Source organism: Cervus elaphus, chromosome 33 (genome assembly GCF_910594005.1).
Source record: "Cervus elaphus chromosome 33, mCerEla1.1, whole genome shotgun sequence".
NCBI classification, from domain to species: domain Eukaryota; kingdom Metazoa; phylum Chordata; class Mammalia; order Artiodactyla; family Cervidae; genus Cervus; species Cervus elaphus.
The window spans coordinates 50,541,471-50,613,559 of record NC_057847.1 but is presented as its reverse complement, the minus strand read 5'-3'; the positions used below and the strand labels follow the sequence as shown (position 1 = coordinate 50,613,559).

The window sequence follows — 72,089 nt, the reverse complement described above, 5'->3', positions numbered from 1 at the left end:
AATAATCAAGGTACCACTTAACATTTTTGTCATAAGATCTTTATTTTTAACCTTTTACCCTTAACTATGCTATAGAAACCTCTACTTCTCTAGTCCCTTTTATTGCTCAGAGATTATACACATTAAAGAGAAACAAGAAATTTCAATAAGCTAAAAAAGTAAAATTCATTCTCCATCCTCACAATTATTCTTATAATAACTACAAACACAAACACAGGGATCATTATATTTCAGCAATTGTCATAGTTACAAAGTAATGCCAGACAGCTGCATATTATTTTTTTTAATGTTTTCATTTGTTAAAATATTTTAAACATTGTTTGGATCCTTATACCAGCTGGCCAGAAATGAATTTCAGCTCATTTAATGTTACAACGTCTCTAAACCCAAAGAGCCTCAGACTTTTTGAAGTCCCCACACTAACAGGGTCCACATGTGTAAATAAGGAAAGCTTGCTTGGGGGTTTGTAGGCCTGGATCTCACTCCCACTATGATTGAAAAATTCCCAACTTGATTAACTTTCAGTGCCTATAAAGTGTTTTCAGCTCCTCCAAGAAAGAGGCTATATAAATACAAAGTATTATTATTAGGTGGCACTGGAATTTATTAACAGTTTAGTTACTCCATCAGTTTCTTGGCCTGTAGTTTTTGTTCTGCCTTGAACAAATCCACCTGTAGGGCTAAAACAAAATTCAGTCCAGTGATTCAAAAAGCCACCGTGTCTCAGGCAATAAAGAAAGCAAAGGTAGTCCCACTGGCCAGAAACAGAAAAGTAACCTTGCATGCTGTTGCAGTCTCATGTCCCAATTTCTCATGAGTAAAGTCAAGCTAAGCCACTGCCAGGTAACCCAAACCCAATTATTTCATGTCTTATGGGTGTCACCTTTGGTGAACCATCACAATTACTCTCCATGACATACCCTGCAAAACTGAATGTACCCCAAATACTCTTTTCACTCAATAAGTTAACTAAATTTTCATGACCCATCCTTTTTTTTAACATACATTTCTAAATATAATGATTTTCATAAGTTTAGTATCAACTATCAAAATTAATATTTTATTTGCCAATTAAGTAGAAAATATTTTATTGATTTTCTATAATAATTTAAAATTCACACATGCACAGTCCTATGTGTAAGGCACTGTACTGGAGAGGACAGAATATGAAATATAAAACACATCCAAGGGATTTAGGAGAGATGAGATGTGTGGACCCTGAAAGATGCTTAACAATACAAAAACAGGTAGTTCTTTCTTCTTAAATGAATTAAGTCAGACATTATATTAATTACAAGTGAGTGTTCTAGTAGGCAGTCAAAGGAACAAGTCAAATGGAGTAATGCATCATCAAAGTTTAGTTGGAACTAAACTGCTGGTCCTTGACACCAGGTTTCCATTAAAATCACCTGGTGAGTTTAAAATAATACTGATGCCTGGGCCCCACCCCAGACCAATTAAATTAGAAGCTCTGAAAGGAGCCCAGGCATAGACTTTTTAAAGGCTCTCTAGGTAATTCTAATATGCAGCCAAGGTTGAAAACCACTAGGCAAGGCTTGGAAGAATTCAACTGGACAGAAAAGTAGTAGGGATAATATAAAGGTGAGGGGAGGCCCTCCGGGTAACTAGAAAGGTGTGTTTGGAAAAAAGTGAGGCAACCCAGAGTGGATGGGTAAAGGATTCTGGTAAGAGAGCAGGGGAGAACAGCATGAGGGAGGAAGTCTGGATCAATATACAGAGAACTTTAAATTCTAGAACCATAGTTGGACTGGTTATTTCTTCTTTAGCCACAGCCATTTAGGTCTAATCTCTCCTCCAGATGTTAGAACTTTTCATATTGAAAAAAAAAAAAAAATTTTTTTTCTTTTTCATTTGAAATGATCATCCTGTTTCTAGAATCTTCACTTTTCTAGGCTAAATCCCTCCAAGTTAAATCATTCCTCATAAGATACTCAAGAATTCTCAAAATTCAAAGCCCAGGATGTGGCCTTAACAGGCCAGAGCAGCCCTCCAACCTTGGTGCTAGAAACTTGCCACATGAAACTGAGGCCTTAGTCTTTAGCATTTGGGCCACATCACTGCATACATACAGAGCTTTTAGTCAATTCAAGCCTTTACAGTTGGGTGGATGCTGTCTTGTCTTGCTTTGTTTTAATAAACCACATAGCTATTCTATGTACATGCAGTTGATTTTATTTTTTTAACTGCAAGATTTTGCATTCATCTCTGCTCCGTTTCAGCATATTTGTCTTGGCCCACTCTTCCAGCCTCCTTCCTTGAAAGTTAATTATGTTTGATTAACATGATCTGAATGTGTCTGTTTCCAAGTGCCAAAGTGAAGTGTTCATTAGCCCTTTGGTGAGATGCACAAATTACTCTACCAAACAGCAAGAAACCAATTTGGACTCTTGGGAATAATTTAACTCAATTCCAAGACACTTCCATGCCATTTTCCTGGTATTTACCCCCAACTAAACACTTAATATAAAGGAAAGGTAACAAGGAATAAGGGACTAAACAAAGAAGTGAGGAATCAAGCTGAATTTCCTATATGACTTTCTATGCCTTTTGATCACTCAAGTATCATCCATACTTTCTATGTAGAGGTCCAGTGTGAGATGGCAATATAGACCCCGAACCCTCTTTCTGCTCCTTGGTCTCTCTGCCACCATACATTGATTTATTTCATTCCAAGACCCCAAACTTTAACCTATTCTTCACTACAAGCCTCTTCAAAATTAAATTCTACAACAAATGTAATTTCAGTTTGGAAGACAGGTTGAGGAAGGCACTGCCTCCAATTAGCAATCCTCTCCAAAGAGCAACTTCCAAACTCATCTGGACTTAGCTCTGGCCAGGGCCCACTTTCTTCTGTACTTTGGAAATTATATTGACCTACTTTCCTCAGCATAGCTAATAAAAGGTTGTATAAAGCTCCATCCAGAGATAACATGGTCTATGAATGCCTTCTGTTCTGCAAATTGCATGGGACAGCCATGCGTTTTTCTAAGGCTTAGAAGCCATGTGCCTCACAAGTTTGCATTTTAGTTACAACTAAGAGAATTCCTTATGTTTGCAACAAAGAGACACTTTTCCACTTGGCAGGTTTATTTCCTTAAATAAATTAGATAATCCAAAGAACAGTGATTCTTTTTGTCCTTGTTAGCTTTCTACTGTTTTCTTCTGCAATATAGAACAAGAAGGATTAAAGAAAATAGAAAGAGTGGGAGCCTATAGAACATCTCTGAGCTCAGAAATAAACATGAGCATGACCTTACATTGAAGGCTGGACTATGTATGTGTGAACATACATACATGTGAGTATATGTGTTTGAAGACATATATTTGGAGAAGTGTTTAGCCTAAGATTGACTGCTCACCTCTTTGAACAATGTCAGCACATGACGGGGAAGGAGGAAGGGAGCTCTGGACACCCAAACAATGGAGACAAAAGGCTGCTTCACATTTCAGCAGGAAGAGATGCGATGGTGGAACTGAGAGTCACATGCCATCAAGCACTTCACTTTCAGATTCTGCAGTTTCTAAAAGTGTTCGTCATGCTTAATTTTCCCCCTTTGCTGATATTAATAATGATAGCACTTAGCATTTCTAAAACACTTTTCATCTTCAAAGCACTATATGAACATTACCTAATTAACTAACATTAACTAATTATAATTAAACTTGCCCTGGGCTCACAAATCAGAAGAACTTGAAGAAGCGGGTGGGGAGTGGAGGAGAAAAAAGAAGAAATGCTTTCTAGTCAGACAGGTTTCCCAAGTTTTCTCAGATTGAATTTTGATTCAAATTATTACAGATTTTCAAACAATTCTTGAGATAATCTAATAGACCTCTCTTGCTTCCTAGTGGTTAAATATTGATGAGAATATTGAGCCACTAATGAATGGTCTCCAGAAAAGAAAACTGTCATTCTTACATAACGTATATCGATAGAGTTTAAATGCCAATTAAAAGGTGTTTCTCTGAAGTAACATCTCTAAAATATTGAGCCAAAGAAATTTCTTTTCCTAGGGCAACCTCTCACTTCACACACACACACACGCATGCACACACACACACTAACATGCACAATCACACACACACAGAGACACTGCTGAGTGGCATCAGAATTCTGACTTCCAGCCTTAAAGTGCAATGAGCTCAGTGTTCTAACTCGAGCTTGTTTCAGGCATTTTAATGTATCTATTGAATTCCCTTTTTATTAACCTTAGCAAAAACTTTCAGTAATATTATATTCCGAGATCAAATAAAGAATCCTGTTTCCATAATTCCTAGACAGAAAAGCTAGATAATCAAATGAGTCTATTTGGATGCTTGTTTTCTGTACATTACACTTATCTAAATTTATACTTGAAGGAGTGGGTGGGGAAATAGGGTTTAAAGACTCTTAAAAGTTCCCTCTTGTTTTCATTCTAGAAATGTCTAAATGAAGTATGTAGCTATGCTTGACTGGAAGCCATTGCTAAGACTTTGTTCTAGTCAGAACATGCTCAGACTGTTCTAAGTATCCGCTTTAACAACCTGCAAATTCAGTATTGTATCAAAAATAATGTTCCCCTTTATATAAACTCCTTTTAAACATCAGGGTTTAGTAGGGTGGCTGTGAAAAATGTGACAATAATGGCCTAATTTATCTGGCTTTTTCTTTAACTCACACCACTTGCATTGGTGAAAATATTTTTCCATCAATAAAGCAGATCTTCAAAATGTTACAGAGAAATCATTGCAACAAGCCTTAATCCCTGAAGGTTTGCTTACTTTAAAGGCCTCCAAACTTGAAAGGGATGTGATCTTCATTCCTTGGTAAGTCTCCAGGAGCGACTGATACAGCTCAGCTGACAGTTGTTACTCTCAGAAGCTGGTTATCGATCAGCTAAGATGATGTGTGCTGTTTCTCTCTGCTGAATTTGATCTTTTTATTGCACTCCTCCAACCTCTATGTAATGAGAGCCTGCAAGCCAGTATTTGGTGGATCTTTATCTACCGAAGTCACTTCCACCTTCATATTACCCATGTGCCTCCCAATGAAGACACTATTCATCTTTCTCCTCTGAAGACTGAATATCAGCGATAATGGAGGATACGGGCATGATTTGAAAGCTGGAACGACAATCAAAACATCATCCACGAAGAGGCCAGAGGATCTCATCCAGGGCTAAATATTTTTAGTTTTTCAATTATGATCTTGAGGCTTCTGCTTTGTAAAGACACACAGCTATATTTAAGGCTTTTTTGCGCTCTTAAGAAGACTTTTGTTTGGGTTTGGCTTTTTTTTTTAAACAGCAGAAATAATTCAGTGCTTGGAAAGTGTCCAATATCAAAGAAAAAAAAATGCATGTATCATACAGAATTCAACATGTCAGATTACAAGAGGGATGATCCCTTGGGCACCCCTCATCACAGGCCTCTTTCAGAAATATGAGACAAATAAAAAGGACCATAGAATAAATCAAAAGAGGACATAATTTTGAAGAAAGATATTTAAAACCCTCTCTCCATAAGCCTAATGACATGTGCCATTTTTATTTGATAGCCCGAAGCAAACTCACCTAACAACCCATAACGCTCATAGAATCCCATCTTTATTTTTTAGCTTCTGCCAGGGAAGTTCTAAAACTCCTTATGGCATCTTATGAAAGCTCAATACACAGTGAATACAAATCTGCAAAAGCTTGCTCTCCTACATTAATCCTTTAGAGAGATTTACTCACTACTGATGAAAACCTAATTTCTGAGCCCCGCCTATTTGCTGAATCCAAAATCTCTGTTACACTCTTGATAATTGCTCTACATAATTCCAGTTTCAAATGGCATAAAATCTGTCCAAGCAATAAACAGCTTTACACAATGAAACCTTCCTCAAACATTCTTCTAAGTACAGAATAAAGGAACTATTTTGTACACCACATGTGCTGAGCTTGACAATACATAATAAACCATGGAGATTTCATGTGCAAAGGTAACACAAACCCAATATAAATACCCAGAGGCCAAAACTTGCTGGGCATAAGGCCCATAGAGAGCATAACACACAATGTTTTCACATTATTTATATTTATATCCTTATTACTGGGTAATTTCTGCTGGAAATTCATGGAGCTGTATATGCTTTGTTTGTTTGATCTATTCTGCTTGATGAGAGAATGAGGACTCTAATTAGAAGCTGAATTTTGAATAACTTTTCCTGAATAAAGGTACAATAACTTCAAAAGATGAAACCATCATCTTCCAAAGAGGAAATGTTTCAAGATCAAGGTTTTCTGTTTGGGGGTTTTGAAGCAAAGAGTTACACACATAAAAGGGTTAAGAATGCTTGACGGTTTGATTTAGAAATCTGATTTTTCAGAATGAATTATCTAAAATATACAGAGTATCTGAATAACACTCACACACACACACACACACATCACTTGCCAGAATTGTTCCATGAAAAGGACCTTGTGTTGGGAGCCTTCTTCTTCAACCTGCAATTTGCATCAAAGCAGAGAACAGAAGCCCAGCTGAAAGTCATGCAAAAAATAAGGGAAACAGAGGACATGGATTCATGTTTAGTAAATGAACTAAGACAATCTTTGTAATGACTGTTACATTTCATTTGTGTACTCCAAGCAAAATCTGTTAAAAATAAATTATATATGTTTAAACTGGAAGTGTTCCTAGCATAATAGTGTAAGGTACCCAGGGCTAAATTGAAATGATCATTCTAAAACTACAAAAAAATCTCAGGAACATAAATTATAATTTCACGGTATGCCTTGAAATGGTAGTTCTGCAATAAAATTAAAATATATATTCTCAGTGTTTGTCTGGCAAATGCAAATACATGAAACAAACATGGTTAGTAAATGAACCAACAATTTGCTACATTTGGAGAAATCTGTTTTTACACTGAATACTTCAATTGGCAAAACCCTCAAAATTTTATCTTTCTAAAGAAATTACCATTGGTATAATTCACATGATGGTTCCAAAATGATCAGTGATTATAACAATAGAGATTCACTGTTCTTAAAAAAAAATAAATAACAAAAACCCTAAGCAACAGGAAATGCTCTTGCTACATTAATTTTCTTTGTTATATGTACATAGTCTTCAAACAAGGACAAACACAAACCAATTTAAGTACTCTGGCTGAAGGATCAAACAGAGGTAAATTCAGAGATTCAAATTCCAAAACAAATAGAAATCAACCTTAAATTAAAAAGACATATTGCCCAGATGGTTTTTCCTTGCTTCTTACCTATCTTGTTTGCAAGTGTAAGTGGCCAGCTCAAGGGCTTAAAAAAAATGAGATTGCTTATGTTTCAGCACTTCATCAGCCATCAAAAGAGTTTATGGAATGCTAGTATCAATAATTCTATTTTTAAAATGTAAACAAACATTCTTGATTTACTTATTTTTAGAGTAACAACACAAATTTTGCATTCTCCTTGCAATGGAAAACTTGCAGGGAAGTTCATTCTTCTTTTCTTTTTCAATAATGCATCATGGAGAACAAGCTGCTTTTCTCTGAAATTACACTTATTTTTAACCTTACTGTCCATATCACATCACCATCAATTCTTTTTTTTTTTAAAAACATATTAATTTATTTTAAAAATGTACCTTCATTGTTGTTGTTATTTCCTGAGTTCTGCACTAACCAAGTGCAGATGCTATGATGCAGACATGATAGGAATCTGTCCTATTTGGGAGTCGATAATGGGGGAAGCTATACATGTATGGGGCAGTATATGGGAAATCTCTATAACTTCTCTGCTTTTCTGTGAACCTAAAACTGCTCTAAAAATATATATATATATTTTTAAAAAATCTCTTTATTCGCTTTTCTCACTTTATTGCATGGTCAGAGGCTTTGACACTGTCCTCAGGATTCATAAGAAGGCAAATCACCTCATTTTGTAGAGGTAAAAAAGGTGGAAACAATGGTCAAAGCTCCACTTGTGGGACTCTGAACATTGATCTCTTAATTTAGCAGCTTCCTGGTCTCTTTACCCTGCACTGTAGCAAATGGCAGAGAGTGCTTCAGTAGATAAAATTGAATTGAGTTTTAAACATAATGTACTTAAGAACTTTCAGGGAAAAGATCAAACAAGTATGCTAATTCAGACCCTTTTTTCCTCCATGAATATACAGAGTTATATACAGATCAGTTATATACAGAATATACAGATCAAATAGTCTGACCAAGAAGCTGCTCAGTTAGAGATCAACATTCAGGCCTGTGTTTGAGACTCCTGTGGAGGGATGGGTCAGCAGTGGCCTGCCGCAGGGGCAGGGGCTCTGAGTGCAGCTATCTGGTCACACAGCCTGTGGCATAAGCCCTCTTGAATGAGGTCGCCATTAACCTGACCACAGAGCTGGCAAGCAGACGACCCACAAACTGAAGAACAATTATGCCAAAGAAATTCTCACACTGTTAAGAAAGTTCTAGGATCCACAACAGATTTCCAACCTAGAGATCTGGTAAAGGGACTGAGAATACCCAAAGAATTTGACTTTGGAGGCCAGTGAGATTTGATTACAGAACTTACACAGGACTGGGGAAACAGACTCTTGGAGAGCACAAACAAAACTATGCCATAATGTACATCAATATAAACTTTACCTCAAGAAAAGGAGAAAAAAATTGAAAGGAGACAAGAAAGATTTGAAACTGCAGACCCTTCTAGACACTTGCTATTCAAGTAGTATGGTCGAGGGGCCAACCACATTAGTGTTATGTGGGAGGGTGTTAGAAATGTAGAATCTTAGGCCCCACCCAAAAATCTTAGGTTTAAAAGGGAGGGGATTAAATGCATACCTATGGCTGATTCATGTTGAGGTTTGACAGAAAATTTTGTAAAGCAATTATCCTTCAATTAAAAAATTAATTAATTAAAAAAATAGTCTAACAAGATGCCAGGTGATTCATATGCATATCTAAGGTTGCCCAGTACTACCCTTGGGACCTATAAAGGAAATTTATATTTAGGGAAAACACCAAAACACCATCATTCTTCATCTGGTATAGGATACCAGTAGCCATAGCTGAGTGTAAGGTGATTCCTAATGATTCTCTTTCAGAGCCTTCCAGTGTGATTAAATCAGGTTTGCCTTTAGCACTTGTCTTACAACAAGGTCTAGTATGAAATTGGAAGACTGTTTACCCCTTCCAAAAAGGTTCCTGTGCTGCTTAATGATGCTTGAAATTCCTTACAGAGGAGAAGGATCTTTCATTGGCCAAATAAATAAATAAATCTTTCCCAAATTAAAAAAAAATAATAAACCTTCCATTTCCCAAAGAAATAAAAAGCCTAAAGGGAAAATGCCCAGAAAAGGTAAAATAGAGACAAAAAGTTAAACATACTAAAGCGAAATCCAAAAACAAAAATGAAAGACTGATTTTAGTATCTGCAAGCCTTGCTAAAAAAGGAGTCGAGCGAGGAGGAAGGTATTTAGTGTTTGTATCTTGTTCACTATAGAGATAACAAGACAGAAACAAGGGAAGGGAATGTAGGAATGAGAAAACAGAATTTAAGGCAGGAGAATTTTTGTAGAGCAAACATTAGCCACTTTGAAATGAAAAAAAATTGCTCACATAAATTTATGAATATTTTTAAAATCCTAACTTTATACTGAAGTACTTTACTTCCATGGTTTTGATAGCTCAAGTTTCATCCAACAACCCAAAATAAGTTTATAGCACAGTGAACTACAATCTTAGCATCACTGGTGCAATCTGTAGGCAGCATATCCAACAAATGGAAGAGATAGCCCCAGGAGGCTATGTTGAAAAGAAGTTCCCTGGTAGGTGTGCCATTTGGAAAAATCAGGACAATGAAAGAGCCCTTTTTTTCTGGGAACTCAACCTGTTACCAGCTGATAGTCATCTGAAAAGGCACTTTTCTATAAATCACTATAATTTAAAAACCAAATGCTTTGAAACTCCTTTTGCCAGATCAAATCAAACCGACTCTCAGTTGGTAGAAGGCCCAGATGTGAGTTTCGTAACACACATCAATTACTATCTAATCCATCACTTGCAATGGCTGAATGTGCTCAGCACCATTCCCAAAACCAGTGTCATGGAAACAACAGCATCTAGGTAGAAGTGGAATTAAAAAAATCTCTAGTCACTGTCTGCAAAGCATTAGTGGAGCATGTGTAAGCACATGTTCAGTTTGGCTTTTTAATCTCAAACAATATCATCTCTTATGCTATTTAAATCCCAAGTTGTAAGCAGTAAGAAATGTTGTTATATTAAAAAAATATTGATTTCTATAACAGTAATTTCATAATGCTCTGTGGATACTTTCTCTGGTAATAGCCAATATTTTCTAGACAGTGATATGGTCACTAACATGACTGTCAAAGTCAGTGATGGACACAAAGGTTCCCTTCCACTTAAGAAATGCTGATATATTTGTATCTTTCACATTGCCATGGGGTGCTTTCAACAAAAAACAATATTTCAAGTCTTTACAAAGTGAAAAAGCTGACATAAACATGAAATAGTAAATAGGCTATTTGAATAACCAAACTATCCTCACAGCTGATCTCTAGTCCCACACAGCCTGGTGGGGTTGTGTCAGCTACCACTTCCTTTTCTGCTTGAACTGTCTAGTTTAACCAAGGACAATTGCCCTGAGAGCTTGTCATCATCACTAAAATTTATCTAGCACTTAGGATGTGCCAGTTATTGCTCTATATTTTACATGTCTTACTCCATTTCTTACTCATAAAAATCATATGTGGTAAGCAATGTTACTGTCCCCATTTTATAAATGAGGAAATGGAGGCCAGAGTGTTTAAAGAACTTGTGCAAGGTCATTCAACTAACTGTACTGGATGCTTAACAGAGTACAAGTCCCATTCTTCCTTGTTGCATTTCCTACAGCTCCATATATTTTGACTGACTCCCCCTACTAGTCTCCCTGACTAGCTACAATGTTATCAAGAAGAGAATCAGACCACCTCCACTGCAAAAAAATAATCATAGACACAGGAAGTATCACTAGAATGATAGTTCCTAGAGACTAGGAGAAAGGAATGGGGAGTTATTATTTAAAAGGTATAGAGTTTCAGTTTTAGAAGATGAAAAGAGCCTTGGAGGTGGATAGTGGTGATGGTTGTGCAACATTATGAATGCAATGAACTGAACACTTAAAAATGGTCAACATGGTAAATTTTATGTTTTGTGCATTTTACCACAATAAAAAAAAAAAAAAGAGGGAAACAGATCAAGAAGACAGCCATATGAATAGAGAAGATACACAGGTACCATTAGGGAAGCTTTCTCCTACCAATCCTTAGAAAGAAAGTATGACCAAGAAGAGACATTACTTTGCCAACACAGGTCTAGATAGTCAATCAAGGCTATGGTTTTTCCAGTGGTCATGTACAGATGTGAGAGTTAGACTATAAAGAAAGCTGAGCGCCAAAGAATTAATGCTTTTGAATTGTGGTGTTGGAGAAGACTCTTGAGAGTCCCTTGGACTGCAAGGAGATCTAACCAGTCCATCCTAAAGAAGATCAGTCCTGAGTGTTCATTGGAAGGAACTGATGTTGAAGCTGAAACTCCAATACTTTGGCCACCTGATGCGAAGAACTGACTCATTTGAAAAGCCCCTGATGCTGGGAAAGATTGAAGGTGGGAGGAGAAGGGGACGATAGAGGATGAGATGATTGGATGGCATCACCAACTCAATGGACATGAATTTGAGTAAACTCCAAGAGTTAGTGATGGACAGGGAGGCCTGGTGAGCTGCAGTCCATGGGGTCGCAAAGAGTCAGACACCGCTGAGCAACTGAACTGAACTGAACTCCTACCAATCAGTTTAGCTATTTAAAAGAGCATCCACAGAGCTGGCTTTGTACATGCCCAGATGTGTGAGTTTTGGAAATACAAAGCCTACTACCTCCTGGAATACACTGCTTGGGAAGATTGCTCAAGAGGCACAACCACATGGAAATCACTTCAACAAGACCATCCACATCCCATCAAGAGTGAGCTTCTCTTGTCGACCCACTCTGAGCATCAGGATCTTAACTGTACCCCTGAGGAATCAGTCTAAAGATTTCATGGAAACAACAAAGGACTAACTACAATAGATTCCTTCCTATGGAATAATGACCATAGACAATGTTCTATACACTTAACCCAAGCAAAAATCATACAGAAGAAAATATAATGTTCATCTGACTTAGAACAACCTAACATAGTACTCTACCAATCCTGCTCACTCTAGAAATACTTTTCCTTCACATCAACTCCACTCATTAAAGAACTGGTGAAGAGGCATGTACCTACATACCAAGAAGCTCCACCTGGGCTCAATCATCAACTGCATCATCCATGCTGTGGAGAAGGACAAATTACGTCCTCCTGCACTGAGCTCCTGTAGAGGAGGTTGGAGATTCCACTCAAATCCTCTCCTGCAAGTAGGGATGACTCCTACATTCTGAAGAGGAACTGACCTTTGACCCCAGCTATGAGCCCCACCGGGCAGTCCTCAGCCATGGCTGTCACTCAAAGTCATGAGAAGTGCAGAGCCCAGCTCCCGCAGGGGCTCTCTGGTCTTCTCGGTGAGTGAGTCTGACGAGGGTAAATCCATCCGCCATTCAAAGTCAGGCCTCAACTGGGCTTGCCTGGTCTTGGTCACACAGGCCAGAGGCTCCCGGCCTGCCCTGCACGTCTACTGTGGGGCACTTGTGCCTTGTTCCATGTCCTCAGCCGTCACCTGCTGTTGGCCAGCTCCTCACAGGGCCAACAGCTCCCCACAGGGCCGCCACCTCTACCTCATCTCCCCTCCTAAGTCCTCTATCCTCTCCAACTCTTTCCACCATCTCCAGTACTTTGACCAGGACACCTCCAACGTGACGTCTACCTTCCTCCAGGATTCCTACTTCAGCAGCTTCTCCCTCATGACTGACTTCTTCCAGGAATCCCTGCAGCCACCTGGAAGGGCCTCCAGCGACCCTCTTCCGGCATCTGAAGATGTGCCCCACCTGGGTTGGAGGTCACTTCCGGTGTGGAGCTGGAGCGGCTGCAGGCCTCACAGAGGAGGCCTAGCACATGGGCTCTGAGGGCCGCCAGCAGCAGGTACCTGAGCTGAGAGCCTGGCTCTTCTCAGGGGTGAGGAGCCGAGCACCCGCTCGGGGAGGGCTGGCAGGACCGGCGGGTGAGCAGGGAGAAGCCCCCCAGGGTCTGAGCCCCAGCCTGAGGTGCCAGGCGTGGTGGCTCCTCCTGCGGTACCTCAGGTGAGAGGGCCCCGCCGAGGAGCACAAGGCCCACTTGCGCGAGAAAACCGACGGGGATTTCCTCCTGAAGCTACGGTGGAAATCCGTGAGACCAGAGCAGGAGTGGAGGAAGTCGCCCCACATGATACTGTACCCTTATCGCCAGAGTCAAGAGCGAGAGGCACTCCCAAAGGACCAACAAATTCTTATGGAGTCTCGAGAACCTGGGGCAGGACCTGCGGCACAACATCCTCCCCACCAACGGCCTGTGTCACAGCGAGTTCCGCTACGTCCAGGGCAGGACTGACCGTCTCTCTTTCCGATCGGCCCGGGTCACTCCTCACGAGGCTAGTGCCTCTCGCTGTTTTTGTGGCTTCAAGAGCGGGAACTCGGAAGATAATGAAGCGGCAACTCCTACTGCTCCCGAAGGTGCTGGATCCACCCCTCCGATACTTCCCAGAATCCCACCACTCCGGCTCTCTCCGCTTCAGCATCTGGAGGGAATATGCCCCCTCCCCGATGGCCTTCGGCTGTAGAAAGCACTGTGGGTGTGGACAGCACCCCAGCCCCACCCCCACCCCGGACGTGGGGCTGGACACCTCATGCCTTCTGGCTGCGGATCCGGGGAGGTCCTCAAACACCTGGACGAGCTGACCTTGAAGCTGAGTGTGGAAGACGTGCCCACAAGCTGCCCGGTGAGTCTCTGACCCGCAGTTCCCAACAAACCTCTGGCTTTTCCTCCCCATCCCTCAACCCTCCGTGAGCTGCCTCACCATGCGCAGGAGGTCCTAGGTCTGGCGCTGGCCTCAGAGCCCCACAACCTTTCGCTCCCGACTCCCACTGCCCCATGCGTCCCCGCGGGCTCCGGCTCTCCCCACGGACACGGACCGGGCCGGCAGCCTGGAGATCCTGCCAGAGAAGGGGGAGGAAGCTGCAGACTCCTAACCCTATTGAGGCTACTGAGCCAGTGTGTGGGCTTGGGCCTGGATGGCGAGGCCTGGGGGTCCCTAGTACCCTCTGACCTCTCGGCCGTGTTGATCTCGTGACCTCAATCCAACCAGTAAAGTGTAAGCGACGCCCGGGTGAGTGGCGGGGGTCGTGGAGGCGGGGCTTTCTTACCTGCCTGAGTTTGGGGCTTTTGGAGGAGTGAGGGTGGGGGTGCCCCGGTGCGACCTGCCACTTAGTAGCTCCGCGGGATGCATCCTAGCCAGAACCAAGATGGAAGGGCCTACGGAGCTGCTTACTCTTGGGATCCTGTCTACCAGCTTGTTCTGTGAGAAACCTAACTCGTGTTTAACAGCCCCCACCAAAAAGAGAGAGAGAGAGAAGAAAAGAAAAGAATTGGGAAGACGTCCCCAAGCTGAGGGAAATGTCTCTGCTTTAAATTTCAGTTCAGGTCTCTCCTTACACTGTCCATCATACTCTCTGGGCTCCACACTATCCTTGTCATCCCTGTATCATTTCCTCATATCAGTTCCCTTATTTCTAATTCCAGGCAATTTTTAGCCTTTGCTTTTGCCTTGTGTAGGATATGGTTTGAGTATATAGAGTTTATAGCAATAGTATTTCTAAGAACTCTGGCTTCCTCCAGTGCCTTTTACAGTGTTTCAACTCAGGAAAGACTTCATTTTCAACATTCATGGTCCCGTAGTGTTGTTCTTGCCTATATGTCTGTGCTTCAGGTGACTCTTAGTCTTGCCCCCTACATTTGGTCTCCATGAGACAATTGGAGAAATGTTTGTTCTGTGAAAAGTATTTTTCAGATTGAGGTTTAAACAGAGGCTGACTTGCCCTCCCTTAGCTCTGTTTGGGTGAAAATATTCTGTCTTCCTCACCCACCCTTATGCCTTATTTCTTATTAACTGTTCTAAGACAGTTAACATATAATCTATCTCAGTTCAGAAGAAAGACTATTAATTTCCAAATTGTGCTTTAGGTGTCTGGAACAAGACACAATAAAGAACAAGCTTAGAAATAATTTGTGATTCAATTGTATGATTCCCCGAAAAGGGAACTGGCTTCAGTCAGTGCTTTCTGTAGCTTTTGCTCTATTCTCAGCTCCCCTCCCCCCAGGGCAATTTTTAACGTGCTCCAGTAATAAGCTTCTGCATGCTATTATCTGGGAGACTAAAAACCTAAAAAAATTCTGTAAAGTTGTTAGTTTTGACCAAGAAGGAAGGAAACTTCTTCTCAATGTCCCAGAATTGAGTGTCATTGTCCCAAACTATGTTACATGCCCACAACTGAACCAACCACATGTCAGAAGAACATAATGTGTTAGATTTGGGGTGAAGGAAGGTGTTGCACTTAAGCTGCATCCTTATAGACTGAAGGAGCTGAGGAGAGAAGGTCCCCAGAGTAAAATCAAGGTGCTATTACTTGAAAAAGATAAAAGGACAAACTACAAGTTGCCCCATCCGGCACTCTAATTAATTAACTCCCCAAACTCAGCTTGTGAGATATTTGGCAGGAATTTTTTAAAAGGGAAATTAAGTAACATGATGCAATGTCACAATTTCAACTCTTTACTAATCAGCAAACAAAGACATACATAAATATATTAGGACAATGACTTTTCCATTTTAATAATAAGAAAATATGTGGGTCACTCAGATGGAAATTAAAAGCTGAATCTATTCAGAAGCAATTGTTAACTCAGTTCTAAAGCCACAAGCACACAAACACATGATAATACACTCATGTCAAAGAGGTCCTATTCCTCTTCACTTCAATTTGCCTCTTATTCTGACATTAAACCATATGGCATGGGCCAAGTGCTCTTGTATGCAAAGTGAGTTCAGCGTAAATGAGCTAAAAATGTTTTACATACATAATGACTCTTGTTTCAACTTAGCTGTGACTACTAGATTGCTGCAAACAGCAAAATAATAGTGCTGCTAATGAGGAGATTTGTTCATAACTTACTACACTGTCAAATGTTTGACCATAATGGCTATTATTTATTGATATGTTATGTGTATACAAAGCAGTTGCTGAGGCCAAAAGCAGCCCCTGACAGAACCCAAGCCTATTAGATTGTGAATAATCTCCTAAAGATAACTGTTTAAAAAATCTGCCCAAAGTCTCTGTTATTTGAGACATCTTGATTGAAAAGACAGAGGCCTAGACTTAAAGTTAGAATACCAGAGTTGATCTTTTAAGAGACTGGAGTGACAACTCCCAGGTCTGGTGAAGGTGCAGACAAGCAGGCACTTCCAGACATCATCAGTGGGAAAGTGCTTGACCCAGTCTTTTGGAGAGGAATCTGATACACACACACACACACACACACATATTTAACAATATATTAAAATTTCAAAAGCCTGTATCCCTTGACTCAGCAATTTTACTTCTGGGAATCAACCCTGTAAAAATTAAGGTACCAGTACATGAGGCCACACATACGAGGATGTTTACTGCAGTTGTATTTGTGATAGCAAAAAAATTGGAACAGCATACACATCCACAAGAATGGAATGGTTGAGCAGACAGATGTATCCATTTGGTCTACTAAAAGAACAAGTCAGATTTACATCTCAGTTTGGAGACATGGATATTACATATTATTAGGTGAGAAAAGCAAGGGTTTGGATATTTCTTTTGGATATTTCAGGCTCTGAAATGTGAGTGATTTTTGAACCTCACTTCTTCATCTGCAAAATAAAGACAGGTTTTTTTTGTGAAAATCAAATGAGATGATGTGGAAAATTATTTTTGAACTGTTAATAGTAATCAAATGTCATATAATAATATTATCATAATATAGTCTTATGTGAATCTGAAGTTCAGGTCCACAAAGTCCTCCAAAAGTAGTACCAGCTTATAGAATTGTATTTGGCTATATCCGTACCAATATCAGCCACTTCTTCTGGTCTCCAATTGTGTGTAACTAGATTCACAAGAGAGAAAACAAATGGTGAGCTATATTAAAACTCCTGCAGATTACCCCATGCAGTGCCAGGAAAACTGCACAAGTTCTCAGAGGGAGCCACTCAATCCACTCAGTACTTTCAGCCCTAATAAGATCATGTTTATTTAGATGGTTAGTTGAATAGAGGACCACAGAAGATAATAGCCTTGCAGAAATATGGTTGTGTATAAGAAGTGTTTTCAGTTTTTAGAATTAGTGTATTCTCTCCTCAAATATGCTTTATCAGTAGTTTTAAGCATATAACAGATACAATTTTATATCCTGTCTCTGGGGCCATATGACTCAACACCTCCCTATTTGTGTAATCTTGGAGAATTACTTAGCCTTTCTCTAACTTGGTTCCTTCATTTGCAAAATGGGGATGATAATCCTACTACCACTTGAGATTGTTATAATAACTAAATGAGTTAAAACTTCTAAAGGACTTAAAGTGAGATATTACCTAAATAGGTGCAAAATAAATGTTAGTTATTATTACCCTTGTATGTATGTTGTTCTCAGTCATGTCAGACTCTGTGAGCCCATGGACTGTAGCCTGCCAGGCTCCTCTATCCATGGTATTTTCCAGGCAAAAATACTGGATGGGTTGCCATTTCCTACTCCAGGGTATCTTCCCAACCCAAGGATTGAACTCAGACATCTTTTGCATCTCCTGAACTGGCAGGCTAATTCTTTACCATTTCCATTAATCATAAATTTAAATGCTTTTCATATATTCATTATCTAGTCTTTATAACTATCATTTTAGTGAAGTTTAATAGTATATAAATAGTGTGCTTTACAGAATGGGTGTATTGTAATTTAGTTGAACATTATTCTGTTTGCTTCTTGTTTTTCAAAATGTTTTCTGTTTTATAATTGTAAATGACAGGTTAATATCTTTGTAAATTAACTTTTGCCATATTCTGGATTATTTCCATTAGATAGACCTACCCTGAAAGAGATGAAAGGAAGAAATAATATAGAAATCTTTGGGCATTTTGACATATCTTGAAAGAGAGATTATGAATACAGCTTTACTTAGCCCTTTCTGAACTCCTTTCAGAAACTGACATGATGTTCTTCATCCAGCTATTCAATACCTGATGTTTTTTTATCAAGGTTCATTTAAGAAAGGTCATTATAAGAAATGACCCTATTCAAATTCATCTATACAAGTATTTGAGTTTCAGATCTTTAAAACATAGTTCTCTAAGTGTAATCACAGCATGTTAGAATTTTGCTTCTAATAAGGAAAATTTGAACTCAAAAAAAAAGAAAGCCCACTTACTCAATGACATTTTTAGTACATAAAATTCCCCTTCTGAATCATGCACTCACAAACCATGCACCCCTAAACATTTAGCTCCTTCTGACTCATTCAGAAACAATCTGACAACTTCTCCATTGAAATTCAAAATGTCCCAATACTGTAACATCCTCTTTTCCTCTAATTAATTAGTTCCCTTTCCCACTGGCAAAATGCAGGAGTGATAATCTCTGTATTTAGAGATTTGGAATGAAGCACATGTCTGGAATCTTCCACTGCCCTCTAGTCTAAGCATTCCCATCTTCCAAGCATGCCTGTCTCTATCCTAACACTGGCTTCTCATTATCCTCCTTCCCTGCCACTCCACCACACTGTCAAAAGGTGACATCTTATCTTTCAAAATCGTGATGTTCCCAACATTTCCATCTGTAAACACTATAGTTTCTGTGCCCTCTCTGCACAGTTTGCTTAAGGAGACACACTGTCCTCACTAATTTATGTGGATTGATCCAGACTTGCAAGGCACAGTTAGCTCTCCCATGACAATCTGTTTACTTTCCTCTTCTACCAGTACACTCTGACTCTGTCTCTACAGGGGGTCTCTCCACATGGAAAACTCCCATCATGCAGGAGAAAAAATTGAATCCATAGTGTTTGTTCTCTATAGCCCCTTTCCCTTATTGCTAACTGTTAAGAGTACCCCAAAAATAAACATGAAAATCATTCCTCAGGTATTTGTCTTTTTCGGTTGCTACAAATCACACTGGGCTACTAGTCTGGCAAGCTTTGGGGTTCCTTTACCACCAATTGTTGAATTAATTAATTTTCCAGCCAGCTTGCTCTTTGTTCTGTGTAGCACATAAGTGGCACTCAGGGATGGCAAGTTTATGCTAAGAAAGTAAGACAAGTACTAATTTAAATCACTATGAGAAGCACTTAAAACCCCACACCTTCCTAGTAGACCCTTACTGACCATTATGAGCCTCCCAAGTGGGACCAGTGAATGCCTTCAGAGACCTGAAAATTTCACCTAAGTGGCCTTGCATGATCCCAGACTAAATTTGAAATTAAAGTCATCCTTTGAAACTCCACTGGAAATTCTAACAGTGTGGCTGGGGAGATGCTACTGGTTGGTAAAATGGCAAGTCATTTATTCTCTCTGCTCTTGTTTCCTCACATATGAAATAAGGAACACTGATTCACTTTGCAGGAAGTCTGGATGCACTTAATAACACATCAAAAACTGAAGAACACCTTTGCTCAGCCCCTAAACTTGATAAATCTTGGTAAATCTAATCTTGGTAAATGCCAGTAGCATTCATTGTTTAGTTGATCTTACCTAGATCTTTCCTTAAGTTGTGGGTCTTCCTGGCCCATAAATATTTTTTGTCTGCATTTGTAGAAACTTATAGGCACACATGTGGGTTTTGGTTTCCTATTTTAATGTTTTCATTGCTGCAATTGTTGAGGTCTTATGTTTTCTTCATCAGATGCTCACTGAGCTCCCCATTTACTACAGAAAACACTAGGCAAACATGCCAAAAAATTGCATGTCCGACTAGCATATATCCAGCCAAATGAGCTCACATCAAACTCAGTTTTCCTTTCCTTACTCCAAAGTACCTTCTGTGACTAGACAAAAGATGATAGAAACTTCATCCTAGAACATCAAACCCTGCCAGGCACATTTCCATCTGTCCTGTTGAAGACTGCCAAAAGCATTTTTTTAGGGCCCCCCCCTTAAAGTTAGTCAATCAAAAATTCTCTCAGGCAGAAGTTATTTGAGGACTACAAAATATGTTAGTTCCTACCCTGACTGACCTCTTGGACTATGGAGGACATACCTGACCAAAATAGGAGGCAGAAAAACAACTGATTCATAGAAGTGGTACTTTCAGAATCTGTTTACTTCCTGCTTTTAGACACACACACACACACGCACGCACGCACACACACACACACACACACACAACACCCAAAGACATTCAGTCTAAGTGATGAAGAATCATGTCTGTAAGGAGCGATAGGCAGCTTCACAGCTAGAGACTGGAGTCAAGAAGGTTAGAAGAGAAATTACATTAATGCCAAGGAGAGAAGGTGGAGGCCGAGGACTTGGGGTTGAATGGGTCAATGGCTTACTGTCCAGGACAAAAAGTAAACTGCCCATTTGACTCTGGGGCAAGGGAAAGTCTTACTGATAAACAGGGGCAGAGATATAAAACATCATGTTAAATGTGTTTATTCTCTTCTGTAGAGAAGGCCAAATCATTAAAGAGTAAAGTTTTCTTAATACTTCTCCTCGAACTGACACTGTGTCAGTACACTAATTCGTGCCAAATTAATAATCATCTCTCATCAGTCAACTCTCACTGATTCTCAGGACCACCAAATATCCCCACAACCAATTCCCACCCTGGTTTAGGCTTTATTGCTTCAGGCTGTTCTGTGAGTCTTTGTTCATGTTTTTTTTAAATAGCCATAGCAGGATTATGTCTGAACATTGTAGTTTCTAGATGCACAAAGATGTTAGTGACTCTTTATTAAGAAACCATAGAATTTTGATCACCATGTTATATGCTATAAGAAATTTTTTTAGTAAAGTTCTTCCTTCCACTAATAAAATTTTATTTTTCATTGAAAAGTGTGCACTCCCACAAATATAATGGCACTGAAAAAATGCATTAATAAAGTGATTTATAGTCAAATGGAAGTCAAGATAATACTGAAAAAGCAGAATTCAGAGTTCTTAAATGAGCACTCTCAAACCACAACCACGGGAAATGAGGTCAGACCTAACTGGGGAAAGTGACCACCCTAGCTGCCTTCCTTTTTTACTTCCCACTCCTTAACCCTCTGGCATCTGTCTTCCCTCCACCACGTGCTGGCTATATGGAAGTTGGTGGTTCCCAAATTTAGTGTGCATCAGGATTACCTGGAGAGCTTGTTAGAACACAGATTGCTGGGCTTCACTCCCAGTGTGTCTGATTCAGTTGATCTGGAGTGGGGCCCAATAATTTGCATTTCCAACCAGTTCCCAGGTGCTGCTGCTCTGGGAACCTCATTTTGAGAACCACTGATCTGTGTAAACTGCCAGGTGACCTTGACAAATCTATTTTCTGAAAATGAGAATACTTACCTCTTCCTACCTCAGAGAATTACTGAATAGACCTAAAACTTGTAAATGAAATGGATCACTTTATAAACTAAGCAGATATAGTACTATTAGTGATCTCAGTATGGGCCTAATTGCTCTCTGTTGCATTTGATCTGTCAATCAGACCATTTCTTTGCTTGCTTTTACAACTTTTCTACACACAACTTCTTTTTACTACACATTCATTCCTTCTTCAGCCCTTTGTAATCTAGTTTCCAGCTCCACTGAATTTGCTCTTTTCAGTTCACTGAGAACCACTTCTGTGCCACATTCAATGAGAATGTCTGTCTTCAACTCTTATCCACCTCTCAGTAGCAATTAACATGTCTAACCATTCCTCCCATCTTAACACTCTTCTCTTGACTTCCAGCTCTTCTGCTCTTTTACCTCATTGATCTTTGTATCCTCAGTCTTCTTTCATGACTCTTCTTCTGTTCAGCCTCTAAGTTTTAGAGTGCCCATGGGACTCAGACCTGGGCTCTCCTCTTAATATCTACACACATTTCCTAGATGACCTCATCTACTTACTGGCTTTAAATACTATCTATTTGCTGGTGACTCCTTATTTTTCTCCAGGTATAACATCAATTTTAAAGCCCAGACTCTGCCTTGGTATCTTAATATGGTGTCTAATATGCACATTAAACTTTTCTAAATAGAATTGTTTAGTCTCCTTAAATCTCTCCAGTCTCCTTCCTGTTTCTACTCCAGTCCTTCCTCTCTCAACAAATCTATTCATTTAACTCCAACCAAAAATTTAGACATCATCTTTAATACCCACCCACGTTCAATCAATCAGCAGATCTTGTGTGTTGTACCAGTAAAATATATTTCAAATGTGCCCAATTCTCTCCATCACCAGTGCTGCCACCCTAGACCAAGCTATCAAACTCTCTTTCCTGGAATATTATAATAGTCCCCCAGGTGGCCTTCCTGCATCTATGCTTGGCCTTCTCATAGCAGAGTGATCTTTTTTGAAATACAAATAATACCATATAACTCCTTTACTTAAAATATTTCACTGACCTCCCATTTTACTTAAAATTCACACTTCTTATTGTAGCCTGTAATATTGGGCTCTCAACTCTCCCATCTCATTGGCACCACATTCATCTCCCTACAAGCATCTTATTCAGACCACACTGGTCTTTTGCTCATTATGTAAGCCAAGCTCTTTCTTGATCTCAGGATTTTTGCTATTCCCTCCATCAGGAATGCTCTCTGCTGAGTTTTCACATGGTAAATACTACCTTATCCTTCAGATTTTAGTTCCTAATATCATCTTCTCAAAGACTACCCTGTCAAAAATATTCCATATTAAAAAGTTACTTTCTATCTCATTAAGAGTAATTATAATTCAGAATCTTATTAGTTATGTTTTTGTTTACTTTTTTGTCATCTATCTCTAGCTTTATCTCCTAACATCCATGCAGCTAGAAATAAGCTCTAAAAGAAGAAACTTGTGTGTATTTTTCAATGGTTTATTTCTAGCCCCAAAGAATAGTGCTTAAATTCCTCAGTATCAAAATTTTTGCTGAATAGAAGGACCATGCATGAGTCAAGATGGGCTAATAAAAACTTAATTCCAAAATCTCAGTGGGCTAAAACTGTAATAATGTATACCTTGTAAGGGCTACAGGGCTCTGCTCATTGTGATCCTTTAGGGACCATGACTGACAGAGGCTTCCTGTCAACATATGTATCCATGAGGAGCAGCATCCCAGTGGGACAAAGTGTGTTTAATTGCATGTAACTCTCAACAATCAGGAAGATCCCCTCAAGTAGGAAATGGCAATCCACTTCAATATTCTTCCATGGAAAATTCCATGGACAGAGGATCCTGGCAAGCTACTCTCCATGGTGCCAAAAAGAGTCGGACATGACTGAGTGACTGAGCACACACACACACTTAACACTTCCAGAAAGAAGTGGCATGTAGTAATTTTGCTTGCTTTGACCAAAACAAGTTATATAGCCAAGCCTAAACACCTTTATTTTTTTAATTGAAGTATAGTTGATTTACAATGTTAATTAATTCCTACCATATAGCAAAGTGATTCAGTTATATACATATACATTCTTTTTTTTATGTCCACTATGGTTTATCATAGGATATTGAATAGTTCCCAGTAGGACCTTGTTGTTTATCCATTATACATATAATAGCTTATATCTGCTAACCCCAACCTCCTACTTTATCCCTCCCTGAACCCCCTTTCCCCCTTGGCAACCACAAATCTCTTCTCTATGTCTGTGAGTCTTTTCTGTTTTTGTAGATAAGTTCATTTGTGTCATATTTTAGATTCCACATCTAAATTATATTATATGATATTTGTCTTTCTCTTTCTGACTTATTTCCCTTGAGTAAGTATGATAATATCTAGTTGCATCCTTGTTGCTGCAAATGGCATTATTTCCTTCTTTTTTCTGGCTGAGTAATATTCCATTGTATATATGTACCATATCTTCTTTATCCATTCATCTGCAATGGACATTTAGGTTAACATAACCTCTATGAATCTCTGTAGCACATATTCCTGTAATACTCATTTGATGTAACTGTTCAGTTGTCTGTCTCCCCATCTACACTGTAAATAAGGAGGGCAAGGATCTGTGTCTCTTTTCCTCTGAACCTAATATTCTGAGAACCTGGCTCAGTACCTTTCACATAGTAGATTATATGAACAAATATTTGTTGAAAGAAGTCTTGTAGCTATTTATGTGTATGTGTTTTTATCTGCACAATTAGACTAAATATTCCTCTGCATATAAATTGAATAATTTATATTTCATATGTCTTACAGCTGATTCATCATGGAAATGTTCCTATATTGGCAGACACAGTAAATATTTGTTGAACTAAGCTACTTGATAGTATTGAGGCCTCATCAAGGTGAAGTGTGCAAAATATCCCTATTAAAAAGGAACTTTCATGTGTTTATTAGCCATCTATATGTCTTACTTAGAGAAATATCTGTTTAGGTCTTATGCCCACTTTTGTATTTGGTTATTTGTTTTTCTGATATTGAGCTGCATGAGCTGCTTGTATATTTTGGAAATTAATCCTTTGTCAGTTGTTTCACTTGCTATTATTTTCTCCCATTTTGAGCATTGTCTTTTCACCTTGCTTATGGTTTCCTTCATTGTATAAAATCTTTTAAGTTTAAACACATGAAAAGATGTTCAACATCACTCATTATTAGAGAAATGAAAATCAAAAGTGCAATGAGATATCTTACACAGATCAGGATGGCCATCATCAAAAGTCAACACACAATAAATGCTGAAGAAGGTGTGGAGAAAAGGGAACCCTCTTCCACTTTGGTGGGAATGTAAATTGATACAGCCACTATGGAGAACAGTATGGAGATCCCTTACAAAACTAGGAATAAAATTACCATATGACCCAGCAACCTCACTACTAGGCATATACCCTAAGAAAACCATAATTGAAAAAGACACACGTACCCCAGTGTTCATTGCAGCACTGTTTACCGTAACTAGGACATGGAAGCAACCTAGATGTCCATTGACAGGTGAATGGATAAAGAAGTTGTGGTACATATACATAATGGAATATTAGTTAGCTATAAAAAGGAATGCATTTGAGTCAGTTCTAATGAGGTGGATGAACCTAGAGCCTATTATACAGAGTGAAATAAGTCAGAAAGAGAAAGACAAATATTGTATTTTAACACACAAATAATGGAATCTAGAAAGATGGAACTGATGATCCTATTCATAGGATACCAAAGGAGACACAGACATAAAGAACAGACTTTGGGACTCAGTGGGGGAAGGAGAGGGTGAGATGATTTAAGAGAGTAGCATTGAAACATATACATGACCATATGTAAAACAGACAGCCAGTGGGAATTTGCTCTATGATGCAGGGAGTCCAAAGCCAGTGCTCTGTGACAAACTAGAGGAGTGGGATGGGGAGGGAAGTGGGGAGGAGGTTCAAGAGGGAGGGGACGTGTGTATACCTTTCACATACCTGTGGATTATTCATGTTGATATATGGCAGAAACCATCACATTATTGTAGATAAAATAATTATCTTCCAATTAAAAATAAAATACAATTTTTTCTTAAAGAGGTACTTTCAAGTTTCCAGCACCACTATCTTTTGAACACAAACTCAACAGAAGACACACATTGCCATCCCTGGCTTCCAGCAAAAGTTCCTCAGCAGTTTTCTTTGGTAGAAAAAAAACAACAGATGATTGCCTGGATCTTTGGTTCTGTTGGTGGTCAATCTGTCTGGAAGTGAAACTCCGCTTTCCACAGGATTTCATCAGAGCGGTAACCACGGGACTCAAATTTTGGTCATTGATAGTGTCTCAGCTCAGCTGTGTATCCTAATGTGAAAATGAAACTTGTGTTCCACCACTTTATGTTCCCTTTCTTGCAATTGACAATTCCTAAAATGATGCTGTGATTAAAATCTGTTCCTTCTTGAGCAGGGTCATAACATGTGATGACAGATCTGTCTCTTAGACCCTTACTATCTGACAGAGAACGGCAAAATTGTTGAGATTTTTATATCAGAAAACATCCTTTGGTTACCAGGTGGTTTCTGTTTCTGCCGACAAGTTCAGAGGACATATATTTGGACATCCTCCCTGCTGCAATGCTATTGGACTCATAGTCTTCTTCCTTAGAAAAATGTCATTTCAATTGACTGAGCATTCTCAATCTTCTAGGTCTCACAAGCCAGTGTGACACAGCCAAAAGAGTTAGAGATGCCTTCTTTAATTCCATGGCATATCTTGGGCCAAACCTGAATTTCCGTTTTCTCATCAGAAAATTAGGATAGTGATACCTATCTCATGGGATTAAATAACATAGAATTGGAAGTGTTTCTGTTCCTGGCACACAGGAGATATTCAATAAATGTTTGTGTTTTCATAACAGCTAACTGTTAAAGTTAACTGTTATGCAAGGTACCAATTTAAAGTCCCTTCAAATAAAATCATCTAATAATTAATTATAGAATTGTTTTGAGCTAATTAAGAGCCCACAACAGAGCCTGAGACATAATAAACTCTAGATAGGAATAACAACCAATAGCATCTACAGTGGGACATAATGCTATGCTATAATCTGATTTTTGCCCCTTTCCCACATTTTCATCTAATTTATATAGCTTTTCTAAAATGTATCATGCTCTCTTCCATTGTATTTGGGAATCTATGTTGGTACAACTTTTTTCTATAGAGTGCAATTATCAATATCCATCAAAATTTTAAATGTACAAATTCTTTGACTCAGCCATGCTACTTCTAGGCATTTATCCTTTAGATATGCTTATGAAGGTAAAAGTGAAAGTCTCTCAGTCTCAGTCATGTCCAACTTTTTGTAACCCCATGGACTATAATAGTCCATGGAATTCTCCAGGCGAGAATACTGGAGTGGGTAGCCTTTCCCTCCTCCAGGGGATCTTCCCAACCCCGGGATCGAACCCAAGTCTCCCTCATTGCAGGCAGATTCTTTACCAGCTGAGCCATAAGGGAAGCCCATAGATAAGCTAACACATGTGCTATATGATATAGGTAGAAAAACATTCATAGTAACATTGTCTATAATATGAAAAGATGGAAATATAGCCTAATGTTCGTTAGTAGGAGAGTAGACAAATGATATATATGCATCAAAAGAAGTCCTTTGAGTGAAGCAGCTATAAATACTGACATGAAACAACTTCCAAGATACATCATTAAGCAAAAAAAAAAACAAGTGGCAGAGCAGTGTTTATGATATGTTATAATATTATTTGCCTTAAAAATTATAAGCATCGCATGCTTGTATAAACATAGGCCATCCCTGGAAGGACAGAAGAGACTGGTAATAGCAATTGCCTCTGGGGAGAGGAAATAGGTGGCTCTGGAAAAGAATAGAGAGACGATTAACCTCTCACAATACCTTTTGAATTTTGTTCTGTGTACATGTAGTTTCTTTTCCAAACATATGTTTCTTAAAACTGTCCTTATTTTATCATAAATAACTGATTAAATCTGGGAAGAGAACAGTAGACAAAAGGAATGTCTAAAATTTTTTCTTTATTTCTTTTCTTTTTTTTTTTTGGCAAAAAACACAAGGTGTTTGTATTCTGTAATTATTTAAAATTTAATATGAAAAAGGAAAATGACTGGAAAGGGAAAATATAGCTAGTTAAACCACTGTCACTTCCATAATACAATGACTATCAATCATCAGCCATTTGCTTGAGTACATATTAAGTCCCTGATGCTCTGGAGGATGCAGTAAGAGGGAGAAATGCAAAGGAGATAGCTTTTAATTATGCAAAAACTCCCCTCAAGGAGCTCACAATCTGGTTGAATGAATGAGACATATAGGTGAAATAATGAACAGCATCCAGCAGTGAAGCTGGCCTGGGTGAGGAGGCTTAGCAAAGGGGAGGGGTCGGCAGAACCTCTACAACAGAGATAATGATGATGTTGGGGACAAGTTATGTCTCCTGCTTTATCCATTTCTTTGTATTTAAAATGGAATAACCTGCCTTGGCTCTCCTCTCACAGGGATGCTGTTAGGATTAATGAGGTAATGTTTGTGCTTTAATAGTGCCTTTCTTCTGAGAACTCAGAATGCTTTGTGTAAAGTATTTTTATTAGTATTCATAGGGTGGCTTGTATAGTTTTCCACTTTTTGCTTTGGAATTTGCACATCTATACCTAAAAGACTTGAATTCTTCTCTCACTCTTTAACATTACTCTAGTTTTTGCACCAAAATAGTGCAGGCTCAAGCTTTCAAGTCTTGGTGCTTATATATAGCTCAGGGCTAATAGCATCACACAGCTTGCCTGCAGGAGGACCCACCTGTACATTCTAAAATTTCTACAGATTCCATTGTATACATATGCATGATAAACCTGAACTCTTGGAAAGATTTTAAACAAGTATATGACAGGGATGGAAAAATCTATCTATAACTAAGACTGCTCCCTAGGAAGTGTGAATCACAACAGCAGGAAGTCTTGTGAGGTTGTGCTTGCAAGTTGAGGGATCAAGGCTGAACCCCACCTCCCTCCACTGCCCCCAGAGACCAGACTACTCTGTGTAACAGAGGTGATTTCCGATTGGGGACAGAGGGTGTCAAAAGAGAGAGAAGGCAGAAGCAGAGATAGAAAGAAAGAACATGGAGCCAGGAAGGTAGCAGGAGGCCGTGCACAGCAGGAAAGGACCTCTCCATATTCCCCCTCCCCGGTTATGAATAAACTTCACCAAAGCTTATGAAATGCTAGAAGTGAATGGATTTCTTACGTAAACGTGACTGAATCTGCACCCACAGAGATGGGGATAATGAAGCAGAGACAAGTCGATGAGCCTGAGAAATGACAGAAATCATGAGAGAATCTGGACCTGCAATGACTTGGGACTGACTAGGCTCCAAGTAAATGACTAAATCTCTGAGGAAAAAAGGGACTTGGCTGACATGAGGATAAAGATATGTGATGCCCATTGCTGCTTGTTATTTTTGCACACCCCTGGTGGCTCAGGCAGTAAAGACTCTGCCTGCAATGCAGATGAATTTTCTTATTGAAGGTTCATCTTAGTCATCTTTAACTTCTTTTTTTGTTTGTTTGTTCGCAGTGCTTTATTTAAGTACACTACTTTGTTTGTGGACCTTCCCAGGTGGCTCAAAGGTAAAGAATCTACCTGTCAAGCAGGAGACCCGGGTACAATCCCTCGGTTGGGAAGATTCCTTGGAGAAGGGAATGGCAACCCACTTCAGTATTCTTGCCTGGGAAATCCCATGGACAGAGGAGCCTGGTGTGCTACTGTCCATGGGATCACAGAGTCGTACACGACTGATCAACTAAGGCACCAATATTAAAATCAAGGTTTTAGGATAAAATTTAGGTTTAGAAAAGATGGCTCCTCTCTTGGATCAAGTGGAGAGTGGCGGGCAGAGAGTAAGAGGGCTTCCTGCCTGTGCAGCAGCCCAGCCTGGCTACATGTAACCAAACTGTGCCGTGGCCCCACACATCTTTCCTCAGACTTGTTTCTACCCTGTTTGCATGTTTGAGAATAGCACTTGGCTGAAGCCTTCGACTTGAGAGGTAGTAGGAGGGCTGCCTACTCATATCACGCTACCTGTTGGCCCTAGGCCAATATCACAAAACAAAGCTTCTTGCAGCAACTGAGTAGAAACAATTTGCATAACTTAAAGCTATGTTAGAGTGTTGTGCTTCATGTCTGAGCAGCATAAGTCTTGAGCTTTAAATAGCCCAACCCTAACATATATTTAAGAGCAATGTTCTAAAGGTTGTGTTACATAAAGTGGAACACTTAGTGACACCACAGCAAAATGCCAGGTCCCCTTTCTTGCAAATTGACAGAAGCCAGCCTCAGTAAGGCAACTGGGAGGAAAACTTCTCTGTGATATGAAACCCAAAAGTCCTGTTTATAATTGGAGATTCCTACAGTCTTTCACTGACCCCAAATATCTCCTTGCCTTGTCTGCCGCAGTCTTTCCAGTGCTCTGAAAGAGCCATCATAGAGTCACTTTTCTAGATTAGACAGTAAGAATCATAATTCCTGGAAGGATACTTAGGAATACCTAAATGCGCCACAGGTACAACTAAGGGCACAGGTCTTAGCTGATGGACAAAAGTTCTAGACAATATCTTTTCCTTTTGGCCTTCTTTCACTAATGTAGAAACCCAGATGTGTTTTTTCATTGCTCTCTTTGATAACCTGGTAGTCATTTCACACAGTTATAAAGCATGAAAGATGAAACTGTATACCAGAATCATCTATGGAACTTCTATAAAATATAAGTGCCTGGGGTCCACCCCAGACTTACCAAGTCAGAATTTGGAAAGTGGTAGATATTTTAACAAGTATGTTTTGAAAATGGTCCCACAGAAATTCTAATGCAAGCTTCTGTCTCCCAACCACTGGGGACAGGATGGGATATAGGTAAAGGTCAGGGATGGGAAAAAGATATCCTGAAGATCTGGTGACTGAAGAAATATGCCAGCTAGAAAAGATGGGTCACAAAGACTGCACCCCATAGCAGATCCCTGATAGGAAAGGAGTGCAATCACTCAAAGGTAATCACCCTGGAAAGTGACTGAGAATTCCAGACCAGGCTGGGGAAACTCCCCCAAACAAACTACTTGAAACAAATAAGAACTTTACCCAGTGTATACTGCCATATACATTTACTTTTGTTTATGCCTTCAATATAATATTTACTAACCAATAAATGCCAGGTGCAAAGTTAGGTGCTAGAATAGAATATGGAGCAAAACTAGACAAAATTCCTTGCCCCATGGAGCTTCCCTTCCAATAGGGAAGGCAAAGGATTAAAGAAATGATCATGGCTAAATGTAATGAGTAGTATGACAGGGGAGGTACAGGATGCTAGAGGAATACATAGAGAAGGAACTAACCTAGTCTAAGGGTTATCAAGGAAAGCTTCTGGAGCAAATGATTATTAAATGGAGACCTGAAGGATAAGTGAATATTAGCCTGATAAACAGAATAGAGGAGAAGGAAATGGCAACCCACTCCAATATTTTTGCCTGGAGAATCCCAGGGACGGCGGAACCTAGTGGGCTGCCATCTATGGGGTCGCACAGAGTTGGACACGACTGAAGCGACTTAGCAAACAGAATAGAGGATGAAAATCCAGATTTATGTGCAAAGCCTCATGGTTTTTTAGCCCGTCAGACATTAGAATTACCTGGGAACATTGTTTTAAACTCCTACTGCATCCCCACAAGTTTAATAATAATCTCTAGGGGTAGGACCTAGATTGGGAAGATCCCCTGGAGGAAGGCATGGTAACCCACTCCAGTATTCTTGCCTGGAGAATCCCCATGGACAGAGGATCCTGGTGGGCTACAGTCCATGGGGTCGCAAAGAGTCAGACACGACTGAGTGACTAAGCACAGCACAGGTGTAGGACCCAGACATCAATAGTTTTTAAAGCTCCCCAGGTTATCCCAATGTGCAAACAAGGAGAACCAGTGGTATAGAGACATGATTCAGGATACTGAAGGAAATTCAGAGCATTTAATTCAGGTGAGAAAATTGCAAGACAGATCCAGTAAGGACTGTGTTGGAATTCTCCAGAGAAAATCAGAACAATAGGACATGCCAGATAGATAGATAGAGGGTTTTATTGTAAGGAATTGGCTCACATGATAAATGGAGGCTGAGAATTTATTATAGATCTTACTATTTGTTGGTGGTTTAGCTACAGCCCAAGTACAGAAGAAAACTGACGTCCTAGCTCAAAAACAGGCAGAGAGAAAGTGAATTCTCCCTCACCTTTATTCTTTTCAGACCTCAGATTGGATGAGGCACACCCACACTGGGGAGGGCAATTGCTTTATTCAGTCTACAATTCAAATATTCATCTCACTCAGAAATACCTTTGCAGACACACCCAGGATGTTTAACCAAATACACTATGGCCCACTCAAGCTGACACATACAATTGGCCATCACATCATTCTTAAAGAATTCATGTTTTATCTTGAAGTCATGGGAATCTTTTAAGCAAGGGAATATGATCTGACTAGTACATTTAATATGGTCACTCTGCTGTGGTTTGAGAAAAGGAAAGAAACTAACGGTGATGAAATTGTTAGGAGGCTGTTGCAATAACCTAGGCAAAAGTGATGGCAACTTGAACCTGGGTGCCGACAGATAGGCTGGAGAGGGTGGAGAGGTGTGAGTCCATCTAGAGAAAGGTAGAATCAGTTGGATATGGTGATTGATTGGGTATGAGAGAGGATGGAGAACAGAGTCAAGAGTGACTTCTGGGTTTTAATTTGAACAACTGGGCAGATTGGAATTCTGTTTACCAAAACGAGGAACATAAGAACATTCCTCCACATAGTTGCAAATTTCTGTATAAGAGATGTTCATCATCCTTCAAAGACCACCCTCTTCCAAAGAGACTGCACCTCAGCTACCCCAAGCAGATGAGCATTCTAGCTGAATTTCTCTAGACCCTAAGGAAGTTCCTTCACCTACTTCCAAGGCAACCCTACACTGAGAAAATCTGGGGGTGAGGATATCATTAAAATGGGCTGGGAAGTCAGATAAATACAGAATACAAGTACTTACCCTGAAGGGAAAATGTACTAAAACTTTATCTTTAGAAACACAAAATGTGCCTTTTTGTTTCCAATCTATGGTTCTACTTAGGGGCAAATGCAACGAATCTTGACCCATAAACAGGCATTAATGTCAATAGGATGCTTTCACCTGGGAGTGTTCTGGGAAATGCAGTCAGCTAGTTTACCAACACACCATGTCTTCTCACCCAGAGGCCTAGTCAGATGACTACTGAGGCCTCTCATCACTATTATAATGATGACTTAGATTGTCTCCACACCCTCCCTAAACAAGGAGCATGGTCCTCCAAGGATAGAGAGCTGGACCACAGCTCTCATTCTTCCACACTGAAGCTGGTGGAGGAATTTGTATTAAGAAGAGGCACAGGGCACTGCACACTGGGAAGCACTGTGGACCCTGTGCCCTCACCTTGCCACAGAAAACTAAGAAGCACTGGGGTCCCCTTTGCAAACTCCTTTTGTAAGAGGTTCCCATAAATCCAGTTTTGACAGTGCTTGAAAGATTCAGCGCAGGAAAATAATTGTGTTTGGTTTGGTAAAGCACTTGAAGCTATGGCTATTAACTGTTAGAATAAAACTGAACAACTGCATCGGTTTCCTAGGGTTTCCAAAACAAATTATGGCAAACTTGGTGCCTCAAAATAGCAGATGTTTACTTGCTCACAGTCCTGAAGTCCAAAATCAAGGTATCAGCAAGATTGGCTTCTTCTAGAAGCTCTGAGGGAGAATCTGATCCATGCTTCTCTTCTAATTTCAGCAGTCCTTAGGGTTGCTTCTTGTATTCTGTATTTATCTGACTTCCCAGCCCATTTTAATGATATGATGGTTTAATGATGGTTGCCAGCAGTCCTTAGGGTTCCTTGGCATGTAGATGGCTGATTCCAATCTTTGCCTTCCTCTTCACATTTCATTCTTCTCTATATCTCTGTGTCCTCCCTTCTTCTCATAAGGACAGTAATCATTGGGTTTAGGGCCAACCCTAATCCAATATGACCTCATCTTGACCTTTAACTAGTTACATCCAAAAATAACCAATTTCCAAGTAAGATGACATTTTGAGGTGGACATGGCTTTTTAAGGGACTACTGCCTTTGACTGCAGCAACATAATTTTTGGTGTTACCAAATGATAGCTACAGCCATTTATATATGCAGGGCCTAAAGTTTTTCCAAAAACATGTCAATCCTATTAGTAGGTATCAAACAGGGAATTTCAAAGGGCTTATAGTCTTTATTTCTGGTACTGGAATTAAAACAACAGCTCCCTTTACTTGCAAGCCACAATCTTAGCCCCCCTTTCCTCCTTTTTCCTAGTCTTTTTTTATGAATTAGAAACTTAACTTATTCTGCTCACAACATCCATCATCACCTTTCTTTCACTGCCCTAAATCTCAACCTCAAAGAAACAAAACTTACCTGAGGTCAAGGTCTGACCAGTTCTGAAATAATAAAATGATTGCCATAGTTTTCCAGTTATTGTAGCATTGAAAGAATTTGAAGGTCTTACTCTTTTTTGAAGTGAGAAGGTTTGAAGATGTGTGGTGGTCACAGAACCTCTTGGGTGAAATGGATATTTAGGATAAAAAAGTGTGATAATCTGTTTTAGAAGCTGTGACTTTCCCGTGGTGATACTGTCAGATACAAGATAGCAGTGTTATATGAAGCTATTCTGGTTTAAGATGTTTAAATACTCTAATGTATCACAGTCTGTTTTAAACGTAATACATTAAAACACACCTCCACACAAGCCCATAAATGAAACAAAGATGTCTTAGAGGAATAGTTTAGCTGTGCTTCTTTGCAGCCTAAATGTAAACTGTCCTTTAATCTAAAAGCATTAAAATCATAATAATGAAATCTTGCCATTAAGAATCAGAAAGCACTTTTCTCTTTAAAAAGACAGATGCAGTAAAATTTAATTATTTTCTCCCTATCTGATTATCAGGCACAAATAAAGCACATTTGGGGGAAAACTACACATATGTTCACCCAATTTAAGAATGTTTTTAAGACTCTTCAAGGAGTTGTTCCCCAGCACCCACCCCAAGTAGAAAAAAACGTAATTGGTTACATATATATGCCTGGAAACAAAAGAGCCAATGTACCAACTGAATAAACAGATACAAATCAGGTGCTTAGGAAATGATTTTGATTTCCTAAGCCTGTGCACATTCTCCCCATCTCTAAACAACGTGTGTGCATCTGACTTAGTGTGGCATCCCCTCTGACGGCTTCTTGATCCACATTTTCTTCTTCTTAGGATAGGTGAGTAGAGATTCTTTTCTGGAGTGTGAAAGCTCGCAGCAGCGGGAACACAGCATATCTCATCTCTAATTTATGACTGACTAACTGAAACTCCGCACTGTCGGCAAACTCTGCCGTGTTTACTGGTGTGACAGCATACACACATATGGCAGAAGCCAGATGGACCTTCTCCCCCAGCTTCAAGCTAAGGGTGCTTCATTAGGAAAGAGATGCAGCCAGGCTTTGAGATCTTTGAACAAGGCTTTCCAGCACTACAGGAAGGAAATCAGTCAGCAATCCGGAAAGAAAATAACCCATCTCTAGGTGAGAGATTAGGTCAGAAGAGAATTTATAGTTGCCCTGTTGATGCCCATCAAGTTTTAAAGTACAAATGGCCCGTCCTCTAACCACAGAAATTGGGAAACTGCTTCCAAAGAAATCAGTTGAAATGAAGTTTGCATTTCATCTACCCAGACAAAGGTAAATAGGACAATAAATCCACTTCCTAAACTCTGATTTACAGTTAAGTGCTAACAGTGTCAAAAAGTTCTGTTAAACCCCTAGAAAACAGCAGTGTCTTTTGCAACTACAGAGACTGCAGTGAAGAACCTTCCTGCTTCAATGAAATGTTGCTCCTGAGTTATAAAATAAAATATAATTCTCTAAACCGAAACTTTCATTCTAAAATTTCAAAAAAAGAAATGTTGTCTTCAGCTTACCCAACGCTACTGTGTTTTGGTTTGGATTTCTCTTTTCTTTGCGTGTGCTATATATACCTTTTCTGACTTCTTAGCCTGAACTTTTTTTCTTCTCTTTATACTCTAGCCTCCAAGTTTTGGGGTGTGTCTCAAGAGCAATGGACTTAGATTCCCATCAGCAGACCTTCTTATCCATACTTGAACCATCTGGAGCAGTGGTCTCTGAAAAGTAATCTGAGATCCTCTCTCTTCCTAAAAACCCAGAAACAAGGGTTCTGGGAGTAATAAAGGGGTGACAGAAAGAATTGAGGGAGAATGGATTCTTGAATAAACTGCCCCACTATCTAAACTATCTGAACCTCTGATTCAGATAAATTCATCAACTCCTTATGTCTCAAGGCCTAGTTCCAAACAGAGGAAGGCCTAATCCCAGGGCAGTATGAGTGTGGGGGAAGAAAGAGATTCATGGTTTGAGGAGATAATCCTTTCTCTAGGACCTTACAGATTTTAGAGGAAATCTAGACACCCCTCTCCTCCCTCCAGGGCCTTCTGTTGATAAAACTCTTGACAAAAGAAAAGCAGTGAGGAGGGATCACTGGACATTGCTAAAAACTACCTCTGTATACCATACAATTAGTTCACACTGACTAGAAATTCTCTCTCTTTGAGAGGCAAAATAATTGCATATTACTGCAGAGTGGGCTATAGAAGCAACTAATAATTCTCTCAATATTATACACAACAGTAAAAAAAAAAAAAAACAAAACCTACTTATCAAGAACAGCCGTTTAATTGAATGTTAGAATATATAGGGCCACTTCTAGTCTGCCTTTCTACAAAGAGTAATTAGAACTAATGCTTTTTGTAGGCACATTAGGACTACAGGTTTAGTGTAAGGCGTTAACCTTCTGTTTAAATGTTATTTCACAGCAATAGAGAAGCCCCTAGCGTGAGATTGTAGGTAGATTTTAAACTGTTCCTTTTCCCCTCACTGGGAAACTGTGATATGATTTGAAACATAATGGCCGTTGTTGGTGAAACTCCATGGAACCAAAGCTCTATCATCAACCAAGCAGAAACTAAACAGAATTCTCAGGGGCAGTACTGCTTGCAGTCCTCAGGGCACAGTATTTCATATTGGTCTAGAATATGATGCTCCTTACAGAGTTCCATACCCACCCTACCCATTGCACCTCAGAAGAACGCTGTGAAATACCCAGAAACATTGCTCTTAGTCCCTTTTTACAGACAGATTGAGTTCCAGAAATGTATAGGATATGTACCCAACTGGTTAACGGTAGGGACAGAATTAAATCTCAAGTATTCTATATTCCAGAATCTAATAGTATCCTCTTAAACAGGATTTCTTCTCCTGATAAGTGAGTACAACTGCTATTTAAAGGTCTAATATTCCGTTAATGGGATTAAGCAGCCTGTGGAATGGAAAACATAGGCTATATTTGATCACAGTTTAGAACATCTAAATATAATAAGATAACTCAGGTAAGGGAAAGGTGAGATAAGATGAAACCAGAAGAGCCAAGTTTACCATTCAGCAAACAGGCTCCTGAATCTCTGTGTAGTTTACACCTCAGACAGCCCCAGTCCATGAGAATGGAAGTGAAAAGAAAATGCAAATTCAGCTGCATGTTACATCCACAGCAAATGCAAAGACAAATTAAGAATTAAAGACAAATGCAAATTACTCTGCTCATAAAAGAAACCTATACAAAAGCCAGGGAATGAAAAGGCTCTGACAGTTATGGATGAATCTCTGAAGAGGCACACAGCAACCATATTTCCAAATTCAAGCCTTTTAAAAACCGGTTAGAAGAATGAGAACAGCTGCTGCAAAGAAAGGGGGGAAACTTCAGTTAACAGTAAACCAAGCTACAGAGTAAAACTGAGAATCATGTCCTTATTGTCAAGGTGAGAATGAAAAGCAACAAAGGGACAAAGCCAAAGGAATTCTGTCTCCAGAAACTATGGCAGACTTTAAAAGCTAAGCCCCTGGCAAGCTTTCCGCTGGGGGAGATGGAGACGGGGAAGAGAACAAAGAAGGAGGCAAGGTGGAAGAAGACGTGGGTGTTGGAAAAGAAAGCACCACAGGACATTTCAGCAGGAAAGGTACCTAGAGGTCAGGAGCCATTCTTTAACTCAGTGAGTGCCAGAACGGGTAGGTAACGTAGAGCCTGCCTGGCTATGAGCAGTGGGGACTGTGGGAAACTGGCCAAAGGTGTTCAAACTTACCCCTCTTTTAAGAAGATGTTAGACACAGACAAAGAGCATGTCTGCACAACATCGGTTTGTGTTTTTTTTTTAATAATTGAGTCCTTTGGTGCATCTTCAAATCTGTGGAACAGAATAGATGTGTTTTAAAAGTTAGGCAATAAATCAATGAACCCATTTTACACATAAAGAAACTAAGACTCTAAATGATTAAGAGGCTGTCATGAATTCACTCAATTAGATAAAAGAAGTTATCACTAGAGCCAAATCCCCGGCCCCTAATCCAGCACTCCCTTATCTATGGCATAAGCCTCTGCAAGAAGAAAAAAAAGAAAATAAATATATTCACCATGGTGTGGAAAGAGAAAGGCACACAGTTGTCTGCAGTGGCACCAGTTGTCATTCCCGCCACAGACTGCCACCTCTGAGCAAGCAGAAGCATTCAAGCTCTGGTTTTTGGTCAGAACCAAAGATTTGCAGGCGGCAAGGAGGCAACATAGAGAGCAAAGTGGGCTTCAGGCAACCTGTGCCAAACTGGAAAGTGTATGCCCCAGAGAAGGGGCACCCTCTACCCAATTCCACCCAATCAAGAAATTGTGATTGTGGCTAATTCTTTTAGCACCTATAATTTTTTCAAGAGAGTCATAAATCTGCATTTTTATTTGAAACATCCTCATTTTAAGATTTTACACCTAGTTATTTCTAAACACAGTGAGAGTCAAACAGAGTACAACTTTCAAGTCACAGGCAGCCTGAGCATGGCCAGCTGCAACCTGTGACTATAGTGATAGCAGTCGTTTTAAGATGAGGTGCAGTGTCTCAGTTCTAAAACATCCCAACACTTCAGCTCTGTAGAAGCTCTCAGTATAAAAATGTCTACTTTTTATTAAAAGATCATATATATGAAACCTGCATTTTTGGTTGAAGCAAATGCCTTCAGTGAAGCCTTAGCATCTATATACTTGTCTATCACATTTCCTGGAGGTTCATATTTTCTGTATCCCTGGGTGGCATTAACTTGTGTTTGCTTTTCTTATTTACCTGATGTTAGTCAGGTTGTCAAAATGAGACTGTGGCTTCCTCCTTTCAAGAATTTATAAAATACCGGCCCTCACAAGGCAACTCGTTCAGCCAAGTTCAAGCCCCTAGTGGTTACACAAGCAAGAAAATAGAAAGTTGAGTCCAGTCTTTGTAAAAGTGCAACTTTTATTTAATAAGATTGAAAATGAAAACTTGTTGCAGTTATTATGACACAGTGAAAGAATTTCAAAATTTCCATCCAACAGATAGCAACTTTTCTTTTAGGGCTGGTAGTTTATTTGACTTAGGGGAAATTTTTTCTCTTTTGAAACTATTAGAAGACCAATTTCAAGATTTATCCAAGAAATAGAATTCAAATTATTTATGAGACAATCAGCCACTGAAGAATGACGTCCATACAATAAACTTAGCCTTCTGAGAGGAAAGGCTGCAATTTAAAACCTGTTGGAATGCAGCTTAGTGTCAAGAGCCTGTTCTTTTCTCCTCACAAAATCCTGGGCTGTAGAAAATAAAAGTGGTAAATGTTACATAAATAGTGCATGACATTTGCAAAGGTTAAGAAGAGTCTCTTTACTCCTTTTCTTCTTTTCCCAAGTATTATATTTGAGCAGTGAACCCCAAGGTTTCAGTATTCAGGTACAAGCCTGCAGGTCAGATTACTGGCGATACTGAGGTAGATCAGGAATTTCCACCCTGTTTGTTCCTTGGAAGAAAGCAAAGCCTCACCAAGTAAGATTTTGCACAAATGTCGCCCTAGCAAGGGGTGATGTGGCATTCCTCCAAGGGGTCTCAGTGCTGCTGAATTTGCACAAGGCAAACTTGGCTTTGTCTTTAGTTTCCATAACGAATACAGGCACAGTTTAGAGGCTCTGCTTTACAAAACAAGCCTCATTCCATCTATTCGTAGTAAGTCTCTGATTTTTTTTCCCCTTTAATCCTCCTTTTCAAGTGCCTAAACAAAGACGTAGGGTGTTTCTGCTACCAAATCTGTAAAAAACATTCAGTGTCCAGGATATCTGACCAGTTAAGGTGTTGGGTTTTCTAAGCCATAAACAAGAACTAAACTTGGAACTAGAGAACCATCCAAGAGGCCATCTGAGTCCTACCCTGCCTCTAGGCCAAGCGGAATTTAAGCCTGAAAGAAAACTTTGAAATCTGCAGGGAATAAGGATCTAACAGTTCCTTCCTTAGTGACCCATCAGTGGCTCCTCAAACTTTGACGGAGGAAATTCTCCCTAATATCTAGTTTACTTCAATTTGCTTTCTACGTCTTCCCTAGTAAGGGTCAGTCTCCCTCTCAGTGGACATATGAACACCAGACTTTCTGAACTGCATCCACATTCATGCAGAAGTATGGATTTGGGGTTCCAAGAGATTGCTTGACCAAGATATAACAATTGTCCATAATAAATCACTCATGAGTCCTCACTATGAAGTGGTTTTTGTGAATTAACTGGGAACTCAGAGTCCAGTTCTCCAATGGAAGCAGGCCTTTGTAAGCAAGGTTTCTTCTCTGGCTCACAAATATTTACACAGCTCATTTATCCCACATATACCCTCTGATAGGACACATGCACATCTCAGGGTTGGTAGGTAATTGTGAATACCTGAATATTGATTGATAAATGACTGTTGACAGGTTGGTTTCATGGGAAGCCATCTTGGCTCTTTCTAAGTCTTTGGTTAACCTTTAAGAGTTCCCTCACCCCTTGCCCTCACTCTCCTTTGCCCACTTAGTGCATCCCTTACTGTACTAGCCTCTAGACTTTAGCCAGCCTTGCCATACCTTCCATTGTGGCTCACTTTGGATCCTCTGGTGCTTTGGTTGGTCCTATCTGCTACCCTAATTGCTGGTCCAAGATCCTATTTCAGCTGTGCCCCAAACTGTCTTCTCCTATTCTGCTTCCTAGTCTTTGAAAATCTATTCAGACACGAACCAGAGCCAATTATCATACCTAGCAGTAAAGATGGTCAGAGCCACTCAGGGTCCAAGACTATGGATCTATAGATAGTGAATTGTATGGACAGGGGAAGCTCTATTTGGAAGCTACTATATGCTTGATAGTAACAAGAGTCTGTTTGGGCCATTTAGATTTGGTCATGAAGGATGCAGGCTCCCTACCCTAAGTCCCTGCCCTCAGCTTTATCACCTGGATGTCACTGAGTGGTGGGTTCTACAACATGGGATACTGTGACAGACTGACTCTTAGATAACATATAGTTGCACAAGTAGAGCAAGAAGGAAAAAGAGAGAAAATCCAGAGAGCTGAGCATGGCATCATTATTTGCAAATTCTTTTGGCACGATGGCACTGAAAACTGAGGGTTTTTTCTTGAAAACAAATACATATGGAAATAAAGAGCCAGCCCCTCCGTGTGTGTGAATTTTTTTCTGCTGTCTTCCCCAGTGTACCTGGCCATGGCCTTCCATAAGCTCTTGTCCCTTACTCTAGATCTGGCATGTGCTTGCTCCATTGTCTGGTTTAGTTCTAGACTAATTGGATTCACTACGTGGATTTCACTTTCATTTTTTCAATAATTTTTTTTACAATTACAAAAATAGATATGGTACTGATTGATGGAAAAGTACAGACATGCTCAAAGAAAAAATTAAATCACCCATAATTCTGTCACTTGGAGATAACCATTAAAAAACAATTTAGTTCATTTCTGTTCCATTTTTTTTTTCCTGAGCATACTTACACGTACTACAACTGTTTATAGAACAAGATTGCACTGTGTATATTTATTTATAACTTACTTTTTACATGTATTTGTTCATTGGATAAGACTAATTCCTAGTGAGTCTTTTTTTTAAGAATGAACAAGGAAGTAATGTTAAGACAGAAGCCAGAACAGTCATGTTCTCAAAGAAACCTAGAAAGTCACTCTTCGGAAAGAGAGAGAAAGACAAATAAGCAGATGAGCAGGAAGAGGTCATGAGATTCTAGAGAACTGGAGGAAGTAACTTCCATTCTTTATGATTGCCTACTTGGAGTTCCAGTATCTTATGAATCCCAACTGACTTCCTCCCTTTGGGCTCGATGCTTTTGCCTTGTAACCCCCTAATAAATTTCTCCAGTTTTTCTTAAGACTGTTTGAATGGGTTCTGTTTCTTACAGACAAAAAAAAAAAATTCCTAACCATGGCAAATACCTGAAATACACTAGAGAAGATGCAGGTATAAGAAGGCAGATGGATAATGGCTTAAGTAAACTAGTGATTTTCGTCTTGAAGGTAGAACTTCCCCCCAAAGAGCCAATTCTATTCTTGCTGAAGCTTCTATGCCATGTTACTACTTCTGATCCTCAGATGTGTAGATGAGAGATTTTATTTAACATACTATGACAGCCTGTCAAAAAGAATGATTATAGTGTACCGTGTGGACTGAGCATCATGATTTGTTTTTCCCTAGAGGTGGATAATTGCCTTGTTTGTTCCTGTCGTCACTGGGACTAGGTACAATGATAAACGAAATCAGCATCCAAGCTGGGATTGTTCAGCAGTCCTTATTAGCACACGTTCATGTTATTAGCAAGCCTACAGAACTCTGCAGCAGAGTTCCACCAGGGTAGGGTAGCTTTCTGTCAATGAGACCCTATGAGCGCTCAAAGGTCTTTTCTAAATATGCATTTAATGCAGCTCCTTGGAACTTCTGTCTGCTAGATTGGATGCTGTCTGATGCATGAATTGCTGAATAAAGCCAATGTGGCTTTTTTAATTTAAAAAAAAAAAGGTACAGCCAAGGGCACTGCTGGAGTTCATATGGAATTCTGATGAACAGTATCTCTTAGGTATCCTGTGACCTAGGTTCACAAGTACATTGTACTTGTTACTTTTTACTCCATTGAGTTTTGTACAAACCCATCCTTTATTCAGATAGCACCATCTCAGAGAGTCCTTCCCTAATCTCTCTGTATAAAAAAGCACTTCTCTCCCTCACCCGCCTCCTCTTTCCCTTCCTTTCTCTCTTTTTAATATCACTTAGTACCAGCTGACATAATAATACTCTATGTATTGGTTGTCAGTCTATCCCAAATGGATTTCAGTTTCTGGAGGACAGGGACTCTACCTGATTTACTATTGATTGTACCATAGAGCCAGGCGCATAATAGACCCTTATCAAATCTTTGTTGAATGAGTGAACTCCTAGACATAGCAGCCTAAATCTTGGCAGGGATTAAATTCCTGACAGAATGGGATGCCATAGTGTTTTCCTTTCCTCAAATTATACAAATTCCTACATAGATTTAGGCAAATCCAAAGGTTTTCCCACCTCTTTTCAGACTCTTTAAAGATCCAAAGAACTCTTTGGATCACTGAGCTCCCTCTCTTTTTAGCCTTAGCTCTTAAACACTATATCCAGCTGTTCCTTCTAAATTAAAAATGGAAGGAGGCAGCACGTGGGTTTCATTTCCATAATGCCATAATTCCCAGCCCTGGGACACCTCCTACCACAAAGTGCCTCTAATTACCACAAGGGAACATCATTAAAACTTCAGAGAAAGAATCAGTTTAATTCATTTGAAGTTTTAAATAAACATCGGCCACATGTGACAAAATCAAACAAACAACCATGCAAGTATTAAAATGGTAAAAATCCTAGGAGCCCTGCTCTAATGGATTTCAGGGGTGAGATCCACAATTCTAAGCTGCAGTTAGTGTGATATATGTCTACTATACATTTCCAAAATGACTCACCTTTGAATTTTCTCTAATTTACACACTTCACCTACTCTCCTTCCAAATTACCAGGTCAAAAAATGCCTCTCATTTTCCTCTGTTAATATGCTGCTTTGCCCATTAAGCTTCACATATTAAGTTTTAGCTTATCGGCTTCAGTGACACTCAATGATCCCAAAGCAGGGTGGAATAAAATATGTGTTTTTCCTAGGTACCTTCATGCCTGGATTGCAGTTTCTAATCTCTGAACTATTGCTTGCTCTACATCTTTGTCTTGTGGAAGAGCTATTGATCTGTAATCACACCATTGCATTTTCCTCCTGCTCATAAAATCCCAGGGATGTTCTAATTAAGGATAGGCTCTGGCTACAAATGACAGAAAAGGCAGCACCCAGGTATCCAAATAGAATTCAGACCTTTGGTCGTTCACACCCTGGGCAGTTGGGAAGCAGGCATGTTTTTAAACTCTCCTTAATCAGTCAGCCAGGTTCTACTGTGTACCAAAGGCAATAAGACTGAATAAATAGGAAAACAAATAAATAAATGCAAATTAGATTCTTGTGTTATTGCAGATAACACTGTTGATCCCTTGGTATACAATTTGTGAGTTATGAGTGGCAGCATGAGGTAGCAGGAACACACTGGCTCTGATGTCAAAACAACCTTCGTATCTTTGAATCCAGACTCCTCCTCTACCAGCTGTATGCTAATTTTCTCTCTAAGCCTCAGTTTCTTTATCTATAAAATAAAAGTAGTTCCACTTAGCTCACAGACTTGTTGTGATGAAAATTGATTACATTGTGTATAAAGAGGTCCTGCAATGTGGGCTCAACTATTGATAGTCAATGCCCTTACTTCAGATTCCCATACTCAAGACTACAAGTCTCAATCTGTATGTTCTTATCATTCAAAGAAATAGGGAAAAAAATTTTGAAACATCGAGATGCCTGAAATTGGTCATAAGAATAAGAATGAGTTGCTGTAAATACCTGATAAAAAGTTGCGCGGCAGAGTTGGACTTGGCCAGGAGAATGAGTGGGTTACCTGAGGCCAGGCTTGATAAAAGATGGGAGTCTCCTTCTCTAGGTCAAGATTATCCAGGCAGAAGGAAACCTTTTCAGTAAACAGATAACCAGAGCTCTTCAACACCAAGCAATGAGGATGGAATGGGGTCCACTGGGTGTGGCCATCTCAGGTCATAAGATGACCAATGTAGAGATTGGGAGTCAGGCTACAGCAGGGGACTAAAGTAGTAGGAGATGAGGAAGCAAAATTAACAAGTGGGAACTATTCTTTCGAGTACCTGAGTTGTGAAAGAGAAGAAATTCTCACCTTCCTCATTTTGAGGACTAGAAATTTTCATGCCAGAAATAGTGCAAATGGGAGTGCTGAGCTATATAAAAGGTCTCAATTATTAAGACAGTCTTCCTCCTTGCCCCTGCCCTCAGCAGTTCCTCAACTGTTGTTTTTTGGGTACCACTGGCTTGCTTAAATTTTCCTTGCCTCTCTGAAAACTTCTGGACCTCATTTGCCTGATATTGGCTCCTGCCTGGGATCACCCCCCAGGATATTGTGAGGGTGGCAGGAGCTTGGAGTCAGAAATGAGGCAGACCTGGTTGGTATCCTGCCCCTGGGTTGTGCAGGGCTAAAATCTAAAAATATCTGTTTGTGCCTCAATTTCCCCAAAGATAAAATGGGGAAAACAGTTTGATAGAGGTATTTTGAAAATTAAATGAGTAAATAACTATAAAACACTCAGAATTGTGCTTGGCATATTAAGTGCTAGGTAAGCATCAGCTGGTATTGTGCTGACCTGTGTGCCTAAGCCTCTGATGAGACCCTATCTGTCTGACTCTGCATTCTGTCCTGCCCTATTCTACTACATAATGCTATAATAACTCTCGTTTCTCTCTGCCAACCTGAGCCAACCTCTTTTGCCTGACTCTCCATCTCCAGTTCTGTTTAGTCCTGTTTCCAACCCAGGCCTTATGCCACTGAAGTATCCTATAGTGATAACTATTTCAGGTGCCATTTATTATTCCTTAGCACATGCCAGGCATCATGCTAAGAGTTTTACATACGTGTAATCCTCACAAACCCACGAGATAGCTGTTATTAATGAGAAACACGCCAGTGAACAACACAGTCAGGATTTGAATTCAGTTCTGTGTAATTCCTCAACCACACTCCTAACTCCCAGGTTGCATTTCCTCCAGAGGTTGTTCAGGTATCTTGTTCCTACTAGAACCTGTATTCCCTTGTTATTTCTCCTTTAAATTAGATTTAGGTGTTTGTGTGGTAGATTATATTAACAGCTACAAATTCTCCCACAATTTCTTTAAATCCATCAGGAAATAAAGTTTATTATTTTACTCCTAAACCTAGACTGGCCTGTGACTTGCTTTGGTTGATGGGTACAGATACAAGCCTGTGGTTGTTCCAAGCATAGGCCTTGAGAAGCTCTGCACACTTCCACTCACTCTTTTGGGACCCCTGCCACCATCATCATGTGAACAAGTCCTGGAAAATAAGATACTGTGTAGAGGAAAACCAGAGCGCCCCAGCCAGAAGTCCATCAACCTCAGCTGACCTGGCAGCCAGTTACAGAACTGGAGTGAGCTCCAGCCAAAAGCAGCCAAGTATGACCCAGATCATTCGAACAGCCCAGGTGAGCGCAGCCCAAATTACCAATGTGCAAAAGCATAAACCATAAGTCTGTTCTCTATGGACAAGGGAAGAGGGGAGAAGAGGGTGAGATTCGTGGAAAGAGTGACATGGAAACTTACATTACCGTATGTAAAATAGACAGCCAACGGGAATTTGCTGTGTGGCTCAGGAAATTCAAACAGGGGCTCCATATCAACCTAGAGGGGTGGGGTGGGGAGAGAGATGGGAGGGAGTTCCAAAAGGGAGGGGATGTATGTATACCTATGGCTGATTCATGTTGAGGTTTCACAGAAAACAGCAAAATTCTGTAAAGCAATTATCTGTCAATAAAAAATAAATTAATTAAAAAAAGAAAAAGAAAAGCATAAACCAGACAAATACTTATTGTTTTAAGTCACTACATTTTGGGGAGATCTGTTATGCAGCAAAAACTCACTGATACTATCTGCAAGTATTTTTTAAAAATCACTAGTTCATTTCCTTGTCTTCTGTTGGAGTTCCTGTTTGCCACTTAGTCTCAGATACTGATCTTCCTGGTCCCTGCCTTTGTACTGCTCTTGACTGGGCTTTGGGCAACAGATAAACAGTGTAAAAGATTCCACTAGCACTCCAGAAATACACTTCTTTGATGAGATCCAAACCTACTCTCTTTATACCAGATTTCATGCTATGACAGATTGCATTATGATAAAATGCCCATGTAATAACCAAACATAGAATAAAATAATTGAATTCAATTGCTAATAACAGAGATCCAAATACAATTTAAATGCACATAGATTTCCACCCCCTTTTTAAGTTACTTTGGTCAACCTAAGGTTAATATCAAGGCTCCATGAAGTCATCAGGGACCCATGCTCCTTCTGTCTTTCAGTTCTGCCACACATCACTTTCATAATCCAGACTGGCAGCTGGTTTTCCAGCCATTGCATCTGGATTCCAAGCAGAAGACAGGAGGACGTGAGCCTTTCCCCACCCAATCCTCCCACCATTAAGGTCTCTGCCTACCTAATATTACTCTTCACTTCTAACTGGCCAGCACTTCAGTCACAGGGCCACATATCACTTCATATGGGGCTAGGAAATGTAGCCCAGGTTCTGTTACTAAGGAGGAAGAGTGAATGAACATAAGGAGACAACTAGAAAAATCTGCAACAAGTGCATTTCATTATCGTCTTGACTAGGTACCAGGTTGTTGGCATTACGGACCAATTTGGCAGTCTGTTAATGAAAGTCTGAGGTTTAATATGGAGGCATTGTGAAAGCCTCATAATCTGTCAAAAGGCATTGAAAATAATGTGAATAGTAATATTCATTTCATGGAGAGGGCTGATAAGGATACTGTTGCCATCAGTCAAGATCTCAAGTATTAATTCCAACATCTGAAGTGTTTATCCAGCAATGATTGAGGTAGGTAGCAGCAGCAATTTGTAGCCCAGACTACCTCTGACCTCTAGACCTTTATATCCAACTCAATATCTTCTGGATGTTTTAACGAAGCACAAATCCAGCTTGTTCAAAACTAAAGTCATTTTGTTCCCCAAACATCAGTCCTTCTCTAGGATGTCTCATCTCAGTGAAGGATACCACTGTTCACCCAAATGCTCAGGCCAGAATCCCTGATCTTACCTTTTCTTTAGCACCACTCAGTCACCATCCTGCCAGTGTTTACTCCTAATACTTGTTGAATCCATCTACTTCTCTCCATCACCTAGGCTACTATCTTAATCAAAGCAAACTCCATCTCTTGTCTGGACAACTATAAAACTTACCAGTTGGTCTCCCCACATTAATTCCTGCCATACCTCCAACTCATTTTCTACTCTGCAGCCAAAATATTTACTTTGAAACACAAATGAAATCGTACCACACCCCAGCATAAAACTCTTTGATGATTTTCTATTACCTTTAGCATTAACACCCAAATCCTTTAGATGATTTACAAAATTACATATATCTTCAGCTCATCCTGTTCCCTAGTTGCACTCAATTTTTTTGATCTAGTAATACCAGCCTTTCCCATTTCATCAAATATGCCAATTTCTCTCCAACATTGGGGCCTTTAAAGATGGTGTTCCCTTGCATAGAGTGTTCTTACTTTCCTCCTTCACCAACTAATGCCACTTTCCACCTGCATACAACTGTCCAGAACTCAGTTCAAATGTCTTCCTCGAGAAAGTGAATTAATCAAACTAGTGCAAGTACCTCTGTTAGAGACTCTACTATTATGGCACACCTTTATTCTGTGGTCTTTTTCACAACAATGATTAAGTAATTGTGTTCTCTGGCTCCCTCACTAGAAAGGATGTTCCATGAAGACAGCATCATTTTCTGTCTAATTCATAGCTGTTCCCTCAGTTCCTAGTATAGTGATTAACATGATGCTTTCAACACTTTATTTTTTTTTCTTTTTTATTTTTTTATTAGTTGGAGGCTAATTACTTCACAACATTTCAGTGGGTTTTGTCATACATTGATATGAATCAGCCATAGATTTACATGTATTCCCCATCCCGATCCCCCCTCCCACCTCCCTCTCCACCCGATTCCCCTGGGTCTTCCCGGTGCACCAGGCCCGAGCACTTGTCTCATGCATCCCACCTGGGCTGGTCATCTGTTTCACAATAGATAGTATACATGCTGTTCTTTTGAAATATCCCACCCTCACATTCTCCCACAGAGTTCAAAAGTCTGTTCTGTATTTCTGTGTCTCTTTTTCTGTTTTGCATATAGGGTTATCGTTACCATCTTTCTAAATTCCATATATATGTGTTAGTATGCTGTAATGTTCTTTATCTTTCTGGCTTACTTCACTCTGTATAAGGGGCTCCAGTTTCATCCATCTCATTAGGACTGATTCAAATGAATTCTTTTTAACGGCTGAGTAATATTCCATGGTGTATATGTACCACAGCTTCCTTATCCATTCATCTGCTGATGGGCATCTAGGTTGCTTCCATGTCCTGGCTATTATAAACAGTGCTGCGATGAACATTGGGGTGCACGTGTCTCTTTCAGATCTGGTTTCCTCAGTGTGTATGCCCAGAAGTGGTATTGCTGGGTCATATGGCAGTTCTATTTCCAGTTTTTTAAGAAATCTCCACACTGTTTTCCATAGCGGCTGTACTAGTTTGCATTCCCACCAACAGTGTAAGAGGGTTCCCTTTTCTCCACACCCTCTCCAGCATTTATTGCTTGTAGACTTTTGGATAGCAGCCATCCTGACTGGCGTGTAATGGTACCTCATTGTGGTTTTGATTTGCATTTCTCTAATAATGAGTGATGTTGAGCATCTTTTCATGTGTTTGTTAGCCATCTGTATGTCTTCTTTGGAGAAATGTCTGTTTAGTTCTTTGGCCCATCAACACTTTAAATATAAGTCAATTAAAGAATGAGTGAACAAATGAGTGAGTGGAGGAATACCTTACAAGGAGAAGGTATCCTTATCCCAGGGAAGCCAGCAACAGACATAGTCATGAGAGAAGACTCAATAGCTGGGGAAGTTAGCATAAAGAGGATACACAGAAATGGGATCAATATTTAATACTTTTATATACTCTGAAGTCAGAGGTGGACAAACAGCATTTTTTAACTTTTTATTTTGTATTGGAGTATAGCCAATTAACAATGGTACGATGGTTTCAGGTGAACAGTTAAGGGACTCAGCCTTTATATATATACATGTATTCATTCTCCTCCAAACTCCCCTCCATCCAGGCAGTCACATAACATTGAGCGGACTTCCCTGTGCTATACAGAAACTATTTGTTGGTTATTCATTTTAAATATAGTAGTGTGTACATGTTGATCTCAAACCCCCTAAAGATATCCCTTCCCCCCATCCTCCTTGACACCCACAACCATAAGTTCATTCTCTAAGTCTGTGAGTCTATTTCTGTATAATCATTGTAATGGTAGTATAAACTCCTTTCCTAATACCTTGTCCTTGGGAAGGAACATCTGAATTTTGGGTACCATTTCTTTTCCTTCATCTTGCAGCCTTTTATTAGATTACATAGTATGACTAGGCAACTCACAAGTGCTTCTTACAGCCATGTAGAGGTGATCTAACTGGCATCAGTTCAGTTCAGTTCAGTTCAGTCACTCAGTCACGTCCAACTCTTTGCAACCCCATGGACACCAGGCCTCCCTGCCCATCACCAACTCCTGGAGTTTACCCAAACTCATGTCCATCGAGTTGGTGATGCCATCCAACCATCTCATCCTCTGTTGTCCCCTTCTCCTCCTGCCCTCAATCTTTCCCAGCATCAAGGTCTTTTCAAATGAGTTTCAGCTCTTTACATGAGGTGGCCAAAGTATTGGAGTTTCAGTTTCAGCATCAGTCCTCCCAATGAACACTCAGGACTGACCTCCTTAAGGATGGGCTGGTTGGATCTCCTTGCAGTCCAAGGGACTCTCAAGAGTCTTCTCCAATACCACAGTTCAAAAGCATCAATGCTTTGGTGGTCAGCTTTCTTTATAGTCTAACTCTCACATCCATACATGACTACTGGAAAAACCATAGCTTTGACTAGATGGACCTTTCTTGGCAAAGTGATGTCTCTGATTTTTAATATCCTGTGTAGGTTGGTCATAACTTTCCTTCCAAGGGGTATGCATCTTTTAATTTCATGGCTGCAGTCACCATCTGCAGTGATTTTGGAGCCCCCAAAAATAAAGTCAGCCACTGCTTCTACTGTCTCCATCTATTTGCCATGAAGTGAAGGGACTGGATGCCATGATCTTAATTTTCTGAATGTTGAGCTTTAAGCCAACTTTTTCACTCTCCTCTTTCACTTTCATCAAGAGGCTCTTTCCTTCTTCACTTTCTGCCATAAGAATGGTGTCATCTGCATATCTGAGGTTATTGATATTTCTCTGGCAATTTTGATTCCAGCTTGGGCTTCCTCCAGCCCAGCATTTCTCATGATATACTCTGCATATAAGTTAAATAAGCAGGGTGACAATATACAGCCTTGACATCCTCCTTTCCCTATTTGGAACAAGTCTGTTGTTCCATGTCCAAGTCTAACTGTTGCTTCCTGACCTGCATACAGTTTTCTCAAGAGGCAGGTCAAGTGGTCTGGTATTCCCATCTCTTTCCAAATTTTCCACAGTTTATTGTGATCCACACAGTCAAAGGCTTTGGCATAAGTCAATAGAGCAGAAATAGATGTTTTCTGGAACTCTCTTTCTTTTTTGATGATGCAGCAGATGTTGGCAATTTGATCTCTGGTTCCTCTGCCTTTTCTAAAACCGACTTAAATATCTGGAAGTTCACGTACTGCTGAAGACTGGCTTGGAGAATTTTGAACATTACTTTACTAACGTGTGAGATGAGTGCAATTGTGCAGCACTTTGAGCATTGTTTGGCATTGCCTTTCTTTGGGATTGGGATGAGAACTGAACTTTTTCAGTCCTGTGGCCACTGCTGAGTTTTCCAAATTTGCTGGCATATTGAGTGCAGCATTTTCACAGCATCATCTTTTAGGATTTGAAATAGCTCAACTGGAATTCCATCACCTCCACTAGCTTTGTTCATAGTGATGCTTCCTGAGGCCCACTTGACATCACATTCCAGATGTCTGGCTCTAGGTGAGTGATTACACCATTGCGATTATCTGGGTCATGAAGATCTCTTTTGTATAGTTCTTCTGTGTATTGTTGCCACCTCTTCTTAATATCTTCTGCTTCTGTTAGGTCCATACCATTTCTGTCCTTTATTGAACCCATCTTTGCATGAAATGTTCCCTTGTTCTTGAAGAGATCTCTAGTCTTTCCCATTCTATTGTTTTCCTCTATTTCTTTGCACTGATTACTGAGGAAGTCTTTCTTATCTCTCCTTGCTGTTCTTTGGAACTCTCCATTCAAATGGATATATCTTTCCTTCTCTCCTTTGCTTTTTGGTTCTCTTCTTTTCACAGCTATTTGTAAGGATTCCTCAGACAGCCACTTTGCTTTTTTGCATTTCTTTTTCATGTGAATGGTCTTGCTCCCTGTCTCCTGTACAAGGTCACAAACCTCCGTCCATAGTTCATCAGGCACTCTATCAGATCTAGTCCCTTAAATCTATTTCCCACTTCTACTGTATAATAGTTAGGGATTTGATTTAGGTCCTACCTGAATGGTCTAGTGATTTTCCCCACTTTATTCAATTTAAGTCTGGATTTGGCAATAAGGAGTTCGTGATCTGAGCCACAGTTAGCTCCCAGTCTTGTTTTTGCTGACTGTATAGAGCTTCTCCATCTTTGGCTGCAAAGGATATAATCAGTCTGATTTTGGTGTTGGCCATCTGGTGATGTCCATGTGTAGAGTCTTCTCTTGTGTTGTTGGAAGAGTGTGTTTTCTATGACCAGTGCGTTCTCTTGGCAAAACTCTATTAGCCTTTGCCCTGCTTCATTCTGTACTCCAAGGCCAAACTTGCCTGTTACTCCAGGTGTTTCTTCCTACTTTTGTATTCCAGTCCCCATAATGAAAAGGACATCTTTTTGGGGTGTTAGTTATAAAAGGTCTTGTAGATCTTCATAGAACCATTCAACTTCAGCTTCTTCAGCATTACTGGTCAGGGCATAGACTTGGATGACCATGATATTGAATGGTTTGCCTTGGAAATTAACAGAGATCATTCTCTTGTTTTTGAGACTGTATCCAAGTACTGACTGCATTTCAGACTCTTTTGTTGACTATGATGGCTACTCCGTTTCTTCTAAGGGATTCCTGCCCACAGTAGTAGATATAATGGTCATGAGTTAAATTCACCCATTCCAGTCCATTTTAGTTTGCTGATTCCTAGAATGTCGACATTCACTCTTGCCATCTCCTGTTTGATCACTTTCAATTTGCCTTGATTCATGGACCTAACATTCCAGGTTCCTATGCAATGTTGCTCTTTACAGCATTGGACCTTGCTTCTATCACCAGTCACATTCACACCTGGATGTTGTTTTTGCTTTGGCTCTGTCCCTTCATTCTTTCTGGGGTTATTTCTCTACTGATCTCCAGTAGCATATTGAGCACCTACCTACCTGGGGAGTTCATCTTTCAGTGTCCTATCCTTTTGCCTTTTCATACTGTTCATGGGGTTCTCAAGGCAAGAATGCTGAGGTGGCTTGCCATTCCCTTCTCCAGTGGACCACGTTTTTCAGAATTCTCCACCATGTCCTGACCATGTTGGGTAGCCCTATACGACATGGCTTAGTTTCATGGCATTAGACAAGGTTGTGGCCCATGTGATTAGATTGTCTATTTTTCTGTGATTGTGGTCAGTCTGTCTACCCTCTGATGCCCTCTCTCAGCACCTACCATCTTAGTGGGGGTTTCTCTTACCTTGGACTTGGGTTATCTCTTCACGGCTGCTCCAGCAAAGCACAGCCGCTGCTCCTTACCTTGGACATGGGGTATCTCCTCACAGCCACCACTCTTGACCTTGGACATGGGTTATCTCCTCTTGGCCACTTGCCGCTCCAGTGCACACTCTAACTGGCATACACAATGGTTATCTCTGAGGTGTTGGCCATTGACAAACAGCAGTTTATAATGAGCAAGTAACTCAAACAGGGGCCTCATACTCATCCCACCTAGGACCACCTAGGACCAGTTCTATGTCCTTATGCAGAGCTGACAGAAATTAGATATACTTAAGTGTAACCAGAAGCATCCTGCTACACCAACTTATCCTTACTAAAATTTAACTCTGTGAGAACAGGAGTTTAGGGTTTATTCATTGAGTATTCCAAACACTTGTAATGGTGCCTGGCATAGCACCAGTGCTCAGAAAACATTTGTTGACTGAATCTCAACATGTATGCCCACAAGTAGGAAAGAAAGGAGTTAGCAGCCACAAATTCAAAGCAGGCTCAAGAGGCAATGGTTGGTTGAATGATCTTCAGGCTAGCACTAAAACACACATATACACACACACAGGTATTTTAAAGGGGACACTGGTCACTGTGCAGTCTTTAGTCTTTTTGACCCAAGCACAGAAGTTAGAGAGCATCACACTTTAATCACCCTTTTGACACCTTTTACTACTTACCCCACTTTTGTCAGTTTGCTTTAAGTATAATTTTTCAACACTAGTTGGTACCCTTCCCTTTTAGACCACATTCTTATATTATCTGAACCACACCACAAACCAATGAGTAAGGAGTTTTCAGTTTCATTTGGCACATAAAAGAACTGAGCATCAGAAACATTGAGACAGTGGCCCAAAGTAGCTCACAAAATGACACAGGTAAGTCTTAACATGGTCTGCTTCCAAATTCTATTATTCTTATACTATTTTCATTTCTGGGTAATGGTCACAGCAAAAAAAAAAAAAAAAAAATCCAAAATCAGTGATTAGGTCTGGGGAAGGGGAAAACTATGTAACAATTAAAGAGATCATCATTAGAAACCTGCCTATAACATTTGGACAATTTCTGTTTCTCTGTTTCTTTCACTGTGGTTTAAAAATAATGCATGTGAATCTCACCTGAAGTTTACTGGTGTTGTTATGGTAAACAAATGTCCTATATTGGCTAATGTAAGATGTCACTTTGGGAAAGATATTTACTTTCCCACAGCATGCTTCAGTACATTTCAAAGACGTAGTTCTCTAGGGCTCTGCTTCCAACTACTGGAACATAGCTCGCAGAGAAGCAATTTCCTGGCTCTTCTACATTATTTTCTCTAATCTCCACTCTCTGTCTTACATTTGCCCTAGAGTCTTGCCTGCAGTATTTGTGCAGTCAGGATCAAGAAGTGGGCATTACAAAATCTCCTTATTCAAATAGAGATGAGATTTAGAGCCACCACTGATTCTGTACAATCCCAATAGATTAGAGCTAGGAGGTCTGAACCACAGTAACCAGACTGAAAGAAGATGCTATCCCCAGATCACTCTTCTGAGCTGGGAAGCTTGTTAAAATGCTGATTCTGAACCAGTTGTAACTGGGATAGGGTCTGAGACTCCTCATTTCTAACAAGCCTCCCAGCAGATGGCAATGCTGCCGATGTATGGACCTCACTAGGAGTAGGAAGTTCTTGAACTAGATGAACACAGCTCCCCACCCAGTTACATGCCTTCACTGTAACAGTACTTCTTAGCATGTCACAGAATATCATTGTGTATTTGTAGGACTATTTGGATATTAACTATTCCCCCCAGAAATGTTAATTGTTGAGATTATACCACTCAAAGTCTAGTTAGGGAATGAGAGACCACATCAGATGGTTCAATAGGATTTTAGTTTTAGGAAACTAGTTACAAAGGTGTTGAAGAAATTGAAACAACCCAGAATTAAGAAAGAGAAGGAAACCACTACCATCCTAGGGCTGGTAGAGCAAAAAAAGCAGAGACTGTTACATGATTCCAAATTGTGGGCTGCCTAGTAAGAGGAGAACTCATGATAGAAGCTGTCTGGCAGAAAGCAGGACACAGAGGAGATGTAGCCACTTCTCAAAACAGGAGATGGGGACATCATGAGAAATACCATTGCTTCTCCTCTTCTTCCTGCTCTATTACTTTCTTCTAATGTCTCCCATTGTCTGAATCTAGCAAGAAGCCACTTGGCAATGAAACTTGGAAAATATAGTTTGCAGCAGAAAATCAGGAAATGAACCTGTTTGCAAAAACTGGACAGTGGGGCCATATCTACTTTACTTATAGTGCCTAGCATACAGTAGAATTTAGTAAATATTTATTGAAAGATTGAACAACTAAAGGAGAAGAAAAAGCCAGGTACCCTTCTTACACACATAAATGCACCACAGAGACATATACTTGCATTTATTAAAACTATGATACTAGTCATCTGTTGACACTCACCTATTAAAATGCTTGGTTTCTATGTCATCCAAAGTTACCATCATGCTAAACTCTAGCCAATGGGGGTGAATAGTTATCCTATAGCAGTGAATGTGGTTAAACAGCTTCCACAGTTGATGAAATTCCTTTTCTAGTAGACTATGGTCTGGCCTTAAGAGAATAGGGTAGTGAACATAAAATACTCCCAGAATAATTTTGTTGCCACCCATATTAGGGAAGATAGCAATAATGGTGGTATAGGAGCATCATCCACAACCAATGAAACCTTATAATGGAACAAACAATTCACCATTAAGCTGAAACTTAGCTTCCCCTAAAGATTAATCTCCTGTAAATACAGCATTCTGCTAATCATTCCTTTATAGGACAAGCTGAACCAGTTTTTCTGACTAACTGGCTCTCAGCACAGACTGCAGAAATCCCTCAAAATAACTGCCACGGTTTATTGAGAACTTATTATGTGCCAGATACTATGGGTGGCTAAAATTTTTCATCCTGTATCTCATTTTATCCTCACTGCAAGTCAGTGAAGTTGGTACTATTCTCATTTCCATCTTACAAGAAAAGAAACTGAGTTTTTCTGCTCAAGACCACGCAGCACATAAGTAGCAGAGCTGGTTTCAAACCCAGGCAATGTGACTGCAAAGCCACTTCTCATCTCTGATTCACCTAGGAAGAGTCGTAAGAGCAGGGATTCCCTAACATAGGTTTAGGTACATTATTTCAAGTTTGGACACTACAAAGTAGACTGATATTTCTCACATCTGCATGTGTGTGCCTTTCTCAGCTTGTATATGTCACCTGGGCTTACTGACTTAAGGAACTTTAGATGTTCAGTAACTCTTGATGATCTAGAATACTTTTCCAGGAGATGTGAAGCAGAGACTAACATCAGTTCTTAGATTTGTAGTGGCATTCTGAAGTATAGCTACACAAAATAGAGTGAAGCTGTTATCTTTTGAGCAGCCTCTGTCATTCCTTTGGTGATAGAAAGTGACTATGACACTGTGCCATCAACTCTGACCCACCTGACCAAAGTCCATGAAGCTCAGCTATTTTCCCTGGCAGCCTACTTATCATCTGTCAGAGCCAAGCTTTACTGGGAAGGACAGACAATCTAGAAGAGCTGTCAAATGAGATTTAGACTTCAGATTTTTTACTGGACATTTCTCCTATGTCAGCTATCTTTAAGAGTACAGGTGCCACCCTATAAGGTATCCTAAATCTCACCAGAGCCCAGGGGTGGGGGGTGGGCCAGAAACCCTTCCAATGATCACACTAAGCCTCCTTACCTTCCCTCTTTCAGGGGCTGCCGATAGGTCCTTTCAGTAGAGCAAAGGGGAAAAAATATAGGTGCTCTCTTTCTCCTTGCTGGAAAGTTTTAGAAAGGTTATCAACATTGACTTGAGAAAGTTCCCATTTTCATGACTATAACTGTGGCATTAAAATCTTTGATAATCTGAGAAAGTCTAAGTCTGTTAATTACTAGTTGTTTATTGAGCACTGGGGAAAGGGTAGAAGAGACATAATCCTGCCCTCAAAGAGCATACAGCCTAGTTGGGTCATATATCAGTTATACATTCCCACAGCAGTGCTGAATAACAAATGTGTGCGTGCATGAGAGCTTAATGGCGTCTGACTCTTTGCGACCCCATGGAGTAGCCCGCCAGGCTCCTCTGTCCATGGAATTCTCCAGGCAAGAATACTGGAGTGGGTGGCCATGCCCCTCTCCAGGGGATCTTCCCAACCCAGGAATGGAGAATAACAATTAATTACATGCAAAGTAAGCATTCATTGCACATATATCTGGGGTTGTCAGGTGGATTTCCCGATCTTGGCTAGGTTCTCTCACATGTCTACAGATTGGCTGGCTATAGGCTAAGGTCAAATATGGCCTTAGCTAGGTTGATCAGGGTGACTCAACTCCCCTCCCATGCCCTTCCCATGACAACAGCAGAGTACAAAAGCACAGGCAAAATGCACAAGTAGAATTAACCATGGCAAATCATATAACCAAATCCAGATTCAGAGTGGAGAAGACTACGTATTTAATGAAAGGTAAACAGCATCACATGGCAAGGGGCACAGACACAGAAAAGTTTGAATTAGGCCTTAAATAGAACCAGTGTATAGCAGATAGCTAGGAGAGAAGAGAGTATATATGACCAAGCAGTTCTTAGCATTGCTTTCACAGTCTGGCCAGCTCTGACTTATAGCTCAAACTTCGTGTCTCCTTTCCCACCCATACCACTTTCTTCATCTCACTAAGGAAACTAGGTATTCTCATACTGCCTGGCCTAGGCCCATTTCTCTCTGCCTAGAAGATCCTATCTTTCCTCATCTCACCTGACATTTAACCAATAAATTGCTACTCATTCCTCAGGCCTCAATTTAGGCCGAAATAACTCTAGTAAATCTTTTCTAATCTCTTGAATTTGAGTTAGGGGCCCATATGTGTAACCTTCAGCATCCTGTTCTCACCTCATCATGGTACCTATGATCTGTATTGTCATTTATTGTATTTTTTAATAGATTTTTTGGCTGCACTGGGTCATTGCTGTACATAGGCTTTCTCTAGTTGTGGTGAGCGTGGGCTTCTCATTGCAGTGACTTCTCCTTTGGAGTATGGGCTACAGGGCACACAGGCTTCAGTAGTTGCTGCACGTGGGCTCTAGAGTGAGCAGGCTCAGTAGTTGCAGCTTGCAGACTCTAGAGTGTGGGCACAGTCATGGCACACAGGTTTAGCTGCCCTGCAGCACAAGGGATCTTTCCGGACCAGGGCTTGAACCTGTGTCCCTGAGTTGGCAGGTGGATTCTTAACCACTGGACCACCAATGAAGTCCCCCGTTATTGTCTACATGACTCCTTCTTCCATTATACTGTATCTCCTAAAGGGGGCGGGGAGGGACTGCAGGTGAATCTGGCACAGCCTTTCGTTCAGAGCAATAAAATCAGTAAGTGTGAGATGAATGAAACTACTCAGAGCCTTGGCACCAATGGGGTGGGGAGGAAAAGGGCAGGGGACAAAGCGTTCAAGGAGTGAAGAGGCAGCTTCTTCTTAAAACAGTTAAATGGGAACGGTGTAGGTTAGAGAGCTAAAAGAAACATGTAGATTACATGGTTGGATTAAAGTACCACTGAAAGTTTTTTGAGTGGTGGGGGGAAGAGAAAGAGTGGGTGGGGAAGATATGTGTTCAGCAGATACTCAAGAACAGCTCTGTCCAACAGAAATAAAATGTAGTCACAAATGTGGACCCATTTAGGTAATTTTACCTTTTCTGAAAGCTACATTTTAAAAAGTGAAAATAAAACAGGTGACATTCATTTTAATAACATTTATCCTAACTCATCAAAAATACTAACATTTCAATGTGTAGTCAATATAAAAAATAGTAATTAGGTAATTTTGTTTTATTTTTTCATACTACATCTTTGAAATCTGATGTGTATTTTACACCTAATGTATCTCTCAATTTAAACTAGCTACATTTTGAGGGCTCAATAGACATAGTGGCTAGTGACTACTGTGTTGAACAGTTAAGCTCTTGGGGCAAAGAAATCATCTGGGAGTAACCCAGGATGATGATAATCATGAAGTGATGACAGAATTGAGAATGGAGAGAAAGGCAAGGGCATGACATTCCACTGGCAGAGTTAGCATGTCTGTTTATCTAAGACAGCGCCTTTGAAATGGCATGTATATTTATACATTTGGCCTTCAGTGTGCATTGGAAAGAATTGGTTCACATACAAGCTGTGATTTTGTTTATATTTCTATTGTCAAAAATAGCTATTTGTTAGTGAAATCTACTACCTTCATCTAAGCCATGAAGCTAATTTCCCTAGTGTGGAAGGCAAGATTTGTGAAATTCAAGCATACTTGGTGAAATTTAAACACATTTTTATGTACTTTGGGTCACAATCAATTCAATTCAACAATCAGAGAATGAGTTCCTGCTAATTGGGAGCTTGAACTACTCAGCAATTATCCTTGGGAAAAGAGGAAACAAGAGCATAATTTATTAATTTGTTATTTATTCTCCCAGTTATGTAATTAGATAACTGTTTCAGACGTATATTGTTGTGTATCTATATGATATAAATGTGTATAGATATATTTTATTAGATTTTATTTTAAGCCATACATAGAGGTTATCTAAGTGTCCTTCCAACTCTCATTTCTCCATTTTACAAATTAAAATATTGTAAAAGAATAAAGGACTCGCCAAATATATCCAATGGATGATTTGATGACAGAACTCTTTATCCTCCTAGGAAAGTGCTTCTTCTGGGGTCCCTTAGATTTTTACATAATGCACTGAGTTTTATAGGGTCTGTTAATTCCATCCATTTTACTTGAAAAAAATTAAATATTTACATATATCAGGTTATATGTAAAGATATTTCTGTGACTCTTTGGTTGTATATGTATAATAAATGAGCACCCCAATGTTCATCACAGCACTATTTATAATAGCCAGAACATGGAAGCAACCTAGATGCCCATCAGCAGACGAATGGATAAGGAAGCTGTGGTACATATACACCATGGAATATTACTCAGCCATTAAAAAGAATTCATTTGAATCAGTTCTAATGAGATGGATGAAACTGGAGCCCATTATACAGAGTGAAGTAAGCCAGAAAGATAAAGACCAATACAGCATACTAACACATATATATGGAATTTAGAAAGATGGTAATGATAACCCTATATGCAAAACAGAAAAAGAGACACAGATGTACAGAACAGAATTTTGGACTCTGTGGGAGAAGGCGAGGGTGGGATGTTTTGAGAGAACAGCATCGAAATATGTATATTATCTAGGGTGAAACAGATCACCAGACCAGGCTGGATGCATGAGACAAGTGCTCGGGCCTGGTGCACTGGGAAGACCCAGAGGAATCGGGTGGAGAGGGATGTGGGAGGGGGAATTGGGATGGGGAATACATGTAAATCCATGGCTGATTCATGTCAATGTATGACAAAACCCACTACAATATTGTAAAGTAATTAGCCTCCAACTAATAAAAATAAATGAAAAAAAAATAAATGAATAAAATATTAATTTATTAAATAATACCGTATCTATGGGAATATTTTAAGTATATGTTTCTATTAAAACAGATTTCAAGACAAGACCTTAAGGCTTTCAAACAACACTAAATTTGATTTGTCCCCAAACTGCATCTTCATATGAGCAGATAACTCTCATACTGTTATGAGCATCTTTAGCATATCTTTTTAACTGATCTGGATTGACTGTCTAGACTGTTTCACGTTCCCTGGATAATTTCACAACTCCCTCTTTGCTCTGACAGTGTGTATGTGACCTTGGGTTAAATTAGAGAGCTTTTTTTTTCTTCTGAATGCTTCATATGCACTACATACATGATTTAATATTGGAGATTTTTGCTTTTAAAGTATATGAGGAAAATTTCCTGTTGAGCAATATTAAATATCACTTATCTGAGATTGTCATGTTACATGACTGCATGTTTTCCAGCCCCTTCTTTCTGAGAATGAATCCTTTATTATTGAAATTTAAAGAAATTAATGCATTTTTAATCAAATCAGTATACATTTGCAATAACAATCACACAGTCCATTTTGATGTGAGCACTGTTTTTTCCTGAAACTAAAAAGTTACTGTAGGTCAGAAAACAAACATTGGAACTAAACTAAGTAGGTATGTCTGTGTTGCTAATAACAACATGATTTCATCAGAAGCATTTGATATGTCTCAAGGATTTGAATATTCTCTTGTTCTGTTTTTTCACATGATGGTGTGAGTAATGAAAGATTCATAAATTAATTTAAAGCTTGTTTGCTTTCCCCCAACATTATGATAAGGGAAGAACTTCAAATTTGAGACCCTTAGATCTCACAGGGAGTCTCCAATTTTGACATTGAGAAATTTATTTTCTTACAGTATGTCAGCCTCTGAAATGTAGGAATGCACCCAGAAGCATCTCATAGCTTTAACTAATTATATATAAAGCCACAGAATGTCTGATGCTTAGAAGTATTCTAATCCTATTAGAACTTTGTCTTTCAACTGCAAATTCAATGGAGAACATGAACCTATTTAAACTCTTCAGGTTTATTCACATGTGCAGTTAGCATCTGTTGAGGTTAGTTCAGTTCAGTCGTTCAGTTGTCTCCGACTCTTTGCAATCCCACAGACTGCAGCACACCAGGCTGTCTATCACCAATTCCTGGAGTTTACTCAGACACATGTCCATTGAGTCAGTGATGCCATCTAAGCATCTCATCATCTGCTGCCCTCAATCTTTCCCAGCATCAAGGTCTTTTCAAATGAGTCAGCGCTTCACATCAGGTGTCCAAAGTATTAGAGTTTCAGCTTCAGCATCAGTCTTTCCAATGAACACTTAGGACTGATCTCCTTAAGGATGGACTGGTTGGATCTCCTTGCAGTCTAAGGGAGTCTCAAGAATCTTCTCCAATACCACAGTTCAAAAGCATCACCTCTTTGGTGCTCAACTTTCTTTATAGACCAACTCTCACATCCATACATGACTACTGGAAAAACCATAGCTTTGACTAGATGGACCTTTCTTGGCAAAGTAATGTCTGCTTTTAAATATGATGTCTAGGTTGGTCATAACTTTTCTTCCAAGGAGCAAGTGTCTTTTAATTTCATGGCTGCAGTTAACATCTGCAGTGATTTTGGAGCCCTCCAAAATAAAGTCTGTCACTATTTCCACTATTTCCCCATCTATTTGCCATGAAGTGATGGGACCAGATGCCATGATCTTAGATTTCTGAATGTTGAGCTTTAAACCAACTTTTTCACTCTCCTCTTTCACTTTCATCAAGAAGCTCTTTAGTTCTTCTTCGCTTTCCTCCATGAGGGTGAGGTCATCTGCATATCTGAGGTTGTTGATATTTATCCCGGCAATCTTGATTCCAGCTTGTGCTTCCTCCAGCCCAGCGTTTCTCATGATGTACTCTGCATATAAGTTAAATAAGCAGGGTGACAATACACAGCCTTGATGTACTCCTTTTCCTATTTGGAACCAGCCTGTCATTCCCTGTCCAGGTCTAACTGTTGCTTCCTGACCTGCATACAGATTTCTCAAGAGGCAGGTCAAGTGGTCTGGTATTCCCATCTCTTTCCAAATTTTCCACAGTTTGTTGTGGTCCACACAGTCAAAGGCTTTAGCATAGTCAATAAAGCAGAAATAGATGTTTTTCTGGAACTCTATTGCTTTTTTGACGATCCAGCAGATGTTGGCAATTTGTTCTCTGGCTCCTCTCCCTTTTCTAAAACCAGTTTGAACATCTGGAAGTTCACAGTTCACGTACTATTGAAGCCTGGCATGGAGAATCTTGAGCATTACTTTACTAGCGTGTGAGATGAGTGCAATTGTGTGGCAGTTTGAGCCTTCTTTGGCATTGCCTTTCTTTGGGTTTGGAATGAAAACTGACCTCTTCCAGTCCTGTGGCCACTGCTGAGTTTTCCAAATTTGCTGGCATAATGAGTGCAGCACTTTCACAGCATCATATTTTAGGATCTGAACTAGCTCAACTGGAATTCCATCACCTCCAGTAGCTTTGTTCATAGTGATGCTTCCTAAGGCCCACTTGACTTCACTTTCCAGGATGTCTGTCTCTAGGTTTTTGATCACACCATTGTGATTATCTGGGTCATGAAGATCTTTTTTGTACAGTTCTTCTGTGTATTGTTGCCACCTCTTCTTAATATCTTCTGCTTCCATTAGGTCCATACCATTTCTGTCCTTTATTGTGCCCATCTTTGCATGAAGTGTTCCCTTGGTATCTCTAATTTTCTTGAAGTGAACTCTAGACTTTCCCATTCTATTGTTTTCCTCTATTTCTTTGCACTGATAGTTGAGGAAGGCTTTCTCATGTTTCCTTGCTATTCTTTGGAACTCTGCATTCAAATGGGTATATCTTTGTTTTTCTCCTTTGCCTTTCCCTTCTCTTCTATTCACAGCTGTTTGTATGACCTCCTCAGACAACCATTTTGCCTTTTTGCATTTCTTTTCCTTGGGGATGGTCTTGATCCCTGCTTCCTGTACAATGTCACGAACCTCCATCCATGGTTCTTCAGGCACTCTATCAGATCTGATCCTTTGAATCTATTTGTCACTTCCACTGTATAATCACAAGGGATTTGATTCAGGTCATACCTTAATGGTCTAGTGGTTTTCCCTACTTTCTTCAATTTAAATCTGAATTTGGCAGTAAGGAATTCATAGTCTGTGCCACAGTCAGCCACATATTCAGGTAGCATCTCTCTAGGTAAACTTCTACAAATTTGCCAACCTCATCATCCTCTTAGAATTCTACTGTATTTCCTTTATATAACTAAACAGATGTTTGTTAAGGTGCAATTAAATGCAATGAGTTAGCCCTTGAAGCTTTAAAGCATTGCCCTTGGCTTTAGCTTTCAAAGATCTAGTAAGCATGTCTATACTCACTCTGCTCAGACCCTTCGTGACTTTATAGACTTCAATCACATCCCTGCCAGCCTTTATTTTTCATATTATTCCTTCCAAACTAAAGACATCTGAGGATTTGAAACATTTGGAAGCATTCCCTTTCATTTCCAGCCAAGACAAGAATAGAGGGTTCCATTGTGCTCTCAAGGGAAAAAAGTTTATGTTTTTGGAACTTGGGGCTGCCTCCAAAAATGAGATCTTACAGAGTACATCTCTATAGAAGACTTACAAATGAGAGACACTTAGACCTACAAAATACCCAAAACCAAAAACCTACACTCTACCTCTTGCTGGAGGCCACCTTTCCAATCTGGGGATGCTGACCCATTTCCTTCTTTTGTATGCATAGAGGGAAACGTTGTCAGAGGAGGAAAGTATACTGCCCCAAAAGAATTCTTCCACAGAATATCTTTTTATCTTTATCTTCCACACAGATGTTCCTGACTTCTTTTATTGAAATAATCCTATTGAATTTTTCCTGTAACATTTTTTTCTCCTAGCATAAGTTGTAAAATGCAAATGCCTCTGAGTTAATTTATCAGTTATCTAGATTTCATTGTGAACTGCTTTAATCAGATTCCTTTCCTTACTGATACTCAGATAAGATGAAGACTGAAAAAGAACTGTAAGTTTTTGACTGGAAACATAGAAGCACAGGGCACTAACAAGAAGCTCAGGTTTAAATTGGCACATCATCATGAAGTCCTAGAACACTAGTGGGTAATATAAGGTCCATGATCCTTGGGTAGGAGAAGAGAAGAAAGAGGGAACACAGAAGAGACAAAAGGATGTAGAAAGGAATCTGATGCACCCAGACAACTGTGCTGTTGTGCTTAGTCATTCAGTCATGTCCAACTCCTTGCGACCCCATGGAGTGTAGCCCACCAGACTCCTCTGTCCCTGGGGATTCTCCAGGCAAGAATACTGGAGTGGGTTGTCATGCCCTCCTCCAGGGGATCTTCCCAATCCAGGGATCAAACCCAGGTCTCCCACCTTGCAGGCGGATTCTTTACCATCTTAGCCACCCAGGAAGCCCCCAGACAACTGTAGGTATTTTCAAAAGAACATTTATTGAAATTTTACATTCACTATCTCATTTAATCCTCAAAACTGCCTTGCAGATTACAGATTATTATGCCAGTTTACACACACAAAAACTGAGGCTCAGAGAGACTAAGGAAGTTTCAAAGGTCACACAGGTAATCTACCAATTATTGAACATTATGTATTTTATATAAATTTTCTCATAGAAACCTCATAAAAATTCTATAAAGTAAACAATACTATCTGCATTTTAAAGTTGAGAAAATAGAGCCTTAGAAAACTTAAGGTATTTTTCGGCATCCAGAGCTTGTAAATGACAGAGCTGGGATCAGAACCCAGGTTTTTCTGACTCAATAGCCAAGGCCAAGTCACTACAAAGCACTATCCTTCTACCTCAAAATCAAAGCTTTTCTTCTACCTCACAACAGCCCAGTGCCTTGGTCACAAAGTACCTAGTTTGCTGCCTGGGGCCTTCAGTCAGTGATTTTTCTAGGAGGCTTTTTTTAACCCCTTCTGCCTTTTTTTGCTGATCAAGATTACCCAATAAACTATCACATTATGCTCAGTTATTCTTGTTGGCTCACAAAAGCTTTTGCCAGGAAATCAGATGTCCTGGGTATTGGTTCCAGATCTCCAAACGATTGGTTATCTATCTTTGCATCAACTGGTCTGGCGTGCTGCGGTTCATAGGGTCACAAAGAGTTGAACACGACTGAGCAACTGAACTGAACTGAACAAGACCACTAGGGAAAAAGTCACATCGATGAAATGAGAGAATTGGAGCTCTCCTAGCATCACAATTCCATAATCTTTTGCAGTCTTCTGTCATTGGTGCAATGCAAATCTTTTCCTAAGTATTAAAACTATGAGTATATTTAGAAGCTACTGGAGGATGTAGGGAATACGAGTAGAGGATTTGTCATTAAAGCTCCATTGCTTCTCCCACCACACACAGTGCAGTGTTGGAGATAAAACATTTGTTGTTTCTAGGTATGGATACTCCACAGTACTAGTTTTGAGGCTTAGTTTGTATTGGTTTAATTACTTTTGCAAGCTGGATTCCACACTGTCACCAATAGTAAAGCATTTTTTTTTTTCATTCAACATCTGTTGAGTACAGAATATATGCCAGAAACTCAAGAAATGAACATGAATGCTGACATATGAATTGTGCCCTGTAGGAACTCACAGAGCATGAGAGGGGCCAGATAATTATCATAGCTAATATATTTCATGAGCATCCAATGTATGCCAGGCATTATTCTCAGCACTTTATATGGATTATCTCATTTAATCCTCATTTTAGTTCTGTGAGGTGGGTACAAGTGATATCCGTGTATGACAGATGAAGGAACCAAGACTGAGACAGTTATTTAACTTGTCTATAGTCACACAGATAGTGAATACTAAAGCTTGAGTTGGACTTCAGGCTTTAGGTTTTAGCTTATACACTTGCCCTCCCAGCTCTGCTACTCTCTTAGAGTGCTTGGAGTAAGAGTTATGGTAAAGGCATCCATGGGAAACTGTGGCAGCAGAGATAAGGAACCCATGTCTTAGCTAAGGCTTCAGAAATTTTGGGAAAAATAGTTCTTGAGTTTGAGGCCGTTGATCTTTTTTTTCCTTCAGGGAGGATTTTTCCCAGTATTATCAAATACATTTGAATTAAATATTATTTTTATAACATTAACATTAGGATTGAGAAAATTTCATTTTACTTGAGGAAAAGTGATTTGGGGAAACAAATCCATCCACATTGAAAATTATTTAATCTGGTAGTTTAATTCAATACAAACTTTAAAACTGTTATGATGAGTGACCATGAAGATAAATTCTGAATAAGTTGCAGAGCTGTAGAGCAAAGAATAAACTTAATGACTTCACATGCAGTGTTTAACAAACCAGCAAAGAGGTGTTTCTGTTTAGAGCGCTCTTAACTGTACTTGAATTAAATTTTTTTTTTAAGAATGTGATTTTGCTTCATTGAAAAAAAAAAAAAAAAGGAAGAGAGAAACAAGGGATGTGGTAGATGTTTTCTGAAAACACTGATCTGAAACTGTCTCAGTTTACTTTTGACCTGAGACTGTCTCAGTTTATTTTAGACTTAGAGTATACTACTGGGCCAGGCTTATCTGACATACTTCTATTATTTTCCTTAAGCACAGATCCCAATTGCAACTCCATCTTCTTCTGTTGTTATGTTATGTTTTTTAATTCAGAAATCAAAGATAAAGTTCAAACTAGAGATCAAAAATGAATTTGTCCATGGGATACATTTGTGGAGATTGAAAGGGAAAAGTTATAAGAACCAGAACTTCCTTGCCCATTATCATCCCTGCCCCCCTCCACCACCCTGGGTTACTACAAAGAACAGCCATTCATGTAACCTCTGGCAGATGGTGAAATTCTTGAGACATTCTCACCATAAGAAATTGCAAGGAAGCCAAAATAAACAACATGACTTTAAGGCTCATACCCATGAAGGTTTATGACAAAGGGCATTGATAAACTCATATTCTCTCCCACTACCTACCAAGACTCACAACCCCACTGTACCCTAAAACAGAGTGGTAAGCCTTGCTTGACTTTGACAACAATTCTCAGGTCATTAGACACCATCTATAGACTGAATAAAAGTTGACCTTTTCCAGTCCTGTGGCCACTGCTAAGTCTTCCAAATTTGCTGGCATATTGAGTGCAGCATTTTCACAGCATCATATTGCAGGATTTGAAATAGCTCAGCTGGAATTCCATCACCTCCACTAACTTCATAGTGATGCTTTCTAAGGCCCACTTGACTTCACATTCCAGGATGTCTGGCTCTAGGTGAGTGATCACACCATCATGATTATCTGGGTCATGAAGATCTTTTTTGTACAGTTCTGTGTATTCTTGCCACCTCTTCTTAATATCTTCTGCTTCTCTTAGGTCCATACCATTTCTGTCCTTTATTGTGCCCATCTTTGCATGAAATGTTCCCTTGATATCTCTAATTTTCTTGAAGAGATCTCTAGTCTTTCCCATTCTGTTGTTTTCCTCTATTTCTTTGCATTGATTGCTGAGGAAGGCTTTCTTATCTCTCCTTGCTATTCTTTGGAACTCTACATTCAAATGGGAATATCTTTCCTTTTCTCCTTTGCTTTTGTCTTCTCTTCTTTTCACAGCTATTTTAAGGCCTCCTCAGACAGCCATTTTGCTTTTTTGCATTTCTTTTCCATGCGAATAATCTTGATTCCTGTCTCCTGTACAAGGTCACGAACCTCCATCCATAGTTCATCAGGCACTCTATCAGATCTAGTCCCTTAAATCTATTTCTCACTTCCACTGTATAATCACAAGGGATTTGATTCAGGTCATACCTGAATGGTCTAGTGGTTTTCCCTACTTTCTTCAATTTAAGTCTGAATTTGACAGTAAGGAGTTCATGATCTGAGCTACAGTCAGCTCCCGGTCGTGTTTTTGCTGACTGTATGGAGTTTCTCCATCTTTGGCTGCAAAGAATATAATCACTTTGATTTTGCTGTTGACCATCTGGTGATGTCCATGTGTAGAGTCTTCTCTTGTGTTGTTGGAAGAGGGTGTTTGCTATGACCAGTGCGTTCTTTTGGCAAAACTCTATTAGCCTTTGTTCCACTTCATTCCGTACTCCAAAGCCAAATTTGCCTGTTACTCCAGGTGTTTCTTGACTTCCTACCTTTGCATTCCAGTCCCCTATAATGAAAAGGACATCCTTTTCGGGTGTTAGTTCTAAAAGGTCTTGTAGGTCTTCATAGAACTGTTCAGCTTTAGCTTCTTCAGTATTACTGGTCGGGGCATAGGCTTGGATGACCATGATATTGAATGGTTTGCCTTGGAAATGAACAGAGATCATTCTGTTGTTTTTGAGACTGCATCCAAGTACTGCATTTCAGACTCTTCTGTTGACCACGATGGCTACTCCATTTCTTCTAAGGGATTCCTGCCCACAGTAGTAGATATAATGGTCATGAGTTAAATTCACCCATTCCAGTCCATTTTAGTTTGCTGATTCCTAGAATGTTGACATTCACTCTTGCCGTCCCCTCTTTGACCACTTCCAATTTGCCTTGATTCATGGACCTAACATTCCAGGTTCCTATGCAATGTTGCTCTTTACAGCATTGGACCTTGCTGCTATCACCAGTCACATCCACACCTGGGTATTGTTTTTGCTTTGGCTCCATTCCTTCATGCTTTCTGGAGTTATTTCTCCACTGATCTCCAGTAGCATATTGGGCAGCTACCGACCTGGGGAGTTCCTCTTTCAGTATCCTATCCTTTTGCCTTTTCATACTGTTCATGGGGTTCTCAAGGCAAGAACACTGAAGTGGCTTGCCATTCTCTTCTCTGGTGGACCACATTCTGTCAGTTGGCTTAAAGCTCAACATTCAGAAAACTAAGATCATGGCATCTGGACCCATCACTTCGTGGGAAATAGATGGGGAAAGAGTGGAAACAGTGTCAGAGTTTATTCTGGGGGGCTCCAAAATCACTGCAGATGGTGATTGCAGCCATGAAATTAAAAGATGCTTACTCCTTGGAAGGAAAGTTGTGACCAACCTAGACAGCATATTAAAAAGCAGAGACATTACTTTGTCAACAAAAGTCCATCTAGTCAAGGCTATGGTTTTTCCAGTAGTCATGTGTGGATTTGAGAGTTGGACTATAAAGAAAGCTGAGCACCAAAAAATTGATGCTTTTGAACTGTGGTGTTGGAGAAGACTCTTGAGAGTCCCTTGGACTGCAAGGAGATCCAACCAGTCCATCCTAAAGGAGATCAGTCCTGGGTGTTCACTGGAAGGACTGATACTGAAGCTGAAACTCCAGTACTTTGGCTACCTCATGCGAAGAGTTGACTCATTGGAAAAGACCCTGATGCTGGGAGGGATTGGGGGCAGGAGGAGAAGGGGACAACAGAGGATGAGATGGCTGGATGGCATCACCGATTCGATGGGCATGAGTTTGAGTAAACTCCGGGAGTTGGTGATAGACAGGGAGGCCTGGCGTACTGCAGTTCATGGGGTTGCAAAGAGTTGTACATGACTGAGCGACTGAACTGAACTGAACTGATAGACTGAAGCCTGTACATTGGCTAGCTGGAAATTTTGTGATACCAAGTACCAGTGGGTAAGAATTTTTAGACTTATTTTCCTTACCTTTCTTTGCCACTTATGCTGTGGCCCATCTATACCCCCACAAATCTCCAAGAACAGATCTTACTTACCTACCTTTTACCTACTGACCTCTCAGAGAGTTGTTTATTTTTAAAGATAACTTCCTGAGGATAGCTGACTAGGAAAATTCTGGGCTTTGAAGCATCTCTAATTGCTTCCTCATTTTTATCCAGTTTTTTTGTATGTTTCAGAATAAAATGCCTTTGAGCTCCTTTACCAAGAAAATCTTGTGTTGTTAGCCTTCTAATCATTTCACTGTTTTGTTTTGTTTTTTTAATTTCATTCTAGTCCAGCCAAGAAGCAGAGGACTGAATGAAGCTATCCATTGATGTCACTTTCAAGACTTCATGATTACTTAAGAATTTTTACTAGAAGTATTGAGGCCAACAAAGAAAAGCAACTATAAATGAAACAGGATTGGCTTAGGTTTAACAGAAAGAAAGAATTCCTAATGATCTGGATAAGTTAAAACTAGAATTTTATATAAGCCTTTCCATGGTAGACTTAGAATAAACTCATTCTGCCTTTGAGGATAGAAGATGGAACTTGATTATTTCTTGATTCCTTCCTATTCAAAGACAATTTTATTTATACCTTAAATCAGTGTTTCTCAAAATAAGCTCAAGAGCCATCATTTGGAATTACTTAGGGAGTTCATAAGCAGTTAAGATTCCTAGGTGTCACCCCAGAATGTATGTTTTTAACAAAACCCTTAGTTGATATTTATGTGTCCTAAAATTTAAGAACAACTACTCTAAGAACAGACTTCCAGACAATATTTCTGAGTGTTTCTAAATAGGTACAAATTAGGTATCTATGTGGAAATCTTGGCTCCCAAAGATTAGCCCCCTCTAGTACCAAATCATAATGCTAGAGATTCTGAAGAAGAAAAGTGATCTAGTAAAAATCCTTTAATCTTTTCATCTGCTGAAGCTCTATCTAAGTTGATTCTTTAAAACTCACCACAGAATGTTTAAACTCTAAAGAGTCTCAGAATCTGTTCTGATCCAACCTTATTACTTTACAGAAAAGGAAACAGAGTAGAAAGGTTCCAACTCATCCAAAGTCAGTCAGCTAAGAGGGTCAATGAACAGTTAAAATGAACCTTTCAGCTGTTCTTCTCCTCATTTTACTTCACAAGGTGAATTTCTATCTATGTGGACTATTTCCACAATGTGCACTTTTGACAACTGTTCTGTGTTTTTGTTTTTTTTTTTCATCTTAATAGCTAAAATTTATTTTTAAACTCAAAGATGAACAAGACACAAAATGTACCACTCAGTATTACAGCTCAAATTTTAC

The 72,089-nt window shown here is 39.7% G+C and overlaps 1 pseudogene; it reads left to right on the top strand.

Moving 5' to 3' along the window:
* The first annotated feature begins 12,303 nt into the window (after positions 1-12,303).
* Positions 12,304-24,535, top strand: LOC122688511 (annotated as a pseudogene).
* The last annotated feature ends 47,554 nt before the right edge of the window (positions 24,536-72,089 follow it).